Source organism: Lissotriton helveticus, chromosome 5_1 (assembly GCF_964261635.1).
Source record: "Lissotriton helveticus chromosome 5_1, aLisHel1.1, whole genome shotgun sequence".
NCBI lineage: Eukaryota > Metazoa > Chordata > Amphibia > Caudata > Salamandridae > Lissotriton > Lissotriton helveticus.
The window spans coordinates 232,650,539-232,722,627 of NC_136065.1; the positions used below are offsets into that span (position 1 = coordinate 232,650,539).

Below are 72,089 nucleotides of genomic sequence, written 5' to 3' on the forward strand. Positions count from 1 at the left end.
ATATTGTCATTTTGCATTTGTGGTACAAATGTTGATGCTGGCTTGAAGTTAGTGTCCCCTCCTTTTTGGAGTATATTCACTTGTGATAGATTCACAAGCTGACTTGCCCCTTCCGCTCTTAATTCCTGCATGGCTTCAAGTGCCGGAATATCCTTTACACGAATTCCTTGTCTTTCCTCACTCATTTGGTTTTGAGTCGTTACTTTCTTTGGTCTCAGTTTGTAGAATTTGTGCAATTTCAACTTTCTTGAGAATTTATACAAATCTATTTTTGTTTGTGTGTATTCCAGCGGTTTGGACGGGCAAAAGGAAAGGCCTAATTTTAGCACGTGTTCCTCTTCTTTGGTGAGGATACGGTTACTCAGGTTCACAATGGTCAGATTATTAGATTCTTCCTGATTTTTGTTTTCTACATGCGTCTTTTGTTGAATCTTGCACTGCGCGTTGTCGGTGGCGAGTAGTTGCTTTTTCCTCCACTCGCCGCTCCTCCGTGTGGGGCGTTTCTTTGTTGTTGGTCTGGGGGTTTTCCCCTGCCTCCTCTTTGTCGTGATTGTCTGAGGATTTGAAACTCGTCGTGAAAAGGGAGTTTTTTAGTTATTCCTGCGCCTCCCACCGCCTCTTTGTCTTTTCGTGCTTCTTCATTCTCAGACACTTCTGATTCTGTTGTGTCTCCTGATTCTTCCGTTCTTGTTGTATCGCCTTTCTTATCTCTTGATCTCATAGCTTTCACCTGCGCATCATATCGTTTAGCGAAGGTTAGTACCCTGCCCATTTCATAGTCTCCTTCGTCTCTTTCGAATTTCTCCTGTTTTCTTTTCCTGATTTTGTCTTCATATGTTTTCAACCGTTTTGTCATGGTACCTTTTAATTCGTCCAGTTTCTTCTTGTCTTCCCCCAGCGCCTCTATTGCTTTCTCCAGCCCTAATATTTCTTCGCGTGTTTTGGCATGATCGCTCCATGCAAACTTGATCAGCAGTTTCAATAGTCCTTGACAGAAGTCACTTGTGTACTCCGCCCATTCCTCTAATAGCTGGGGGTCTGGATTTTCATAGGCGGGGACTGTGTAAAACCTTAATCCCATTGGTACCCGTCTCACTTCCACATAATTCTGCAGTGAAGTGGCTTCCCACCACTTTCTTATTTCTCTCTCAAACAGTCTTTCCATCTTACTGTATAGAGATGTCGCTGTTCCTGTCGTTTCTTTTGTTTCCTTTTGTTTCTTTTTGGTCGCACTCGCTTGTGTGCGTTTTTTGAATGCATTTTCTGCCGCCTCCTGGCGGTCTGTGTCGCTGTACATGGCACGTCAGGGTCTTATTAGTTGTATATGCACGGAGTTTGTTCTCTCCAGCTCATTCTCCCTCGTGCGCCACTCCCATTAATTTCGGGCTCCGGTTTTCGGTCCGTTGATTCTCTCTCTTGTTTTTGGGAGCCGCGGTGCACGGCGTTTTGAATTATCGCTCCTCGTTGCGCCAAGTCGTGCACTCAAGCACGGGTGCGTGTTGCGAGCGGCGCGGCTCGCTATAATCTCCGCTACTTTCCTTTTTCCTTTGTGAAAAGAAAACAGCACTCGCGGGAGTAGGATCTACGTTTTTATTTTTTGATCCTGTGAGCACCAGACGCGTTTCGGCTCCTGCCTTTGTCAGAAGCACGAAAAGACAAAGAGGCGGTGGGAGGCGCAGGAATAACTTAAAAACTCCCTTTTCACGACGAGTTTCAAATCCTCAGACAATCACGACAAAGAGGAGGCAGGGGAAAACCCCCAGACCAACAACAAAGAAACGCCCCACACGGAGGAGCGGCGAGTGGAGGAAAAAGCAACTACTCGCCACCGACAACACGCAGTGCAAGATTCAACAAAAGACGCATATAGAAAACAAAAATCAGGAAGAATCTAATAATCTGACCATTGTGAACCTGAGTAACCGTATCCTCACCAAAGAAGAGGAACACGTGCTAAAATTAGGCCTTTCCTTTTGCCCGTCCATACCGCTGGAATACACACAAACAAAAATAGATTTGTATAAATTCTCAAGAAAGTTGAAATTGCACAAATTCTACAAACTGAGACCAAAGAAAGTAACGACTCAAAACCAAATGAGTGAGGAAAGACAAGGAATTCGTGTAAAGGATATTCGGGCACTTGAAGCCATGCAGGAATTAAGAGCGGAAGGGGCAAGTCAGCTTGAGAATCTATCACAAGTGAATATACTCCAAAAAGGAGGGGACACTAACTTCAAGCCAGCATCAACATTTGTACCACAAATGCAAAATGACAATATAGATCTTTTCATAGACTCAGTCTCAAAAGAATTAAGGAAAATAGAGAAAAAAGGATCCACGAATAAGCAGTGGAATCTTACCCGGAAACATCAAGAGGCAATAAAGAACTTACAAAGTGACAAAAAATTTATTATAAAACCTTCTGATAAAGGAGGAAATGTCGTCCTTCAAACATACGAATCCTATAATGAGGAAGCATTGAGACAACTACAGGATACAACCTGCTATTGCAAAGTGGGAAGGAGAGATTATCAAGAGAGCATCACAAAGTGTCACGAGATGCTAAAGGTATGGCATGAAAAGGGAATAATTGAAACTGAGGAGTTTCTATATTTGAGATGCCTGAATCCAACCACACCCTGTTTTTACCACCTCCCGAAGGTTCATAAGGACAAAAGAAAGCCACCTGGACGTCCAATTGTAAGTGCCCAAGGAAGCCTTTTAGAACATATTTCCATTTATGTTGACTATTTTCTGATTAACCATGTTAAAACGTTGCGGAGTTATATAAGAGATACCAAAGACCTATTGTGCAAGTTGGAACAGCTTGATTGTAGAGAAGGGGACTTATTGATAACAATGGACATCGCTAGTTTATACACTAGCATAGGACATGAACATGGTATAGAAGCAGTGGATAAGATCCTGCAAACACGAGCAGCCAACTATGTAGAACACAATGCTATGCTTTTGGATTTTCTACGATTTAGCCTAAATAATAAAAAATTTCTGTACCAAGACCAGTACTACAGACAACAGGTGGGAGTAGCCATGGGCACAAGTTATTCTCCCAGCTTTGCAAATATCTTTGTAGGGTGGTGGGAAGAAAATGAAGCATGGGATCCCAAACATAAGGAATGGACACAACATATACTGGTATGGTACAGATATATAGATGATCTGATGATTATATGGAGGGGATCTAAAAGCAAAGCGGAAGAATATATAGAAAGACTAAATGATAACTGTTATAACTTGCGCTTCACACATGAAATAAGCAACACCGAAGTGAGCTTCCTAGACCTAGAAATAAGAATAGAACAAGGCAAGATTAGCACACAACTGTACAGAAAACCCACAGCAGGGAATTCAACCCTACACTCAATGAGCAGCCATCCTACTAGCTTGATCCATAGCATACCATACGGAGAACTCCTACGTATGAAACGTAACTGTACATCAGAGGAAGATTTCCAGGAGAATGCTAGGCAGAGCATAGAAAGATTCAGACTGCGAGGATATGGGGAGGAATGTTTGAGAGAAGCCCTTAGGAAAGTGGAGAATATCCCACGAAAGGAAACATTACAGGTCAGAGAAAGAAAATCAGAGCAAGAGGGGAACTTCAGATTAATTACCGTGTTTTCAGAGGGGGCAGGGATGTTACGAACTGCAATGAGGAAGAATTGGAATCTGCTCACCACAGATCCAATAATAGGTACAGACATCCCCACACAACCCATGATAACTTATAGAAGAGCGAGAGCATTGAGAAATGCTCTAACAAGCAGCTATCTCCCCCGTCCGACTGTAGAACCCTTTGGAAAATCAATACCAGGCTTCTATCCCTGTGGACGCTGCAAAGCGTGTAGAAACAGTAAGAAAGTGTTATCTTACCAGGTTCGAGGGCAACAACGTAAAATCAAGTCTTTCCTAACATGTACAACACCCTACACAGTCTATTGTTTGGTATGTCCGTGTGGACTGAGGTATATAGGGAGCACAGTGAATCCCACTAAAATGCGGATTTTAGAACATTCTAGAGCAATCACCAACTGTGACCCATCATACCCAGTGGCGAGGCATTACAAACAATACCATAACAGTAACAGCGATGATCTGATATACTTTGCACTGGACTAAGTAACGAACAATCCTCGAGGGGGAGATAGATTGAAAAAGTTGAGAAGACTAGAGTCCAGGCACATTATAGATATCGGAACAAAGGCCCCAGGAGGTCTCAATAGTCATGAAGAAATGACAGTGCACTTGGGATGATTGTACTAATGGAAAATAACGAGAACTGTATAGAGTGAGAACTAAAAATTTTTGAAATTTTGGAAAGGCTGTAAATGTAAAAGTATAGAGTAATTTTAAATTTATTTTATTGTGGTTAAGGGGACAAGTTGCATAGTGTGTAAGCGAGATAAGGCAGGATTAATATAGGCGCAAGGTGTGCCCATCCAGGGCGTAATGGATAAACGTGGATTAGAGAAGAGAATTAAGAATATGATTTGCGAATGTGTATACAAAACAGGAGCAAGTGTGAGCCCATTCAGGGCGGAATTGACAAATATCGACCAGAAATATAATGGTTTGAACGTTGATATAACGTGAATATGTTCAATGTATACATTTAAACATGGCGCCGAAGTTAGTCCAGTTTCTATTTCTGTAAGATTGTGTCACATGAGGTGTATAAAAAATTCAAAAAAATGCCGCGTCAGTGTACCACTGACAAAGGCAGGAGCCGAAACGCGTCTGGTGCTCACAGGATCAAAAAATAAAAACGTAGATCCTACTCCCGCGAGTGCGGTTTTCTTTTCACAAAGGAAAAAGGAAAGTAGCGGAGATTATAGCGAGCCACGCCGCTCGCAACACGCACCCGTGCTTGAGTGCACGACTTGGCGCATGGAGGAGCGATAATATATATATATATATATATGTATATATATATATATATATATATATATATATATATATATATATATATATATATATATATATATATATATATATTTATATATATATATATATATATATTTATATATATATATATATATATCCAAAACCAAGAATCGCTCCTACTGGAGTGCTGGGCCCCGAGAAAGGTGGCGCAAGTCCGGTTGATTCATCAATTTCCAAAAAGACACACAGTTCGTGTTTGCGCTCTCAGGAAAAAAGGCGAAGGAACCCAATGGTAGAATCTGCAGTTTTTAATCACACAACGCGTTTCAGCTAAAGAGCCTTGTTCACGTGAACAAGGCTCTTTAGCTGAAACGCAAGGGGGGCTGTGAAAAAAAGAGGGTCCCAAAACCCGTTTTCCCATTTTAAGTCTGTGTGGATTTTCACTTTTGAATGCAACTACAGCTGAACTGCTAGATGGTGGTACAGAAAGCGTGCTTTTTGTGATTTGCTGTAAATCCATTCTACAGTTTTTGAGATATCTAGCTTTAAAAAATATAGATGTCTGGGACTCAAATCCTACAAAAATTTGATTGCCAGTCAAAACTTCAACCAGGAAGTGTTGACAGCCATCTTGGGACTCGAGTTGGAGTCCTTGAAAAAACAGTTTTAACAATGAAAAGGGGGCAGGATAGGAATACGCTGGCTCCCCAGATATGTTGGGGGTTCCTGAGGGATCCTGTCAGAGGTACATTTTTCATTTGTTTTGTAAATTTTGCCAAGTATCCGCGAATCCGCGAATCCGCTGCAAAATTAAAAAAAGAAGCACGCCCGGGTTCCCACGTTTGCTTTAAAATAATCCCCAGGCCAGGTCCCAGGAGCATATGAGGCCCTCCTCCTAGAGTTTATCAAAGCCCCAGGGGGCTGCCACCTCCCCAGTACACTTTTGAATAAGAACATGGGCAGGCCCACTGGAACCACCTGCAGATCCAGGAACCACCACCTCCCCAGGGCTATTTCGAATTATGGGGAGGGCCTGGCAGAACCTCCTTGCCATGGGGACCACCCCCTTCCTGGAGCTACTTTCAATAAATAGGGGAAGCCTCATAGACTCCCTTGCCCTGAGGACCGGCACCTCTGCAGAGCTACTTTCACTATTAGCAGGGGCCCTCGCGGTGTAGTGTAGTTCCTATTATCCCAATAGGCTCTGCGCATTGGAATAATACCTTCAATAGTATAGGCCTAGACCAGACGTTAACTAGGTCTTCTATTGTCGATATTAGACTTAAAGTTTTGGGTTTGCCAGCTAGCTCAGAGTTCACTAGAAACTTTCTCGAATAGGCAAGGAGGAGTTGAACCTCCCTGGATAGACAAGAAGGGATTTAGTTTCTGACAACCATAGAACATGACAACTTTGCTCTCCCCTAATCAAGAGTGTATCTCTAGAGTCGTGTGAAAACAAAAGACAACTTATTTTACTCAGTCAGTACGTGCATTCTTAGTTTCACCAGATTGTAGAGAAAAGGAAGAGACGGGCGTGTTCAATAAAAGATGTTATTTATTGATCAGTCTCTTTTCTCGTACAAGAGAAATGAATCGATATTATTGCAATACTTATGGTTAAGTAAAGTGCATACAATAAAAGCAGAAGTATAAAATAATACTGTAAAAACATTTATATGGTTTCTAAGCCATATGGTGGTTTAAAATGGATAAAATAGATGCATACATATATACATTTGACTAATCGTACTCAACTGGTGCTTCTAACTACGCCTACCCCGGTGTACCTGACCTAAGCCTAATACGTGGGCGGGAATAGAAAGTAGCAGTTTAAGTTAAGTTTGTTTTGCCAAGTGACTGACTCAAGATTCTCTGCAAGGGGTTATTCAGTTCTGTACCTGAGATCTAGGATGGTTGAGGGATGGTATCTCTCGTCTCTGGTCTCGATATTCCAGGCTGCCTGCAAGGGCTGCTTGGAAGCGCCGGAGCTGGATTTCTCGGCAGGAGAAAGCAGCGTCTCGTTCTCAGCGCGTCAGGAAGGCGGGGCAGCGCCAGCGGGGTCCGCTCTGTGCTGGCCTCTTCGGCAAGTCTCGCTGCTCCGATCTCGTCACCACCGCGTGTGTTTGCTTAAGGCAATATCGGTAATATTTATACCTGTAAGGTGCCGAGATTGACGTAAGGATGGACATAGATACGTCAATAAGGATGTCATACGAACTGGTCGTTAGCACATTCTTTTACTGAAGTTCTCGGTGAAATCAAAACAATGGCCGCAGGGATTTCCCCAGGTTGTCATAGGTTTGATTTGTTTTGAGAACTCCGTATGCCTTATCAGGGGCTGGAGGAATATTGCTTGCCTAATTAGATGGCAAGCGTTATGACCTAATCAGATAACGCGTTCCTGTGCCGTGGTGTGGCTTAATCAGATAACGGTTTCTGCATCATGGGATGGCTGCTAGTTAGTTTGTTAACCAGAACAGGGTCAGGAACAGGGGGATCGATACAGAACCTATAGGAATACATCACACCCACTCCACGCTAACTATGGCCATATTTACGAATCTAGGCATAGTAAAACATACTGTAGAGTATCGTGTATACCTTACCACCCCAAAATACATATAATGCATTTCGAAATTATGTAATATACGAAAAAAAAATTAATCACATGTACTATATGCACTCAAGCTGTAGAACAATGCTAAATTAATCACGCATATGTATACATTAGTATTAATCGAATATGAGGATTACACATGAAATGGCTCTTAATACAGAAGAAAAAGTTCGAGACCACTTCATCATAGTTCAAAATATTTATGAACATACCAGCGAGCAGCTAATGTCTATGAATTTACTAAAAATAGAAATTTAGTTCTCTAAGAATAGTTTCTACTTTAAGCAGAAGATAAGTGTCCCGAAAAATTGTACAAATATTTTTGGGCTGCTGAAAAATTGCTGTCCGTGAACTGGAGGGAAAATTGTTCATGCTACTTTATTATTAAAGTTGAAGGCCAAATTCAGGGTGTTGGGAACGCCGTGTGCTAGCTTGCTCAAAAGTCGTTATTTCTGCTCTGGAGAGAACATCATATCATTGAGACTGTCGAAAAAGCTGTCAACAGCTTCCTGTGAAAGTTCCACTAACTCGGAAAAAGATGTAACCATGCATTCATGTGCATGATTGTCTCCATTGACGTTTTGATTAGTATTGCTGACAGAAGGTTGTACCTGATCGATGCTGCTTTCATCTTGAACTTCACTACCCCTCAATCGTAGTGGTGAAGTTTCCACGAATGCCGTCATCAGGATTGGCAGCCGTTGAGGGCAGCACAATGCATGAGCCGTTACCGGACCCAACAATGTTTCTGCATCCATTGGCGCATCCGATTGTAGCGTCAGACAGGTGCCCAACACGCATTCTTCTCCGCACAGCATGCACCTTAATACAGGTAAAACACATCGATGCCACATTGGTCGAAATGAAAGAAACCAAGTCATGTTTAGGTCTCTAAGCCGGGATAGTCCCAGGATTTTTGATATCCGGTCCCGGTATCCAATGGCTCGGATTGTTTCTTCCCTTGTCGCAGGTGTTTTGTCTGTGACATGGTTTGCCATAATGAAATATAAGGACCAAGAATAGGATTCCTGCAATTAGTCCCAAAATGAGGGGAAGTCCGCAAAAAATCGAATGGACAAAGTCTGGAAAAATACCCAGTATGGCTTTGAATGGTGTTAATGCCCCTGAAAACACTGTCTTAAATATATTTGAGACTCCACTGGTATCAGAAATATTTAAGATTTCATTCAGGATTTCTGCGAAATGTATGGGGGAATTAGTTGATAACAATGAGTGAATCTCTGCAGTCGTCCTTGCGACTAGGAGATCATACGTTTCTTTTGATGACGTGAGCCTGGTCGGCGTCTGAAGAAGCACTGTTTTCATTCTGCTTAAAGTATCAATTCGAATAGAAGTAATTTTCAAGTTGGGCCATGTCCTTGCCTCCCTGTCTGGAAACGAGCTGGGGAACAATAAGCGTCCACAGCACATGACCTTCGCAGTCGTACTTATGAGATAAGGAACCCCGGGCAGTAAACTACAACATCTGCGATCCACAATTAGAATGTAACTCCCGTTATAGAGTCTTTTAAAGAATGGTTCTATCTGTGTTGCAGGTGTGCCTAGCTGGTGACATGAAAGGTTATTTGAGTTCCCTTCACAGGCTCCATGCAAACTAATTCCATTACACAGAAGTGTACCGCTTAGTGACATTGCACAATTATTGCCACTAAGAAACACTTTCTGTCCTTTATTACTGACACATGCATGTGAATAGGGCAAGTTCCATGTTGACTTAATGTACCCTTTTCCCAATTTTCCGTACATGCCAGCCTGTATATATTTTTGGCAGTATTGAAACCTGAAAGTAGATATTGGAATATTAATTATCCCATGTATTATCCATTCAATGACAGGTCGTTCTGACATTGTCAATGGTAATCTCTCGAGTTTCTCAATGCTCAGAATTGTATAAGCAGCACCCTTCTGTGCCATACTGATTTGTTTATCAGTAAGGTTAAAGATATTGAATAGTGATGTTGTGTTGATTAAACGCCAAGGCACATAGCCTGAACGCAGATTTTGTAACGTCCAGCCAAGCTGTATAATAGAACGCAATTGAGACTGACCGTGTTGTAACAACAGTAAGTCTTGCGATATTATGTCGATTGCTGTAGACACAATGCTGTCCAATGAAAAGATTCTGGAGGACAGAGTCATTAACCCATTGTCCACTACAGAAAGTGATTTTTCCAAATTAATACGGTCAATTTCCCGTATACTTTCTGCTGTCTCAATTTGAGTTATCTTCCAGGCCTCGTTGTAAGCTGCATATATAGAGGCTGCTATGAAGCGTTTTGACGGTGTTTGCGCGGTCCCATAATGAAATCACGCAAGTCAGCACCATCAGTAAGTAAAGTTAGGTGTTGCTTAATTTCTGTCAGTGTGGAAGTTTGTAGCCATTGAAGGCAGAGTTTGCCCACACTGTAGGTTGTGATTATCCCTGGGTGTTGTCTTTGGGAATATCTAGGGTCTGGCCTGGTCAATGTGAACCCCTGTGTTTTGTTCAGGAATCTGTCTTGACAGTTATTAGTATCTGTGGGCCAGATTAACCATTGTTTCCAATCAGGATGTGTTCTGTTTTGGTTTAATACATAGTTTACGTCTATCTCTTCATCTGTAGAGCTATTGTTGTTCATTGTTGGCTTTGGAATAGACGGTTTATTTAAGTCTTTGATTTTGGCTAGGGCAAGACAGGTAGTTTGTTGAATAGTGTCATTCAAAAATACAATTTGTTCCGGGATCATGCAGGCTCTAAACAATGATTCTATACCTTGTACTTGCCATTCTTTTGTACCCCAAACACTTTTTACTTCAACATTTTTATCCCAATAATCAAAACCAAATGTATTCATTTGTTCAAAAAACTAGTCCGAATATATCAATTTCGTGTTTGTAAGCATAGTTTTTGTTCCTGTCTTATTTGACAATTTGAAATAAAATGTTTCAGCATTACTTGTGTTGAACCCTGAAAAATATGAATATTTGTCATAAAAGGTTCTTGAGCTTCCTTTTGGAGGGGTTGCACAGTGTTCCCATTGAGTATAATTTAAAACATTTCTAGGTTGTGCCGATTTATGTAGAAAATGGTTACCATAGTGGTTGTAACAGTACATACTATCATAATTAGATGAACCCTGCAAATAATCATGTTTGGTAAATTTAGCAGACATCACTAGGTCAGACATCATATCATTAATGCTTTCAAAGTCCCAATCATCAGCAAATGAGCTTGGTTTTACAAAGTCATTCAACGAGATCTTGATTTGGTGTGGATATTTCAGGATTTCCACCGGACCATAAATTTCATAGTCAGTATTGTCCTATGCTACCCCACCCGGTATAGGATTGGCTGTGAAGTTGACTGAAGAAAGTTCTCTTTTCTCGACGTGTGAAGACGTATGTGGCTGGAGGATCAAGTTGATTTTCTGGCTTGCTGTGTCCATTTTAGTATATTTTCCCTCAATGAAGCGTCCCAAGCATAGTACCATGATGAGCCAAAGTATGAGGATAAATACACCAAAGGCCACCCAAAATTCAATCCATGGAGAAATCAGATAGGTTTCGTTCAGTTGTTTCAAAAGTTCCTTAGCTTTATCTTTAAAGGTTTTTGTTGATGTCAGTTCCTTTGATTAACTCAGATCTACAGAAGAATCATCGAAGTTGATGAAGTAGCCGGATGCCGTTCTGTCTATTGTTCCAATTGCTTCAGGATTACCGTTTCTTGCAGCTTCAGCATATTCATTTGTTACTTCATTGTAGGTTGGTGTGTCTCTACTAAATGTTTTTATTTGGGTTTTTAGAGGTCTGAGTTCCAATGCATTGTTGCATAGTACTTGTTGTTGTTCTGTAGGCGTTTCGAATGTGATTAGCCTCTTACTTAGGACCTTTGTATTTGTAGCAAACCTTGGTGTTCTACTACTTATCGGGAGTCCACTTGGCCTACTGTTTGTTATCGGCCACATGATTGTGGTTTTACCAGGTCGATTTATACAACTCTGTTCTCCTTTTTACCAGCAAGGGGCGGTAGTACTACTGATCTTGTCCCGTTGATAGACAAGACAGGAACTGCTTTTCTGTAAGAAGGCCCAAATTCCTTCTTTACCGTGATCTTTTCTCTGACTAGATCCCCGACTTTTGGAATCCAGATAGGTCTTGCTGGGACAGGTGGTGTTTCTTCAGTGGTTGTTGGCTGCTGTTTCAACTTTATGTTGCTCAGGTCTTTTCTTGTTTCGTTTAAGTCCTGCAAAATAGCCAAACGATCTTTGATATCAAAGCTTTTTTCTTTCACCACTGAAGTCTGACTGTCAAGATCTAAGACCATCATCCTAGTCCCAAACAACAATTCGTACGGACAGAATCCCTTCAGAGAATTTCTTGGCAGGTTGTTTAGACTACGTTGGACACTTATTAGATGTTTGACCCACCCAGCTCCCGAACCTAATATCCTTTCTGTTATAGATAGCTTTATGCCTTGGTTTTTTCTTTACACCATCCCGTATCCCTCAGGAAGGAAGTGATATAGAATCCCGCTGTGCTATGCTCATTTGGCCATGCTTCCCCACAGGCTTGAGGGCTTAAAGTGAAAACATTGGTCAAACGTAGCATGCTCCTAGCGTATATGCCATTTAGACTCGCAAATCTTTTTATAACAGTCCCGACGTCAGCCGAGTGCTGGGGTCTACATTATAAGTGGAAACTAGTCTTTGTTTGTTAATAGGACGCATTATTTACACTGGTTTTATTGATTATTGTTTAGCCCCTCTTGAGTGAAACGCCATGGTATTACACCGTTTCTCTCGCCGCTGCGATCTCTGTTGCAGTCCGGGCATTTTTTTACAAAAATGTGATGCTGCAGGCTCATGCCTGGCCACCAGTACACTGATTGTAGTTCTTCCAGAGAATCTTTTAGTTTGAGATGACTAAGACCCTCACCTATATGTGCGTCTACAATTAACAAAGTTCTCCTGTCCATGTTTGGAATTACTCTATCCCCCACTCCAGGGATTCGAGCAAAAGGGACGGAGTTTGCATCGATTATGTATGTATAATTGAGTGGATAGTTGATCGGTAGCGCAGAGCAGTCGCCTTTTGATGACGTTTTCACCGCCAGCACTGTTTCACCGTCAATGTATTTTGCTGCACGCTTTTTTCTAACTACGGAAGCCGATTCAGTTGCTACCGTTGTGGCTTTCTCAGCCAATGAATTCCCTGCAACGTGAACGCCATCACGCTGATGACTCAGTGAGTGTATCACGTGAGTTTTTGGTAGTTCTTTTTGCAAAAGAACTATTTGTTTCCAAAGCACTTTTTGCTTTATTGTTGCACCTGTGTCATCTTTGTAACCGTTTCGAATCCATTTCTGCAAATCGTTGTTATATGATTTGACGCAGTAATATGAATCGGACACTATAAGTGTCGGGAATTCGCGATCTGCATTATCTAGCGCCATTTTCAATGCTATTATTTCAGTTTGTTCTTCTGAATTAGTCTCTACTGAGTGTGTTTTTGTTAATAGAGGTCTTAGTTTACCTCCGCGCCACACTTCTTTTGTAATCTCACATGTGGGGTTGTATGCTTGTTCTCCCCAAACGGAGAGTTGAGCATGTCCGTCTGTATAGATTACACAAGCGTATTGTCGTAATGGCAGAATGTCGATTGGCAGAGGGAATATTCTTTCATATTCTAGATTTTTTAATTCTTTTAATTCTGGATCAAAGTAGTATTTTACTCTGTCCGTTGTAATTGAATTCACCCATTGTATCCATTCAGGATTCAACGCTGTTGTTGGTAAATTACATGGGGTTGTTAATGCCTCAAAGGCTGATTCTGCTGTTCTGACTGTGATACGTCTACCGTCAGCTTTATCTTTTTCTCTAGCTATTGCCGTTTGAACTGCATGAACAATGTTTGCTTTAATGCTGAACTTCTTTTCAGCTTCTGTGTACAAGTGTGATTTGAATGCAATCGGTACCTTTTCTCCCTCATTAGAGGTCAGGTATGTGAATCCGCATCTTCCTGGGATGACTCGAATCACAAGATTGCGTGTGTTATCACGTGTTTCTAATTTTGTTTTAATTAACATGTCTGTTTGTAAGGATCTCAGAATTTCTGTGTGTATTTGAGTCCAATTGGTTCTTTTAAAATCTGGTTTTATTAGATCATAAAGGGGTTTGACCCTTTCTGCGTAATTTGCAATGTATGTTCTTCCGAAATTTAGGAAGCCTAGAATTGAATGTAGGTTTTTTAGTGTTCTAGGTGCTTGGAGTACGGCACATTTCTCTAGGAAATTGTCAGCCAGGCTTTTACCTTCACTTGATAATTCATATCCTAAGAACAGGACTGTTAGATGGGCAATTCTAGATTTTTTAAAGTTGAATTTGTAACCCTCTGCGGCGAACCCAAGTATTATAGTGTTCACTCTCTTCAAGTGAGTATCCAAGTCATCATCTGTTAGGTATATGTCGTCGACATAAGATAATGCTTCGTCATCATAGGTTTGTAGTAACTCTGTTACTCTCGCTGAGAATAATCCTGGGCTGTTCTTGTACCCCTGGGGTAACCGAGAGAATTGTTTTTGAGCGCCATTTATTGAGAACGCGGACAAGTATCTGCTCTCTGGTGCTATATTTTGACAAAAGAATCCATTAGAGATGTCTAATGTTGTTTTATATTTTTTGCGCACTATGTTATTCATTAGTGCAGCACTATGCGAGTTTTGCACTGCAAAAGTTTTGCAACATGAGTTAATGTGTCTGTAATCCAAAACTAGACGATATGAATTGTCTGGTTTGGAGACCGGAAACAAAGGGTTGTTCATTTGTGAGGTGCAAGTTTCAATCACCCCCTGGTATTCTAGTTGATCTAGGATTTCTTTTACCTGTTTTTTAGCTTCTTGCTTGATTGGATACTGTCTCTGTGCAGTAGGTTGTGATTTTAACTGGATTTTGTGAGGAGGAGAGTCCTCATCCCATCCTACATGATTTTTATATAAAGCAGGAGCTTGAGCTACTGCCCATTTTCTAGCAAGTGTGTATTTTTTATGGATTGGAATATTATTTGAGAAGGCAGGCATAATTATTTCTTCGCCATGTGGGCACTCCCTGACAAACTCTGGTGGCCAGTCTTTTTCAGCTAGAAGGATGTCATAGCCCTTGGAGAGATTATCCCAAAATAGGCCCCTTATTTTTCTAGTCTTATCCCCTTCTATACGTAAAGTTATTTCATATATTTTGTGAGGTTTGCTAACTCTGGTGTCTGCAGTTTCCACTTGAAGGTATTCATTCGTGTCCACTGTCTCCAGATGATTCATAAGGACTTTGCGAGCTATGCTCACTTCTGCTGCGCTGTCTAGCATTGTCTGAGCCCATTCTCCGTTTTTCAGTTGTGTCCTCAGTATTCTCGGCATTGTTGATTACTTTAATACTGGCTACATTCTTTTTTGGAAATTGTAATTTCTTATTTAGATGAGCAGGTTCCTTGTCTTTGGACTTGACGTGCTCTTCCCTGTGTTCTGATCGTCCTCTTCTTTCCGATTTCTGCGAGGAAGTCTGAAAAGATTGAGAGGGACGTGTATCAATTTCTTGATATCTATCAGGCTTCTTTATATTATCCCTATTTCTAAGATTGTATTTTTTCCCAGAGGGCTCACTTTGGGGAGACCTGCGTCCTTGGTTCGGAGATCTTTCTCTCCGCCGAGGAGACCTTCCTCTGGACTGGAATTTCTTTTCTTTAGGATTGGATTGTTTGTTTCCATCCCAGCTCTTTTTTTGTGTTGTTAAATTATTTTAAAAAAATACTTTTTCAGGACTTTCAATCAGTTGGGGTTTTACTGGTATTCCACCTAAACTATCTCTACCTAGTTCCTCATAGGATTTTTCTATAATTCTGGCAATTTCAGCTGGTTGGTCTGCTATATCTGTCTCTTTTAACCTTTGGCGGATCGCCACGTTTGCTGCTTCTCCCTTTATGTTGGCTAATAGTATTGCCGAGACCTGCTTGAAGTCTTTTAGTAATTTCATACCGAGAGTTAAAGCGGGTTCTGGACCGTATTCATCTTGAATTTGTTTTAGCACATCTGGTATTACCGAGATGGATGGAACACCATGCGTTTTTCTGTAAATGGAAGCAAAGACTGTACCCCAAGTGTCACAGTCCTCCACGTGTGGTGCGATTCCCATTGGAAGACAGATAGTCAGAATCCTGTGTTTTTCTAACGGGGTGGTGTCTGGAAACACCGCCTCTATTTGGGTGATTTTTTGTGCTAACCAGAATGGTATTTGTTCCCGTTTAGCTGGTACTTTACCTAGGCAGGACTGTATGTTCTGTGGTGTAATTTTATTTGTGTTCCCCTGATGAGGGGTCAGCTGTGGAATTTTAATTGCTGGTTGGATTGTTGAAGTCCTCATTACATATTGGACTAATTGTCTATGTACTTTTATTAATTGTTTTAGTTGTATTAAAAGATCCGCTGCAGACATCCTTTCGATGTCTGGATGTGGTGTGTATCCGGCTAGGACCGGCCACGTTGCTCCTGGTCTACCTAATGGACCGAGCCTGGTGATGTGATTATTATGTTTTAGGGCGCCATTAAACAAGAGCAGGTGCTCTTGGAATTTAAGTGGTACTTCCACCTCCTCTAAAGGAGTGTACTCATTAGGAGGTTCCTCCGTTTTGTAATAGTGGAAGTGCTTTGTTACAGCGTTTGCTGCTGGAGAGTGTATCCATGAATAGAATACCTCTGTCTGCCGATATTCGTGTGCCTCTATTATGAATATGACTGTGCCACCTCTAGGTGTCAGTCCATTTTCTATAAGTTTTAAAGTTACAGATTTTCTTATGTTGACCGGGATCAGTATTATATCCGGGTCTGCTTCTTGCATAGTATTATCAGCTGCTACGAGTTCAGCTGCCATTCTAGCTGCCTCTCTTTCTCCTTCACTGTCTGACATTGTACTGTCCAGAAGGTTATTCCGTTTGTTTGCAGATCAGGTTTCTTATGGAAACAAAGATTAGATGCACAATATTTTGGAACAGTGTATCCTTCAACGTTGATTGAACCAAGAACCATACATAGGAGTTTCCTCCTGCGAGGTTTGGCGGATATGACCTTTCACCCACTCCAGACGTCTTTGGAGTATTATGGGAAAAAAGGGGTCTGAGTGAAAAAGCACGACTGAGTTACTCTAATGTCTTGCGTTAGTTTTATCGCCTTTCCAAACGTTGGGCGCCATGTAGTGTAGTTCCTATTATCCCAATAGGCTCTGCGCATTGGAATAATACCTTCAATAGTATAGGCCTAGACCAGACGTTAACTAGGTCTTCTATTGTCGATATTAGACTTAAAGTTTTGGGTTTGCCAGCTAGCTCAGAGTTCACTAGAAACTTTCTCGAATAGGCAAGGAGGAGTTGAACCTCCCTGGATAGACAAGAAGGGATTTAGTTTCTGACAACCATAGAACATGACAACTTTGCTCTCCCCTAATCAAGAGTGTATCTCTAGAGTCGTGTGAAAACAAAAGACAACTTATTTTACTCAGTCAGTACGTGCATTCTTAGTTTCACCAGATTGTAGAGAAAAGGAAGAGACGGGCGTGTTCAATAAAAGATGTTATTTATTGATCAGTCTCTTTTCTCGTACAAGAGAAATGAATCGATATTATTGCAATACTTATGGTTAAGTAAAGTGCATACAATAAAAGCAGAAGTATAAAATAATACTGTAAAAACATTTATATGGTTTCTAAGCCATATGGTGGTTTAAAATGGATAAAATAGCTGCATACATATATACATTTGACTAATCGTACTCAACTGGTGCTTCTAACTACGCCTACCCCGGTGTACCTGACCTAAGCCTAATACGTGGGCGGGAATAGAAAGTAGCAGTTTAAGTTAAGTTTGTTTTGCCAAGTGACTGACTCAAGAATTCTCTGCAAGGGGTTATTCAGTTCTGTACCTGAGATCTAGGATGGTTGAGGGATGGTATCTCTCATCTCTGGTCTCGATATTCCAGGCTGCCTGCAAGGGCTGCTTGAAAGCGCCGGAGCTGGATTTCTCGACAGGAGAAAGCAGCGTCTCGTTCTCAGTGCGTCAGGAAGGCGGGGCAGCGCCAGCGGGGTCCGCTCTGTGCTGGCCTCTTCGGCAAGTCTCGCTGCTCCGATCTCGTCACCACCGCGTGTGTTTGCTTAAGGCAATATCGGTAATATTTATACCTGTAAGGTGCCGAGATTGACGTAAGGATGGACATAGATACGTCAATAAGGATGTCATACGAACTGGTCGTTAGCACATTCTTTTACTGAAGTTCTCGGTGAAATCAAAACAATGGCCGCAGGGATTTCCCCAGGTTGTCATAGGTTTGATTTGTTTTGAGAACTCCGTATGCCTTATCAGGGGCTGGAGGAATATTGCTTGCCTAATTAGATGGCAAGCGTTATGACCTAATCAGATAACGCGTTCCTGTGCCGTGGTGTGGCTTAATCAGATAACGGTTTCTGCATCATGGGATGGCTGCTAGTTAGTTTGTTAACCAGAACAGGGTCAGGAACAGGGGGATCGATACAGAACCTATAGGAATACATCACAGCGGGCCCACTCTGCCCCGGGGACCGCCACCTCCCTGGTGCTACGTTCAACAACAATGGGTGGACTTGCAGAGCCCCCACTGCCCCGGGGACTGCCACCTCCTTGAGCCACATACTTTAATAAAAAAAAGCGGGGGAGGACCTATGCCCTTCCCTGAAGCCCCAGACACGGCCACCTCCCTGGGTTACAAACCCAACAACTAAGGTAGTCCATTGTGGACCCCCGCTGCCACCACCTTCCCTGAACAAATGTGAACAAAGGATGGGGGCTGCGCGGGACCAAATTTGAACAAAGGATGGGGGCTGAGCGGGACTCCCCTCCAGTAACCCTTCTTGGCCCTGGGGACAACCACCTCACAGGGCTGGCTCCGGTAATGTCCCAGGGTGCCCACCCCCAGGACATTGAAGTTTGCTATGGCATGGCTGGACCAAACAGTGTGCTCTGCTTTGAGTAGGTCTATGGGTGACTGACAGTGTGTGAGTGGCTGAATGGGTATATGAGTGAATATATCAGTGGCTGTATTAGTGAGTGAGATGGTGAGTGAGATGGTGTATGAATGGCTGTATGGGTGACTGAGTGGATGTGTGTGTAGACCTATGAATCAGTTAGTGGGTGTGTAAGTACTGGTGTGGGTTTGTCAATGGTTTTGAGAATGGTAGTTTGAAAATTGGAGTGGGTGTATGAAAGGTTATATTGGGGTGTGAGTGGGTGTGTCAGAGATTCTGTGGACGATGTCATCAGTGATGTCATTTGAGATGTCATCAGTGATATCACTGACCATGTAATATGTGAGGTCATAAGCAGTGCATTGCGGCGGGCTTGTTAAAGTTAGCTAACTGCTGAATTTCTCTGGTTTTGTATGGGTGAAACTGGAGCCTAAGTATAACATCTCTGTAACCTTTGTTTTTTTCAGTGAATATATACATATAGATAAATAACAGCTTTGTAACAGCTACATAGGCTGTTTTCTCGACTCCTGTGCACATTTGAGTTTCTTATTTACACAGAAACTGACACTGAAGGCAGACAAATTACTGAAGCAGCAATGGCGGCCAGATTGGAACATACATGTAGAATATATTAGTGTATTGATTAAACACTTTTTTTCAACTTATGCTCCTGGCTAAGCAATGTTTCAAAACATTAGATTAACAATAAATCAGAAAAAATTAAACAGACGCTGGGCTCACAATAATTTGTACATTTCAGCTCCATTGGTTAAACCTATATTCGTCAAGTACTAAATAAAGTTATATTCAAACAATGAGCCAGTTTTTGGGCATTATGGCCCTATTATGTAAAGCAATCTGCACAAGTGCTCAATAGAGTTATTTTGAGACTCTGAGTCTGCTCAATGAATACAAATAAATATTCTCTCCATTACAATTTAGAGCACTGTGACGTTCAATAAACATTTACTTATAGCATTTTGTCATGGAATGAGATGCTGTTTGGACTCAAAAGACGGATTTTCCCACACGCTGGCTCCAGCTAAACTGGTAATCCCAGACAATACCGGTAAGACACGTTGCTGGAAAGCCCTCCGGTTCCCCTTGCAGCGTGCTTATCTGTGAATACCGGCCTTCCTGATAATGGGCGGGGGGGCACGTCAACAAAACAAATCCAGTAGCTGCTGCATGTGGAAGACGTGCATCCAGACCATAAGGGGATAACATGCATATTTAGCAGCACATACGGGCGATAAAAACATTGATGATACTTATCCAGTTGCTAGGCACTTTAGAGATCAACTCTGATCTTGTGACATACAATGTGTTAGACCAAATACCACAGTCCATGAGGGGAGGAAATAGAGAAGCCAAATTGAGACAACTAGAAAGCAGGTACATCTTAAGGATAGGAACTAAAGAACTCCTTGGGTTGAACATTGTTGATGAAATGTACACATTTTTATATGTGTAAATATACATTTTCTGCCTACATGTTTTTATTAAGATTTTGAATATTTATTTGCTGCATGTTTTGAGCATACACATACATTAAGGCACTGAATGTTGTTTTATGTTTTATATTTTTTTATAGGTTGGAATTGAAAATAATGCACATTGAGCAGGTGGGGAGCTGTAAGGAATGCAAAGAAGCTAAGGTATCTATAATTTGGTTTTGTTTCATTTGAATTTTCATAATGTTTTGAAAAATGCCTAATGGAGCTCAATATGTGCTATGATGCTAGAAATATGTACATCTTTGGTCATTAGGTGAGCTCATTTTTTTGGGCACTAGCCTGGTGGGGGTGGTCCCAGAGGAAACCTTTCGGTTTTTCACATGGATGTCCTACAATTAAGATTTAGGGATCACCTAACGACCTAGAGTTGGCTTGCACTTTATCTGCTTCCCACATTTGGAGCAAGCAAGCTAGAATGGCTATGTCGGGAAGCCAATATCGGAATTTACTTAACCATGAATTAAGATTTTTTGTTAATCAGTGCATGCAACCAGAAACTAAGCCAGTTTTATCAAGAAATTTGACAGCATAAAAGTGACATTAGATTATCAGGATATCTCTTGTATCTCCAGTGGTGCAATGTGTTGCATAACCAAGTCTTGGCAGCAAATAATCTTCCTGCTTTACTTCCTGTAGTGAGATGTATAAATGTACAGCGTGCAGAGCAGCAGTCATCTGAGCCTCCGGAGACAGAGTCCACTAGCCATAAGAGACCCAGAGTCACAGACAGCTTGAAACCTTGAAGACCATCATGTCTGCGATGTGGATAAGCCTTGGTCTGCTCTTATCAGGCCTGCTTCACGTGCAGGCTATGGAGATTCCAGTCATGAGCAACTTTGACCCTGACAAGGTAACTATCTTAATTGTGTTAATCTGCTGCAAATATCTCAAACTTGGAAAATTATCAGGTCTGTGAGGAATAAAAGAGGTGCACTGGACACACCACTTAATGCGTCATCTCCAAAGCATGTTTATTTTAAACTGAATAACTTTGATCTTCCAGCGCAGCAAATTAGATCTTTATTTGCCATGCACTACAACCCTGCTTTTAGTCACTAATAATATTCTACTTTGGGGCCTAACACATATTTTCCAATGTTTTCAGTTCACTCTTCAGTTGTTTCAGACAATCTAGTATGACAGGAAACACACCTCTTCCAATGCACCTCAATTCAGTCCTGAATTACTTCAGATATTACCCTATTGCATTATAACACACTCCTTCCAAATACATCTAATTTCAATCCTCAATCACGCTATATCCTAAATAGTCTGTTATTAAATACCCATTCCTTTCAATGCATCTCAAATGTTTTCCCAGCATTACATACACATACACATTCCATCCAATGCAACTCAATTGAATCCTTAATCACCCCAGGTATTCTGATATGGCATTGTAACACACTCCTCCCAATGGACCTATATTGAATAATTATTGACCTTGGATATTGGGGTATGAGTGTAACACACCCCTTCAAGTGCACCTCAATCTTCACCTGACCATTTCAGTTATGCTCACAAAGGGATCTGACACAGCACTTCTCAAGAACTCTGTTCCAGACATGCACTATTTTAAATACTGTATTTAGTTGGCAATACTTCCCTTCTGCCTGCACCACTTCTGAGATTCAGATTCTGCTATTAGTAATAGCACCAGGGTAGTTTTGGTGAGTCAGTCATTTTTGGTTTCCTTGTAACGTTGGCACCGTCAGACAAATGAAACTTTAAAAATAAAATATGTCTTGGGATGTTTCATGCAGATCCGTCAATTTAGGCCCAAGGATAATCAGTAATTCACCATTTTATTTTTAGTTTTGCTTTTTGACACAGAAAAAGCAGTTGAATGGAATGATGCAAATCGTTGCATGGAGTTAGAAATGTACTCAAGGAAGTGCCTCTTTTGTTGTGATATAAATCTGGTATAAATCTGGTTAGTAATTTTTGAGAGGGGCTCAGGTTGGGCATGAAGGTATTGTGGCAGCCAATACAGGACTCTTGGACATTTGAAAAGACTCATAAGGGGGCAGTGTGAACACATATTGACCACCAAGCCAATTTGTGGTAATTCCAAAGGGAACCACCCAAGCGTTTAAAATAAAAATAAAATATATATTTTCTTGTGGGATCTATGGATTCTCGAATCAGAGCAAGGCACTCCTGTGTGGATTTAAGGACCCTCTTCAGATTTGAGGATCAATCGAGGATCTCTAGAGAATCCTCAGATCTGACATGATCCAGGGAAGCTTTCAGAGGTGAAAGGCAACAGGGCAGGTAAGCTTGCCCTGGATCTACATATCCCATTTTAAATCCACAGGTTAAAAAAAAAGGCAGGAGGGCTGATTTACCATTTGTCGGATGATACATCCTCTAAACGGGTGGCAAAGAATATTGCCTCCCCATCCTGACGGACACAGTATGCCAAATTTTGAGATGACTGCTGCTTGCCCATTGGTCACCATTATTCACTTTTGTATACTAAAAGACACGGGTGATGCCTTTCAATGTCCAAAAAGTATAGTGGTTGGCCGCCGATGGTTTTGACAGTCATTCACAAGGTTTTTACATTTTATTTTCAGAACCAACCTTCCAAAGCAAGAGATTGTTTCAGAAAAATAAAAAAAGAACACCCCCCTCACCCTCCTGTCTTTCATTTCCTAAAGCAGTAGTTTGTTTTAGAAAAAAATTTAAAAAAAATAAAAAAAACCTCAACTAGGAAATGTTCTCCCAGCATTGGCGGGGCTTTACTTTTTTCCGTCCCTCTGTGCCAGGTTGCTCCTGGAACAGAACAAAAAGACTTCGCACCAGTTAATTGTATTTCATTTTCATTAAACAAATAGTAAATGCAATTATTCACTATTTGTGCAAAAAAAGAATTGACACAGGAAACTGGAGCCTCAACCAACATCTATTGGGCCAAGCCACTCCTGTGTTCCAGGCACTGTTCTTGCCACCTCTAAGGCCAGAGATTGCAAAGGCAGTGCCAGGGGTCACAAGGGACAAGCCAGGGGTGGCAGCTGCGACCTTTGGTGATCCCTAATTGACTTCCATTACCGACTATGTCGACGGAAAGTTTTTAGCCCTCCTGTCTCTAAATGAGGCGGATGGACCACAGGATTGGCGGGCATGGAACTCTGTTGCATTAATGATAGAGTATATTGTCCACCAAACTCTAAATCAGGCCTAAATAACTTGAGATCTACCCTGCTGTGCTTAATCCCAAGCAAAATAGGCAACAATAAAAATACACGTACTAATCCTTCAATAGCTCTGGCAATGGCAGATTTCAGACAATTTAACGGCTTCAGAAAAAAATGATATACGTGACAAGGAAATACAAGCCTTGCTAGAATTATCTGAAGTGGATACCAGTGTCATGACATCAGAAGTGGAAATACATGTGAAAGAAAAAGCTAAACAGAACACAGTTCAGAGCCTAATGAAGAGTTCATTTCACTTCTCCAAGGCAGCAAGGTAAAATAAAAACCGAAAGACAGTTCTTGAAACAAAACAGGATGTCCATACTGCTGCATTTTTCTGAAGGCTCAGCCTAGGAGAGCTCCTTACACTACAACCACAGCTGCTAGGCAGTTATCATCCGTTATGTGGATGCAGAATCATATGAATTCCTAACACTCAGGTAATTTGTTTCGAAGTATAAAAATCACCCTAAATCAAAAGAATATTCCACCCAACTGTCTAACGACTTTCGGTTTCTGAGAATAAGAGAGGTTTTAACATCTAAACAAAAAGAGGCAGATTTACAAGGCTAGCGTATCTCTGCAAACCAGCAGGGATGCTCCAGAACACTTGCGACACTCAAAACCACCCGTGCGCCACCACTGATGCGCCGCATTTACAATGCGGCGTGCTGTGGCGCAACGATGGGCAGATGCGTGTCGCATCCCCCGGCGGAAATGCGGCGCATTGCTGGAGTCGTGTCACAAGCGCGACGCGGCTCCACTTTTACGAGGCGTACCTGCTAGGACACCCACCCTGCGCTAGAACGCCCAGATGAAACCTGACACAGGGGCTACAACGTCACGCATCGCCCTAGATGCATCACGTTGTAAATACGGCACAACATGGCGCGTGGTTAATGCCGATGCTGCGTCACAGAAGTGATGCAACAGCGGCGTAAATGTGTCGAAGGGGGCTTGTAAATCTGCCCCAAAGTGCTCAAAGCAGAAGGCGAATGAAATAATAGAGACTCTTCTGACTCTCATGGATACAATGCAGCAGAGAAAATCAGCTGGGCCATTATTCCCCGCCCCCCCCCCTCCCCCCCCCCACAGTCTTTAATAAGATAATGGGGATTAACAATGGATCCATGGCATAGCTGAAATGCCCAATTTACTGTGGCAGGATATCACTTTCACCTAGGAGTACTAATAAATATTTTTGGTTGGGAAAGCAATTACATCTGTTAGTTTTGCATATACATTAAAAATAGCTCGGAATAAACTGTACATGCAGATGCACAGAACGTAACATGATGATTATTGCCATTTTTGAGGGAAGGCCAGGAATCATAGTTTGTTCAAAGCTGCCTCTCATGAGTTCTCCTCCTTCCCATACTCAGACGTGTTAATAAATACAATAATGTATTCATTGCATCTCCATAAACACTATGCACTGCGTGTTTGAGTGTTGTTATTCCGCAAAATGCTGTGGTATCAACAACCATATTTGACAAAGAACCATGAAATATGGAACACATGCTACCACTCGCAGAGAAAAATGGATCTCATCATCATAATGCCAGTCACAAGCCACTCTGCAGAGCGTTATCATTGTCATGGCTAGTATGATGTGCATCATGAATGTTCATATTATGTGACAAAGTCATTTAAAATGTGTCAAAAATGCAGTTTATGTGATACAATCTCTTCCAGCATTGCTTTAATCAGTTTTAGTTGGAAACCTAGGGCCAGATTCAAAAAGGTTCCTTACACTTTTGAGTAATTTACACATTTGTGTAGGTTTAATACTTTTTTGGGTATTCACAAAATCTGAGTTTATATTTACTTCAAAATTGTAACGTACATGTCTCCACCAAACTGAAGGGCCTGGAGTCTATTCATGAACTGCAGGGTTTAGTCACAAAGGTAACTGTCGTATATAAAAGATGTTCTTGAGTCAGGAATATATTCATGTAGTTGTATTCAAGATAGTTACAGGTTCAGTTCTTATGATAATAATTAAGAGACCCCACCAGGAGTGACCTCCTTGTCACTCAGCCTGCCTCCAACTGTCAGTAGGCTTATGCAATAACTACAACATTCTATGATGTCACCAGGTAAACATACAGTGACATCAAGAGAGCATCAAGGAAATACAAACCTGGGGAAAAGAGACAAAGTCCATGTACAACATATCTCCTTTCTTTAGGGAAAAGAACAAAATGATATATACTAATAACGTTGTTAAATTAGCAAATAAACTATGGCGCCAAACAAGAAGATACGAACATGTAAGAAGCCATAAGAAAGAAAGAGGAGTGGAAGAAGAAGGAAGACACAATAACTACCAATGGGGTAGCGCACACCACCATCCTCTTCCTAATGATGGTCAAAAGCAAGAAACATACAAGAAGTTAATGAAAAACACAAGAGAAAGAATACCAGACGTCTCCGGCACCCTAAGTATAGTGAAAAAGTTCAAGTTCAGGCATTTATAAAGCGCACTACTCACCCAGAGGGTCTCAAGGCGCTAGAGGGAGGGGTTCATTGTTTATCGAATAGCCAAGTTTTCAATTCTTTTCTGAAGGAGATGTGATTCTGAGTAAGGCGGAGGTGGGTGGGGAGTGAGTTCCAGGTCTTGGCAGCCAAGGAGAAGGATCTGCCGCCCATGGTGGTTTTTCGGATGCGCGGGACTGCGGCGAGGGCTTGAATGGATGATCTTAGTTGGCGGGTGGGATAGTAGAAGGACAGTCGGGAGTTGAGGCATTCTGGTCCTAGATTATAAAGGGCCTTGTGTGCGTGGGTAAGAAGGCGGAAAGTAATTCTTTTGTTGACGGGAAGCCAGTGGAGGTTTTTTAAGTGACCGGTGATGTGCTCTTGGCGCGGGATGTCTAATATGAGTCTCGCTGATGCGTTTTGGATGCGCTGGAGCTTTTTCTGCAATTTTGTTGTAATTCCGGCGTAGAGAGTGTTGCCATAGTCCAGTCGACTCGTGACCAGTGCATGGGTGACAGTCTTTCTTGTTTCGAGGGGGATCCAGCGGAAGATCTTTTTGAGAATGCGAAGGACGTTGAAGCAGGAGGACGATACGGCGTTGACTTGTCTGGACATTGAGAGAGAGGAGTCTAGAATGAAGCCAAGGTTACGTGCATGGTCAGTGGGTGTGGGCGCTGATCCCAAAGCGGAAGGCCACCAAGAGTCGTCCCACGCTGAGGGGGAGGATCCAAGGATGAGCACCTCAGTTTTGTCTGAGTTGAGTTTTAGGCGGCTCTGTTTCATCCATTCGGCTACTTCTTTCATACCTTTGTGAAGGTTGTCCTTGGCGGTGTTGGGGTCTTTGGTGAGGGAGAGTATCAGCTGGGTGTCATCGGCGTAGGAGATGATGTTGAGGTTGTGTCGACGTGCGATGGGGGCGAGGGGACTCATGTAGACGTTGAAGAGGGTGGGACTGAGTGAGGAGCCTTGAGGTACGCCGCAGATGACTTCGGTGGGCTCTGAGTAGAAAGGGGGAAGTCGGACTCTCTGTGTTCTCCCGGCTAGGAACGAGATGATCCAGTCCAAGGCTTTTCCTTGTATGCCGATGTTGTTGAGGCGTTGTATGAGGGTGCTGTGACAGACAGTGTCGAAGGCGGCGGAGAGGTAGAGAAGAATGAGGGCCACTGTTTCACCGTTGTCCAGGAGTGCTCGGATGTCGTCGGTCGCCGCAATGAGGGCGGTCTCGGTGCTGTGTTTGGCTCGAAAGCCGTTCTGTGAGGGATCCAGGGAGTTGTTGGATTCAAGGAAGGCTGCGAGTTGGCTGTTGACGGCTTTCTCGATGACTTTGGCCGGGAAAGGGAGGAGGGAGATGGGTCGGTAGTTTTTCAGTTCTGAGGGGTCTGCTGTTGGTTTTTTCAGAAGGGCGCTGAGTTCGCCGTGTTTCCATATTTCTGGAAAGGTGGCTGAGTTGAAGGAGCAGTTGATGACATCGCGGAGTTGGGGAGCGATGATGGAGTCAGCTTTGTTGAAGATGTAGTGGGGGCAGGGGTCAGAAGGTGAGCCAGAGTGGATTGAGTTCATGAGGCGAATGGTATCTTCAATGGTGATTGGGTTCCAGGAATTGAGGTAGTTAGTTGGAGGGGTGGGATCAGAAGGGGGTGGGGTGAGTTGGTCATTGGGAGTGTTCTTGAAGCTGTTGTGGATGTCGGCAATTTTGTTGTAGAATAAGGAGGATAGCGCATTGCAGAGGTCTTGGGAGTTAGTGATGTCGTTGGATGCTGCGGGAGGGTTGGTGAATTCTTTGACGATATTGAAGAGTTCCTTGCTGTTATGAGAGTTGTTGTCGAGACGGTCCTTAAATGCTGATTTCTTGGCGTAACGAATCAGTTGGTGGTGTTTGCGGGTGGCTGTCTTGACACCAAAACACAATTGAACCAGCACGAAGAGTGAAGGCAGGAGACTAAACACCAAATTACAGGAAAATAGAAAGTTCAAGAAATAATTAAAAACATGAATGAAGGGATACACTCACCCAACATTTACTCACCCCGGAAACAATCTGTGGAATACATTTAGCTATGTGTACTAACAGTTATAAACTCACCCATCAATTACTCAACACTTAATGTCAATAATGTAACACGAAAACGACCTGCAGGAATTACACGTGTAGAAATTATATGAAAAGGATGTATTCATCCTACATAAATATCATATTGGGGATTCTCTCACCCTTAAAGTATAATTTGGGAAACATTTACTCTTCATGAATATCACATCAAGGGATACATTCACCCTTATCGAATTTCCTAATATTAAAGGAATATACTTATTCTAAAACAAGTTGCAGGGATACACTCACCCAGGGATGTAACTATGGTTTAACGGGTTTTACAAGAAATACTTAACCCGTGAATTTCAAAAAAGTTTTTAAGGGATACGCTCACCCTATTACAAGTTGCAGGGATACACTCACCCAGGAATGCAACTATAACTTAACAGGGTTTACAAGAAATACTTAACCTGTGAATTTCAAATATTTTTTTTTTAAGGGATACACTCACCCTAATGCAAGTTGCAGGGATACGCTCACCCAGGAATGCAACTAGAATGTAACGGGAATTATAAGAAAACCTAAACCTGTGAAAATTAATATATCATAACCATAAGTGTCATTACTATAAACTCACGTGCACAACATACAAGAATCGGCTTGTACGGAAACTAGTGTAACATGTTAACAACTCATGTGGACTTACTTAAAATGCATGAATATGAATGTTCTAAATTACATGCAAGTGAAAAACGTAAAGTAATACCGAATCATGTAAAAAGATGACTTAATACTTACAATAATATGTAAACTCTGCTAAGAGTTAATGACCCCACGTTGAACCAAACGTTTCTTATTAGCTAAACATATAGTTAGCATGAAAAGACCAAAAGAATAAATTAAAATAAAAAAACGTAGTCACCGTAGTCTGGGCCGATGGAGGACTGATACGATGGTAGATAAAATTGAATCATGGTGAAAAAGTCTTGAAGAGTGACATCGCGTTAATCAAGTCAATTTAATATTGTCTCCTCTTTGACCATTGTGAAAAACAGCATAGTTAAAACAGGTCGCTCTTTGAAGCCATAGTCTCAATTAGGTTCCACGAAGTGTAGAAAACCATTTCAAAACGAAAATGAAGGAAAATCAAAGTTCCTCTAACTTCCAGTAGATGGCACAGTGATACTAGTCTTTCATGTAGTTCAAATAAAACGGCAAACTGAAATACAGCAACGAAAAACTGAAGAATGCCGACCATGAGTGGTAATAGTCGCTTACCTAAATTTCTGGTATGAAGTTAGAAATATGTTACAGGGTTGCTGAAAACACTCGGTTAAAATTGCTTTCATTCCGCGCCTCACGCACAAGGAAACGCTTAATACATGACGCAAGTGTTCTCATTTTCGTTGTGCTTCCGTAGCCCCGTTACCATAGAGAGGAAAGTCCAGATTGACTACTAAGGGGAAGCTCACGTCGCGTTGTGACGTCTCTCTTTGCGTGATGACATTCTGAAGGCATCCAGGCTTCTCCAAAACTCTGGAATGAGGCTGGATATACACGCGATCACGTCTTGGAGCAGGCTGATTTCCGCCGAGTCACACGGAGATTCCATCACGTCATCATTTGCAAAAGTGGCATGATGGAGAGCAGATCGATGCAGAGGCAGACAAATGGCTGCTGATAAACGGTAGTGAAGCAAGAAGGTAGGCTTCGCGCACTCCTCGCGCACTTCACATTTAAACATGAGGGATGACTGTTATTAATTCCTGCGTACTTCGGTTAGCGCTGTGCTGTTATCAACACATGTATACAATTAAAAGCAGAAAAAAAAGCACTGTCAATTTCTTTCAAACTTAGTAGCTCAATTCTTTCACATTTAAGTGTTATTTGTACTTCAGTAACAGTATGATGTCTTCACACGCTTGGCTGTTTATTCGATTTATATAGTATTTAAGCGCAATAATTATTTAAATAGAAGTTTGAGTTGGGAAATGCCACTCGCCTTCGGTAATGCTCTGTTTCTTAATTATGTTAGCTCAGACAGCAGTCTAGAAATATGCCTTTCCTCTCAATACTTTAATAATGACGCCTTAGGGAACAGGCTGTCCGGATAATAACGGACACTGGTGGGGCCAGGCAAGGCGTCGTTTGTGATGAAAGTAAAGTAATAGTCAATGAGAGGTTTAAAGTTGAAATTAAACAGAGGCTTACTTGAAAGTTGTGAGGTCGTCTTTCTTTTGTAGTTTCTTTATGAAGAATAAATTCCAGTATCCTTTAGGTTCTTTAATTATTCCTTATTTATCCTCAAGTACGCTGTAGATATATATATCAATCTTCTTTTGCACCCTGTAGGTTTTTTAATCTTCTTTCGCACGCTGTAGGTTCTTTGAAGATGTCCAAAAGTCGCCAAAATGTCGTATATAAAAGATGTTCTTGAGTCAGGAATATATTCATGTAGTTTTATTCAAGATAGTTACAGGTTCAGTTCTTATGATAATAATTAAGAGACCCCACCAGGAGTGACCTCCTTGTCACTCAGCCTGCCTCCAACTGTCAGTAGGCTTATGCAATAACTACAACATTCTATGATGTCACCAGGTAAACATACAGTGACATCAAGAGAGCATCAAGGAAATACAAACCTGGGGAAAAGAGACAAAGTCCATGTACAACAGTAACTAACACTTTTGAGTAATTTACATGTGTTATTTACTCTTACACATTTGAGTAACTTTACAGTTGGATTCGGTGAATAGTCAAAAGGATTAAAGTTACTCAAAGTGTAAGAGTAACTCATATGATGTCACCAGAACCCCACAATGGGAATATTGGACCATATTAAATTATTACCCAATATGTATCCTTTCTCTATTTCTCACCCACTCTCTCTTTCTCTCCCTTTCTCTCTCTATATAGACAAAACAGTGGCAGCGATTGCCCCTCTGTAGATATTGTTAAGTCTAACTTTCAACACCTTTGATGACAGCTTGACAAACCTGCATTAAACTCTAGAAAAGCTATGCTCATCAATGGGGGAGCATTTACAGGAACTCTGAAAACAATGCACGTTCTTCTTGTACTAAACTATTGGGCCAGTGTTTTGAGTAATGCCACTTCAGAATCCTGATCTAGAATCAGTATTCCGGCCACCGGTAGAGGTGGTTCTCATCTGCCAGCTCTAGCGTGTCTGCATTCTGGAGTCTTTTGATTGTCCCTTCTCTTCCAGATTCTAGGAACGTGGTATGCGGTGGCAGTGGCATCAGACTGTCCGGAATTTGTTCAGATGAAGTCAATGATGAAGATGCCAATCACCAAATTCAGCTCACTTGAAGACGGAGACCTGTATGCTGCCACAGGCGTCCCAGGGTAAGTGTTAGACAAAGCACTCAACAGAGCTAGTAGCCTATTGGCTAGGCAGTATTCGATGAGCATGAAATATAGAGAGAATACGGCAATGATTTGTATTAGAGCTTATTTGTTTTGTTAACGTATGTGCATACAATTCCAAAATTATTTCACTCGACATACTTTGGTGAACATTTCTCACTTTAGAGTCAGTTTTTACACATTTTTTGACACCCTTTTTACCCCATTCCTTGACTAATAATTCAACCTTATGCCCTGCGCACAGCTTCCGAAATTGTTAGTTTTTGAACTTATTCCATCAGGCCATATCCAATCTCTGTTTACTCTTAGTAGTATACTGCTACTCCCCTCTACCCTAATGGTAAGTAACATTATCACTTTATTGGAACGATGCAGGATTCTTGTGACACAAAAGCGAAGTAGTCTGTTGTAGACATCTGAGCTGTAATTTTATTTGCCTCATGGGAAACGATGAAGGGCCATTAGAAAGTGTTCTTAGACAAAATCAATAGCCTAGCTGGTGTTTACAGACACATGCCTTGTTACTTTTATTCATCAAGTTGAGCTGATGAAACACATTGGATCCCAGGAAATCCTTGACAACTCCCAGAATGGTTTTCGTGCCTGTCACAGCACCAAAACTGCCTGGTAGCAGCCACCGACTGTATCCCCATGCAGTTTGACCAAGGCAGATCAGCAGTGCTGATTTTGCTTGACCTTTCAGTGGCATTCAATAGAATCACCCCAGTGCTCATGATTCAGTGACTGCATGAAGCAGGAGTTACTGGTAGGGCCCTGCAGCTTCTCCACTCTTTCATGACCGGCAGAACTCACATTGTTAGCTATGGTGGCTTTAGAGCAAAGGCTTTCCGCCTTCACTATTGGGTCACCCATGATCTTCCCTTAGCCCCACTCTTTTTAACATCTTTGTGACGCCTCATGCAGAGTTGGCGAGATTGTTCGGTTGCCAGGTGCTCTCCTACCCGGACAACACACAAATGATCGTTTCCATAACAAATGATTTGCAATCAGTTGCCCAAAGGTTTAATCAATGTATGTCCAGCATTATATACTGGATGCGGGACAATTTATTACAGATCAATGCGGACAAAACCGAGGTGCTAGTCTTTGGATCACAGAACTCCATCTGGTCAGACTAGGGTCTTACCTTTGATGCCCAGGTCAGCCGGACAGTTGGCACCTGTTACTACATCTTAAAACCCTGCAGAAAGTCCTGCTGTGTATACCACATGAAGTACATCGGCCTACTATCATCGCACTGGTTACATCCCGGCTAAACTACTGCAACATTCTATACCTTAACATCACCACAGAGTCCCTGAACAAGCTTCAGGTGGTACAGAACGCAGCGGCAAGGCTGATTCTCAACATCTCGATGTATCAGTCAGCCAAGGAAGTACTTCAAGCCTTGCACTGGCTCCCTATCAGGAAGCGCATTTCCTTTAAGGTTCTAAGTATAGTGGAACGGGCTATGCACAGCAATGGCTCCTCACACGTAAAAAACGTGTTGCAGTGATACAATCCCTGGAGGACCTTGGTACACATGGTTGACCAGAAAGACAGGGCTTACTATTCTAGACACAGTTTTAAGCTACAAATATGAAAATGAAGTGGTGTATTTACTTTTAGTTTACAGACCCAGTAGTACAGATCTTACTCTATTAGTGAGCTATTGCGGGGTCCTGCTTTTAGAAAAATGTCTGATGTAGGGGTGGGGGGAACTCATGGAGTTTCACTCCGAGGAATTTCACTGAGTTACACAAAAAGATTTTGTGGAGTTCTGCCACCCTGGTTTGCTTCTGTAGAGAGGACAAAAGGTGAAATATCCTGTACACTACATTGGAAACTAAGAGATTTCTTTGCATGCTACCGTGTTTCGTTCGCAGGTACGCTTTGGTGTTTTTAAGCAGGCAGGGAGAACAAACGACAGGAAGTTTTCACCCTTTTGCAATTTCATGACATTAGCATTTGTCACACGAGTACATGCACCATGAAAGTGAAGCATCAACTGCAGATGGTAAGAGGCCAAATTTAAGCACAGCTGAATTTACCTTTGCAGTCAAAATTAACAAGCATCAACGCTATGACACATTACAGAGTTTTTAGAGAGAGGCTTTTTTGTTTCTGATACGATAGATAACCCTGCTCTACACTCTTGCCCATGGCACGTCACTAACAAAAAACTCTGGTCCGCTCTTGATGCTTCCTCCTTTTCTTTTGATCCACCATAGATTATCCAATGTTCATTAAACCACTATAGAATTCCTGTCACAAAGATACCCAGAGGTAAAACACCAATGAGAACGCTACTATTACACTAACCTACTGTCAAGGTGCTAGACAATAGGTGTTGAGCAACCTCATGGTTTCACACGCTGTAACATAAGAACACAATAAATGGAAACACAGCATATGTTTATTCATTGTATATTTTATTACCGCTTATCGCTTTGGACCACATCACCTCGTATTACGGTCCTATATGCTGACATTGTCTTAGAGAATTCTGTTTTTGGTCTAAGACCCATTCCTACTGTATGTACTGTTGTATGATACCAAATCGCATGAAAGTATCATTCCAATAACTGGCCGCTTGCCTTCCACGAGCTGTGTGGTTCTGGATCTAAATCTGCACTGACTTATTTTTACTTTATTTGACTCAACAATGTAAGATCCATGATTATGTGTATTATTGTTTTGTAATTACTTTCTTTTCATTTCTTGTCTAATAAAAATGATTTGAACAGAAAAAAAAAAAATGTCACCATGGATGGGTTTGTTTTCCTTCATGGCACTCTCCTGCATGTAAGTCCTCATTTCATGCAAATCTGTCCTTTAAAGGCATAACATTTCCATGACAATGTATTGTTTTAGGACACTGTTGCACACAAGGCACATTTAGAGATTTCAAAAACAGCCCTTTGTTCAATTCTTTTAAGAACAGAAGCTCCTGTTTGACAGAGTCAAACGAGTTGATCCATTTTATGTACTTTGGTGTGGCATGTCAAGGTTTCATTCCTACACCGCAACACTGGATTTTATTGGAATCTGTGGGGAGGTTCAAGGGCCAACGCCACCTCAATATTGCTGCAAACTTGGATCAGCTGTCTTGTCTCCACAGCTGAGATTACTCTTTTCCTCTAACCTGGTGCCACAGTCTGCCCTATTTCTCTAGTGCCAAATTCACTTACACAAAATCTGTGCGCCAACTAAACCAACAGCCGCACCAACAGCCGCCGATTGGCTGCAGTGCACGTGCGGCAGACTTTGGAAATCACCCGATAGGCTGACTAGGGAAGAAAGAATCTAGACACTTGATTGGCTGCTGTAGTGCTTCCAGTATGAATTTATCTAGCTTCAGATTGCTAACACCAATTTTAATCCTAGCCTTGCTGTTGATGCCATCTGTTGATAGCTGTACCCTCTCAAATAACCGAGCTGGCTTTGTGGTTGCTTAGCACAACAACGCACTGTGCATGGTTTGGAGACATATGCAAGAATGCCTGCAATCATAGCGTCCTTGGCAGAGTCAGGCAATAAGCCATTGCTTAAGTTGGAAATGGTGCTGATGCTAATTAATTCACCCGCTAGAATAAGCTGTGAAATGTATTAGTAATTCCTCATTACAAGAGTAACGGAGTAATGTGGAATTACTAAAATCCTCCAATTCCACAGGCGGTATTCCAAATTCCACCCACCGCTAGTCTTAAGCACTTTCTCCACACCCACCTGCTGAAGGGATTAGCCTTTGTTGTTTAGACTTGCTACATTTTTCACCAAAGTGTTAGACCTGTCAGCCTTAGGGTGACCTTCCCCTAAACCTTTTACATTCACCCCTCTTATTTTCACTGAATACATTTTTGTTTGTCTTATGACTCTGTGTACTTTATCACAGCTAACCTGTCTAAAGTGCTTGTGCTCTCTCCTTTAAACCTGGTGAAATATGTCTTATATATTATTAGCTTATTTAATTTACATATATATCCCATGTAGAGTGGGACGCTATATAACCAGTGCCTGTATATTAAATGCTACTAGTGGGACTGCAGCAGCTATTGTGCCACCCACTTAAGTAGCCCCTTAAAACATGCCCCAGACCTGACATTGCAGTCTGAATGCAGTTTTAAACTGTCAAATGGACCTGGCAATATAACCCATTTGCCTAGCCTTAGACTCCCCTTTTATTACATATAAGTCATCCCTAAGGTAAGCCCTATGTAGCCCACAGGGCAGGGTGTACTATAATTAAGAGGCTGGACATGCACTTTTAAGATTTACATGTTCTGCTAATGAAAAACTCCTAAATGCATTATTTAGTACTATGAGGCCTACCTCTCCTGTAGAATAACATTGGGTTGACTTATTAAATGTAATAGATGCTAACTTTTGATTGAGAAAAAGTAAGCATTCCATGTTTGGTGTCTGAGAGATTGTAATAAAAAAATCCTCTTTAATGGCACAGCCCCACTTGCAACTAAATAGACTGTGCTCACACAAAGGACTTGTCATCCTTGCATTGTTCATGCAGACAGCTTGGAGCCAGGGCAGAAGAGGCAGGAAACTTCAAGCACTTCAGAAGGATTTCTCTAGAAACTTGTTCTACTTGAAAGAAGACACCAGGTATGAAGATGGGACCCTCAGAACCACTCTCAGAGGACTGTGTGCTGCAATGTACTCTGCCTTCAGCCCTCATAGTCCAGCTCCACTGCTTGAGCCCTTCCTCATCACTTGAAGCAAGGACTACCAGAGTCACTTCAAGGCCTAGGGGGCTAGTCTCCTAATCAAAGCCTCAGGGACAGCAAAGGCTCCTACCATATGGAACCTGTACCTGGACCCATCCTGAGTGTGTCTTAAGCCCCCAAGTGGTGCCCCTCCAGGCCCTTCCAATCCCTGCCCCACGGTTCCGGTGCTAGAGGTGCCCAGGTTGCCAACATCTAAAGCTTGGGATTTGGAATATATTTGGCTAAAACTGATCTGACAACTGAGGGAAGGAAGGGCCAACCTGCATCTCTATGTGCCTCTGTGCATAGCCGCTTGGCCTGACTTCGCAGTAGGTCCTGCTACCTTCTCAGCAGCAGCAACTTCTGTTCAACGGTTTTTGGCCAAAAGAGTATCCAGCCTCCTGGAACTCTCCTCGGCTGGTGCCTCCTGCCGCATCCCACTGGAGATTTTTGACTTCCAAAACAGATACTAAGGGGTCCATTAGTATGTCGGGCGGATTGCCTCCGCCAGGGTGGCGGTAGCCACCGCCACCCTGGCGGAGGCAATCCGCCCGACAAGCACTCTCGTTTTCCCCTCCGCCAGATTAGGATGGCGGAGGGGACAGCGGCGGACGGAAAGACCGTCTGCCGCTTTACCGCCGCGGTTGCAAGATTAATATGGTGGCGGTGTCCAATGGACACCGCCAGCCATATTACCATGGCACAAAGTAGGGGCCTTTCCGTGGCGGCAATGCTGCCACGGAAAGGCAGGCGGAGATTGCTGCGGGGGCCCCCTGCGGGGCCCCCAGGTTGCCACCACTGTCGGGGGGCACATGGGGGGTACCTATGGTACCCCCCCACATGTACATATGCAAAGCGGCAGGCACCGCGCGGTGCCTGCCGCTTTGCATCTTGAAATGCGTCAACACAATGCAAAACATATAGGATGTGCCCGCCACTGTGGCGGGCACATCCTAATACCCACAACGGGACCCCCACCCTTATGGCGGGCGGTCCCGATCTCCGTTAGGCTGGCGGGCGGACAAAGTTCGCCCGCCATCCTAATGGACCCCCAAGTCTGCACATCGAAATCTTCACCACAACTTTGTCCAGCGGCTCCCCAATGAATACTCCTCCATCTTGGACACAGCCTGCAGCCTTGCCCCTCTTAACTTTACCATCTCAGAACATTTCTTTCAATTTCTTCTAAGTCCAAAGGTGAGCGCTGACTTTATGTGACTTGCGCTACATCGCGGTCGGACATATTTTTTTCTTTGATCCTGTCTTGCGCTGCTTGCTGTCAGCGGTTATCCCTTTAATCTTTGGCATGCTACTTCTTACCTTAAACTTTAAAAATTCATAACTCCGGTTCTACTGATTGGATCTTTGTTGTCTTGAATAATTTATTAAAACCTCCTCTATGTTTCTAAATTGTGATGAGATTTTTCTTGATCTGAGTTTTCATGTTCGTACTGTTTGTGTGCAGCAGAAATACTTTACTCATTGCCTCTAAGCTAAGCCACACTGCATTTGTGCCAAGTTACCAGAGGGTTAAACACGAGTTAATTCAGTGACTTTTGTGGTTCACCCTGACAGGGATTGTGGCTTTTGCTTGAGCAGGAATAACACCCGACTCGATCAACAGCCCAACTGCTCACACTGAGCGATTTTTAAACCCTTACATTGTATTGATCTGAAGCCATTGACCAACACTCAAATATTACAATCTCCTTCTCCTAATAACATCACCTGGGATGAAACAGCTTATAAGGAACCAATACATTGGACACATTTTCTCCAAAGTTTAATTTTAGGACTGATGAAGCAAGACTCACAGGATACTGCAGTGAGATGAGGGTTGCATAGAAAAAGCTGACAAATTAATCATAGTAAATGCAGAGAGTGTTGTACTAGATACCTTAAATGAGTCGTGCACAAGAAGAGAAATGCCACCTCCCAAGGCTGAAGAATGGTTGCTATGTCTTAATTCAAAACCATCAGAGTGGCTAATGCTTTGTCAGTGGGGGAGCCTGTTAGGTTCCCTTCATAGAAAGACAAGATACAGTAATGTCTATACATGGACTTACCACCTGTTCGTGAGAATGCAGAGGGATTCACTTAGAATAGTGCGCTGCCTTAGGCAACAGTCAAGACCACAAGAACTGGCAGCATGGCCCGTGGAACAAGTTATCCTGGTGTGGATGAGTGCGGACGGGCTGGCCTTTGGCACATTGCCAGTTCAGCCATGGTTCGCATCTGCTGTGCAGCCCTTCTGGTAGGAATATTAAGCAGCCTGTAAGTAATGGTACGAGTCAGTTGATCCGTCTCCGGTATAAGTAAGAAAGACAAAGTAATGTGACTGAGGTGTGGGGACAAGATGGCAAACCAGGTGAACCATCCAATTCTGTGAAAAATACTAGGTGAGAAAAACAAGTTAAATGAACAGCAAAAAATATAAACTAACATGAATAATACAAACTAAAAGAATAATGTGCTAAGCAAAATAAGAAATAAAAACCATGTAAGAGGCAAGTTGGAGATTTTCTCAACATAAAAGACAACATGAGATAGGATTAAAGGTAATTTTAAATGGTCTCAGGTTATGAGTATCTGGAAGAGTTTTGTGCTGACAGTAGTACCATTTAGAAGGCCCTTCTCAGTGTCAGTGCTAATCAAGTTTAATCCTAAGGATTTTGTGGCCATGGGCAAGAAATATTTTCGGGACCCCTGTTGGAACAACTCTGAGTTTTTTTAATGATTTCTGCTAATTCAACCTCTACATTGCCTAGCAATATTGAATAATATGTTGAAGGCTGAGATACAGAACTACACAGAAGTGAGCTAGAGATAAAGTTAATTTCCAAAAGGACCTCTTGGCAGGTGGGTGCCCTGCCCTATTGCCCACTTTGTCCAAGCATTGAAACGTCACAGCGCTAATCAGGTAACCCCCCATTGATGAAAGGAAGAAAGAAAAAGCAAAAGGGCTGATTACCAACTAATGCGATTTCTGATGGTGTTATGTGATAAGCTCAGAAGGGTTTGTGTCTTCTGCAGTGTTCTGTGACCCAGTCAGGTATTGCACTGTGCTCTGAAGGCCCACATATATAGAAAGAGAGGGAGTGTTCCACATATATATTTCATCCTCACTTCTCCTACATTATATCATCTGATCCCCATATTCCAAGTGCCCAAAATGGTCTTGGCCTAAAAAACTGTTTTGGCAGACCTGTTATTCTAACATATCTCACCTTTCATTTCACTACTGCTTGATCTCCTCTAAAAGTAACCGCACATCCTCTGGGATTGTGTTTCTCCGTAGTGTAGTCTGACTGATCATCGTCTATGTACTCGTGGTGGGTTTGCAGGAGTTGTGAGCAGCGGCAGCAACAACAACAAGCCAAGAGGGCAGGGGCTGGATTTTGAAGCACATGTTTTAGCACTATCACCAGAGATGTGTTGGGGTGGGCCAAGGCTTCATAGCCTCATTTTCTTGGGGGGCTAGGATAATATCCTACTGCCCCGTGTATCTCGCCGAGGTCTATGAGGGTATGACAGGCCGCTGGCTCAAGTTTGAGGGGCAACGGATGGCCTCCAGTCTTTATTCTGAGGTTGGGTGGGGCAGAGCAGAACTCTGCAGAATTCCACAGAGTTTTAATGTAACTCTGCAAAATTCCACGTGGTACAACTCCACGATCTCTGGCCACCTCTAACGAGTACACTAACACCTTTCAGGAAGACTGAATAAGTACCGGGCCTAATTGGTAGGCTGATGCATCTCCACCATGACTATTGAAAACATTGACTGGTAGCTACAGTATCATATTTGTTAAGTCTATTGATCTGGTGAACTCTTATCTGCTAAAACAAATAACAAGGTACATATTTGTTCTTTGTCGACAGCACAATGGAATACTAAATAATATGCAAGCATATTTGTGTTCTTTTCCAGCCCTTCAGGGTGCATGAAGATGGATATGGTATACCATTTCGTCAAAATCGGTCAATTCACTCTAAGTGGTGAGTATCAGCCATAGGGGGTGTCTATTCCACAATAATGGTGTGAGAAATGTGTGTAATTTGCTTTTGCATAATGAGGGGTAAAATTGGAAAAATTGCACATAAATATGCAAAATGGAAATCCGTCATTTAGCACGATATTGTAGCAAAAAATGCATTTGTGCATGATTTTTTGACATGAGGATCCCTTTTGGACTAAAAAGTGCAACAAACAGAACAGCAACAAACAACAACCACTCACATTCTGGTTGCTCAAGTTGTTCCCGCACTATAATTTTGCCACAAGTAGCAGCATCATTTTGCGAAATTGTGAAATGGCATAATTTTGCCAAATGTACATAAAGCATTTGGCAAAATTCAAAATGTTATGCAAATTATGCCATCCTAATTTAAATTTCACCCAGGCCTACTCCATACTCTTACACTTTTTTACCCACCTGAATGACCTGTTATCATGTGGAGGTCAAACAGCTGCGGCACAAATATTTACGGAAACACAAACATAACTGTGGGATCCTGTGCTTCCCTGTTCCCTGCATGAGTGAGCTAGTGCGTGCAGGGCCTGATTTATAGCTCACAGAAGGGTTCATTGTGACAGATAACCCATGTGATGAAATATAAATCTCCTAGGAAATATAATGGGATTTATATTTTTGCAGACGGGATATTTATCACCGTTGTGACTGGGTAACCTGGCCGCCGAGGTCTAATTGAGGCCCTTCGTTAAAGCATTTTAAACTAGAGACTGAGCAACATGCCTAGCTTCTCTGGTTCCTTTGCCCATAACCTCACACAGGCTTGTCAAAAGCTTTTGTGTAGCCTCAGTCATAAACATTCAGGGCACTGGTTTACTGGTAGCATATCACTGATGAAATAGGGCCATCTAATGGTAGCTACCTTTGCCTGCTTCATCAAGCATATATCACAAAAGCAGGCTGGGTATGCTTATGTGGTACATATCTTGAGCAATGACCATGGAGAACCCTGAAAAGAGCAGGTGAAGGTAAAACAGCCTTAGATGCTGAGGCAGCTGCTGTCAAATTAAAGTGGAGGTGCAGCACAGGCAGAATATTTTGACCCAGTAGAAGGCACTGCCAAAAACCCTCACTACTCGTGGGCTTAACACCAATGCTTTCAATTGTGCTTCATTCCAACCAGTGTTTATAACGGGCCACGATTGGGAGTTCTGGAGTTGCGAGTTTCCCACAGTGCCTGTCAGTGAGTCAAAAGAAACATTTAATGAAAACAAACACATTTAAAAGATTACTTACCAGCTAACTTGGTCCTCTGGTCCGGTTCCTGCAGTCCATGGCTCCAGCACAGGTTCCCAGAGTCTAATGAACTCCTCTAACCAGTCCAGACACTGCTCTCATGCTGGCAATACTATCAATCAGCATGAGACAAGTGCCTTGATTGGTTGCAGAGGGCTTCCTTGGCACACCCTCATGACATGGACCCTGTGCCTGTTCCCCTCCTGGATGTGCAACACGTTGCAAGACAGTCAGCCAAACCGGCATGCACATGGGCAGCGCCCACCACTCCTCCTGCCCGCTGCTGTCCATCACCAGTAATGTCACCGCCCGCTGATAGGCTCGGCTGTGCTTGCAGAACAAGAAAAAGAATTATAATAAAATTGCTATATTACCATTTTATTATTCATGTTTTCTCTGCTGCCAGCAGTGGGGCGATGCTCCTCTGCCCTAATGGAGGAGCCGACACATTCAGCTACTCAATTGTTGTGTCAGCCCTGATCTGAAATATGAAGTAAAGTGAAGAAGCCTATGACAGGCTCTGCTGGATTCGTAAAGTGGATAATAACAATACCACTATCTTTCCACAATTCTATTGTGGACATCATTTAGGGGTTGCTGCATACTGCCTCCCCCAGTACCCCTGCAACTTTGCCTGTGTATGCAGTGAGCAAAAAGCACTATGGTGGGGAAAGAGCTGCAGATTCCATCTTAAAAAGTGAAAAACAAGAACTAATGGGTCGAGGCACATTGTCTTACCTAATATATTGTGAAAATCACATGGTTTAATGTTTGGCCTCCCAATTTTATAAATTGATCTTAAATGTGTTTTTCAGATTGTTCTTCCCATTACATTTGTAAATTGCACTAAGAACAGTTCAAAAATGAAGGTTGATATACACTTTCCTGCCCATTACTACCGCACTTAAACATACTCCATGCCAGCATCAAAAGCAATTGCCAACCAAGCATTCAGCCAGCACTGCCTTGTTCATGCTCAGTCATTGTTAGTCAGAGCCAAAAGGCTAATACGTTTCCGTAATAAACCCTATCAGTGTCCTTCCAACACAAACTTTGATACAATTATAAGAAATTGGAAGATCCTATTCTGGTGCCATAGTTAATATATTTTCCACTTTATAATTAAGATATATGCAGATTAATAAAACAGTAAAATAAGTTATGAGTAAAGACTTATTTGATGATATTGTTAACCCACAGCGGTTTCCATGAGGAACATAATTTTTAGACTACGCACATGTGCTGTCAACTGTCTTAATTATCTTTATTTAGTGGAAGACGAATGGCACTGTTTTGAGCTTGTTTAGCAAATTAGCAATTTTAATTCCGATATAGTGATTATTTTTTGCTAACCTATTTTCGTGTTTTTTAAAGCACATTTTGCTTAATACATTTCATGTAATATGTACCCCTTTCCTCCACATTTCCTACAGTGTGAGTAAGCAGCTGCTGTTTTTTTCAGATCTCGCTAACAGTGACATCCGCTTTGTTGATGGGAACCCTGAACTTAGTGTCCTGGAGTACACCCAAAATGTCTCAGAAAGCGGCGATGCCTGCAAGATGGTGAAACTGTTTAGTATGTATCTATTTGAAACATCTCAGGAGAGCATCCTTGAACATTCACAGAACACTCAGACAGCTCTAAATGCACACATGATGATGACTAGCCATGATATTCAAACAAATGTCAAAGTCCATGCACCCTACAGGCATGTTCATGGTGCACGACATGCTTTTGCCTTCCTACAGTTTGTTGTGAAATTCAGGGGGAGATTTACTAAATTGTGGCACTGTGTTGCATTAAAAGGAAAGATCAGGACAACCCCGTGGCTAGTCTCCTAGTGGTGGCACACTGTTGGCTGCCTTGTACCAATGCACACACACATGCACCATAGTGCAAGGGTGTGTGCTGGATGTCAAGCCTAGATTTTGTACTAGACTTCCAGTAATAAATACCATGCTTAGTTAGTCATAGATGAATACTTTTAAAATCTTGCATTTGTGCTCTACTGTGCATCACAGGTGCGCAATTGGATAACGATTGAGAAAAGTAGATTTTTCTCTAATAATACGCCTGCCTCCAAGAGGCAGTCGTTTTTGCCACAAAGTCCTGTTTTGTAGATAGGGCTTTAAGTCAAAATCCATGGGGGGTTGCATGGGCAAGCCAATATACCTTCCACAGAATTACCCATTGATGCAAAGTAGCACAAAGAACTGCTTTGCATTACTTAAGGGATACTTTCCAACACAAATCAGGATTTGTATTGGAAAGTAAATTCCAGTACAACACTTTGCATTGGTTTGACTAACATTTGTTAAGTGAACTTGGTGTAAAGTGTCAGTGAATCTGCCCCTCAGTTTTCTGTCCAGCATACATCTACACCAACTGATAGCATCTCTGTGTCCTCCCGCACTGAGGGTCCATTACAATCAACAGTCCTATTTCAACTCTAGGCCAGTCAGAAGAATATGTTAGGCCAGGGATGACTTGTAATTGTAGGAATACCTAGAAATTAGGGAAACATGTTTCCTGGGGAAAGAGAAAACACTGCATGTGTCATGGTATGTCTATGTAGTCAAGAGGCAGGTCCACTTTTCTTTATTTGCTAAATATATTACTCTTAACCTCAATCTCCTCTTCATATGTCATGAAAACCCTGCAGCAGCTTCAACGGTCTTCTTCACTCCCATCCTAATCTCTCAGTCTCTCTCTTGCTAATTGCCTGTTTCACAACACCTATTACTCTTGTCTGGTATCTTTCCTGCAATATTACAAGTGTGCCATCTTCCTACTATACTGATGACATTTTCTCTAGACGCTTCTTCTCCTAACTGTCATTCATTGTCTCTTCTTAACATGGTTTTGCTGTATCTCCAAATAGGAAGCTCACAATAAGCCTGATCATTACATTGACTCCTATTCTCCTCTCTTTTCACTGAATCTTCCTTTTATCCTCTAGACTCAACCCAATCTGTATTCTTTCCTATTACCATGTCCCTTACATGGAAGGCTGATTCCCCACTTTGCTTTCCTCTTATTATGCTCAAAAGACCTGTTGCTTCAACCCAACCCACTTTCTTTTTTCATCCGGGTTGGCTTTCTTTTTCCTAACCCACTAGCATCTAGAAGATCACTTTTGATCATTGAAGGTTGTCCTTATGCACATCTTGCTTCAAAAGTTTTCATATCAATACATTATGCCCATATATTACTTAAACAGAACTCTAATTCTATTTTTTTCTCTGCTGGAGTACATGCATCCATACTTTGCCTCAGTAAAGTAGGGTGCAGTTCCTGATTATTATCCTTCACACAGTTCATGGAGTTTTCCACTTTACTTTCATCAGTACCATAGCATAGAACTTTATGCTGATACTTTCAAGTATAAGAAGAGCAGCAATAGATTCTCCTCACAATTGACCAGGGGCCGATCTGTCAAATTACATTTGCATACACTATGGGGAAAATGTGATGCTGGAAATCTTAACAGCATCATAAACATAGCAGTCATTTTCAAGCATAAGTTAAATCATGCTGAATTTCATGACCTTTGAGTATTTTTGCAGTTTTTGTGATTAATATGAGATGGCCCCAAGGAAAACACTTTGCAACTTGCTCTTTGGTACTTCTCCTATCTTGTTCAAATTTGCAAACCATCTAGGAATCATATCTCAGCTTAGTCATTCCATGACCTCATCCTTTTTCTTTTAGACTATTCCTAAATCCTTAGTTTAGGAATGCGCTTTCTCTCTACATTCCTTCATACAGATTCTTTATTCTGACCGCTATGTTTTTAAGGACCTCTCGCTAATCTGGTCGTCACCATTTTCCACAATCATATTGCTAATTCTGTTCTATCCCTACCTCTTTGTTGAGTGATCCAGTATTCAGCCTTTGTCATCACTTTGGTGAAAGCATTTTAGAAATTCATTTCAGAGACATAAAATACACACCACTCCTACTCAGAACTACCTTTCATCTTACCCCATATGCTTTCACTGCTATGATCACATATTTACTACCACCCTATAATTCATCACCCTAATATTACAAACATTTCAAATACATACTTTATATAAAATCGCAGCATTTCTTAATTTCGCTTGAAACAATCTAAAGAAAGAGGCAATCCTAATGATGTCTTTTGACTTCTAAAAGCATACAAAGGGATATTTTTTATTGCACAAGGCTTTAAATAAGTGATTTCCACCAGGTACCACAGGAGCTCTCCGAAGCTTGCCAGCTGCTACTAAGTATCTCTTGCAAATGAGGCAATACCTAGTAAATGATATAAAGATCTGGTACTTAGTAGTGCAGCCTCCTGCACGGCACAGGAAGTAACATTGAAGAGTGGCAGCCTAACCAATGGCAAAGCCCTCTGTCCAATACCCCACAGAGAGACTGACAGCATGAAGCCTGCAATATAACCAGTTGCCTTCCTGTAAAACCACCTGCTCAAACAGGCCCTGGCACTGTCAGTCTCAGAGCAAGAGAAAGAGCGATACTATATTTGTTAGTAGCTGAGAATGATTGTCCTTGATTAACAGAAGCTCTTATTACCGAAGAGGTTTAAACAATGTCCTCTCTTTAACAATATTAAGGCCCAGCTAAATTAATTCTAGGTTTTATATTTAAATTCCTTGTAAAGGTGTGAGCTCTCCAAATATATGAAAAAAATCAACTGCACTCGGCAGGCATGTTTATCATGCCTTATTTTTTTTACCAAATTACTTTTTTTGGTTCTTGCATATTGTCTTCTCACAGCTGCTTCTTTCATAGTTTCAGAATTATCAGGCATTCGTGAAATCTAATGAAACATAATCCTGTAACCTCCACTCCTAAGTATATTCAAGTGGATTTTCCATTTGGAAGGAATCCACATTGACTATGCATATCCGAAATGCGCATAGATAAGGTTTACAATATCTTTGCTCGACCTGAAAATGCACTTAGTGCTGCATTTGACAGTAGAAGGTTTGTGCGCTTAATAACATGGGAAACTACCCACAATTAGTTTTATCTATTATTTACTCTCCTCCCCAGAATGCTGTCCCATTACTGTCCAAAACCCTAAATATAGGAGTATAGAAAAACCCTAAATATTTGCACATTTTCTACACTTTTAGATACAAACATTTTAATTCTAACTGGTAATAAGAATGTGAAATCTTAAACTTCATGACTTTCTTTGTGCAGGTAAGTTACACTAACATGACACGTGGCATGAGAAATCGTGACCGAACCCGTTAAAAAGTTTGTTTTGTTTGTCTTCCTGATTTCTGTTTGCAGGCAGAAAGCCAGAAATCGATGAAATCCCTGCTTTAACCATAGCGCACTTCAAGATGCTGGTACCGGTAGTTGGTCTCAAACTGGATGACGTCATACACCTGCCAAGAGACAGTAAGCATAATGCATGCTGGTCATTTCTATACATAGAACAAAGCCTGGGCACGTGTCTCGCGCTCCTCGCCGATGCACTGCCAGAAATGGGAATCATCACCCGAGTGTATCCAATTGATCTAAGTACTACTCAAGTAATCCATTGAAACCTAAATTCTGTTCATCATTTTTAAATTTTCCTTTTCGACTTAATTCATCACACCGGAGACAGTAAAATTACATCTGTATTTTTTATTTAACTTTTCTTCACCGAATGTATGCTTTATCAGGCTTTGAACACCGGTTTGTCTCTTACAGATGCATCAATAATGGAGTAAACAAACCCAATGCATTTCGAGCCTTCCCGGCTCTTCATCAGGGGTTTCTGTAACAAGATGGAAAAATCATCTCAGCTGACCAATACATTAAAGTAAACAGAAGTAAAATAACGTGACATTGACAAATAAGTGACAAAAACCATAGATGTCAACTGAAATGTGTCGACCCATGACTCCACACTGTCCACCCCGCAACTGAAAACAACTCGTTTTATACAGCCATTGCATGATTCATAGGAAGCCAATGGCAGCCTCACTATGCAGATGCAACCACATTTACTAGTTAGGTAACAAAATGCCGTACAATCAGGAAAGATGGCTCTTTGAGGGCCAGCAGCACCCTTCATTCTTTTGAAGGCTCTGAATTGAGTACTATTAAATTGATTAATAGAACTTACTATTTCATATGCTTAGACATAGCAACGCTACAAAACATTGTATTAAAATACAGGTTTGAGGCACTGAAACTACTGTGTTATACAACAAAAAGATCTTGGGGTAGGCGAACATAGCAAGTAGACCGGGCAGCAGTTTTAAATAAAACAAAATCACCCATGATAGAGATAATGCAGCTAAAGTGACCACAAATGCACGTGATCTTACACATGCATTTTAGGTTTAAAGTATTTTATTCAGCATCTCACACAAAGACCAGCAAACATCAACACAGGGCGTTCTATTAGGGTGGGGCGAATCCCAATCCTGGCTGAACCGGTTACATGCAATGAATGTTATCAGCCCCTTGCAGCTACATCTGAAGCGCCAGTCCACAGTATGAGATAATGTTCATTTTCAAACTCCCCCCCGGACCCCAACAACCCAACTCCCGGATCCCAACCTCCCCCCCCCCCCCCCCCCCCACCCACATCGTCCAGTGCACCAACCTCAATTCAGTCCAATCACAAGACCCCCACTCGCCGGGGAAGTACTCCTCCCACTAAGTTACAGAGCCTGTGCCTCAGGACTCGTGAGCCGCAGGAGGCGGAGGTATTTGGGGCAGGTAATTTCCGTGAATTCCATCAACAGCAGGGAGTGAAATGGCTGCCAAAGCTCAGAGAATTGTGATATATCCCCTGCCACCATCAGCGACAGTTTCTCCATGCCTAACACATGCCACAACCTATGGAACCAGCCCGAAACCGAAGGTACCGTGGCCGTGCGCCAATGGATCAAGATATTTTGTACCGCTGAGCCTAGTGCAATGGCAATCTGCCTACCCCTGCGGGATCTAAGTGGGTACATTAGGCTGTTCGGGAGCCCTAGTAGTGTGTAGGCAGGGAAGCGCGGCAGTTCAATGCCAAAATGCGTATCAATGTTGTCCAGTACCTCCTTCCAATATGCAGCCAGGAGAGGGCAGTCCCACAGAATGTGTGTAAGTGTACCTCGGAGTCCACACCCTCTCCAACACACCGCCTCCTTACTGCGGTCGAATTCGTGTACTCGCTCCGGCGTATAGTACCAGTAGGTGGAGACTTTAGTTAGAGTGTCAGTAAGGCCCATATGGTACGCCGAATGCCGTGCTCTGTAAGAGATGTTCTCCCATTCTTTAGGGCTCAGTGTCCTCCCCAATTCCCTTTCCCACCTCTCCCTACCCGGGTTATAGAAGTGTGTGGACGGAGGTTGCAACAATTTATACAGGTCTGTAATCAGTTTAGAGTCTGAAGTGCGTGTAAGCAGCCATTGTTCATAAGGTAGGAAGCGCCTGTCAGCAGTCTCCCGCACCTGAGGCTGGAGGGCCCAGTGGCGTGCCTGCATATAGCGGTGTCTCTCAGTCTCAGGGAGGGAAAACTCCTGTCGGAACTCTGTGAAGGGGATCACCCCGCCCTGATCGTACATATGGCACAGGGCCCTACAACCTGCCCCTCGCCAGTGCGCAAACGCGCCCTGTTCCATGCCCGGGGTAAAATCAGGGTTATCCACCAACGGCGTAAGCGGCGACGGGAAGGAGGTGAGACCGCACGTAGTGGCGGTAGCATCCCAAACCCGCAAAGGCACTCGTGTAACAAAGGAGGCGTACAGATTTTTAGGACGATGAATCCGGCGCAAGAACGGGATCTCCTGCAAGGGTCGCCCCGCCACCGCCTGGTCCTGAAAGAGCCAGTTCTTGTCGGACTCCCACCTACTCCATTCTACAAGACAACGTAACTGCACCGCTCGGAAATATCTACGAAAGTCCGGGATCCCCAACCCTCCCATCTCAGGGGCCAAGAAGGAGAGGGGTCTACGCATTCTGGGCTTTTTCCCCTGCCAGACAAAACGTGAAACGTCCGCTTGCAACTGCTGAATCCACCCGACCGGAGGCTGGAGCGGCAGAGCCCGAAACAAATACAGCACCTGCGGGAGAATAGTCATTTTAACCGCAGCAATCCTGCCCAACCAGGAAAGGATACCACGGCTCCAGCGGTGCAGCTCCTCCTTAATTTTAACACCCAGGGCCGAATAATTGGCCGTAACCATGGCCGGCAAGGTGGGCGCTATCTGGATTCCAAGATAGGGTACCGCCGCCGATGACCAGACCATTGGGAATCGGCTCTGCAAATCCGCCCTGGTGGATGGCTCTAAAGAAACATCCAGGGCCACCGATTTCCCCAGATTCAGCTTAAACCCCGCAACCGCGCCAAAGGAGGCCAGCTCCTCGACGCAGGCCGGGAGGGCAGTCCGCGGCTCATCAAGCGATAGGATGACATCATCAGCGTAGAGGCTAATGGCGTGTGTAAAGCCACCCATCCTGATACCGGTCACGGCCTGGTTATCACGTATACGCTGGGCGAACGGCTCCATATACAGAGCAAAGAGCAGGGGCGAGAGTGGACACCCCTGCCTGGTGCCCCTCTCGATGTTAAAGGCCCGGGAGGCGAACCCATTCACCCGAACCACTGCAGTCGGGTGCCTGTAGCAGTTGAAGACCATAGTGCGGAACCTGTCCCCTATACCTGCCTTCACTAACACCTGTTCCAGGTAGGGCCAGTGCACTCGGTCGAACGCTTTCTCAGCGTCTACCGTTAACATCATCCGCTCCCCCGGGATCCGGGAGGCCTTTTCGAGCAGATGAACAATCCGCTTCGTGTTGTCAACCGTCTGTCTCCCCGGGACGAAACCTGCTTGGTCAGGGTTAATAAGACCTGACAAGTGCGGGGCCAAACGAGCCGCCAGTATCCCAGTATACAATTTCAGGTCGACGTTGAGAAGGGATATCGGCCTATACGAGCCACAGTGCACCGGATCCTTCCCGGGCTTGGGGATCACCGAGATGGATGCTCGCAAAAGATCAGGTGGAATAGCTCCCTCCTCGGCAAAGGAGTTGAAAAGTCGGGTCAGGATAGGGGCCAGCGACGAGCAAAACGTCTTGTAGAAAAGCGCGGTATACCCGTCCGGGCCCGGCGCCTTGCCATGCTTAAGCCGAGCGATGGCCGAGATCACTTCCTCAATTCTAATGGCCCTGTCCAGGTGTTCAGCCTGCAGGGGATCCAGGGAGGGCAATGCGACCGTATCCAAGTAAGCGGCCACAGCCGGTTCGTCCGGAGGGTCTCCAGTGTAGAGGTCCTCGTAGAACCCACGGAAAACGGCCGCGATGTGGGCGTCCTCCGTCTCCGTGGTCCCCGTATTGCTAGTGATCGCCTTTACCAGCTGACTCTGACGCGCCGCGCGGAGTCTGTTGGCCAGGAGCTTACCACAGCGGTCACCTCCCGTGTAAAAGGTATGGCGCAGCCGGAGTGCGGCGTATTCCGCTCGGTCCAAATCCAGAGCCGCCAGGGCCTTCTTAACCCCCTTAAGCTGTCGCCATATTCTAGGGGCCCCTGTCCTGCGATGGATCTGTTCAAGCTCGCGAGCCTTATCAGTGAGTTCCTCCCTCTTAGCCTGTCTCTCCTTGTTATCGGCGGAGGAGATCGCTAAGAATTCCCCCCGGAGGACCGCTTTCAAGGCTGCCCACTGTGTAGCCCGGGCGGTGTCTTGATTGTCATTGTGCACCAGGAATTCCCGGAGAGCTCCCTCTATGCGTTCCACTACCACCTTCCTGTGCAGTAAAGTATCCCGCAGGCGCCACGTGCGAGGGGGGAGGGCCACGGGCGGCAAACGCATCGTGGCATCGACCGGAGCGTGATCCGAAAGGGACAGCACTCCTATGTCCGAGCCTGAGACCAGTGCCTGAACCGGGGCAGTGACCAGCAAGTGGTCCAGCCTCGCATACGTCTTATGCGCATGGGAGTAATACGAGTAATCCCGATCCGCTGGGTGCATGTTGCGCCAGATGTCTAAAAGCCCCACCTCCGCCAACCACCCCTTGCCGTCGGCCGAGAGCTCCCCGACCTGCGGGTAGCGCTGTGCCGACCTGTCCATAGCCGAATCAAAGACCAAATTAAGGTCCCCTCCCAGAATAACATGTCTATCCTGTGAGGCCGTGATATCCTCGACCGCCGTTCGCAGGAAGCGCTCCTGTCGTTCATTGGGGCTATACAGGGAACCAATCGTAAACGCAAGACCCCCTATCCTGAATCTATAGGCTAACAGTCTACCCTTTATTTCTGTAAGCTTGTGGAGGACCTCCCCCTTAAAACGACTGGACACCAAAATAGCCACCCCCGCAGACTTAGAGGAACTAGATGAGAAGAACTGTGACGGGAACTTACGGGAGCGTAGTCTATGTGTGTCGTGCTGCAGCAGGTGTGTCTCCTGCAGGAGGCAAATGTCAGCGTGTGTATTCTCTAGGAGGGAGAGCACCGCCCGCCGTTTGACAGGGTTGTTCAGCCCCCTGACGTTCAGGGTAACCACTTTAAAAGAAGAAGGAGGCATAGAAAAGGAGAGGCAGCAAGCAATAGGGACCCCTCCCGCGGGGATGGAGCGCAAGAGCCCACAATATGAACACAAGCAACAAAGCAGAAAGAAAATCACAAATGCAGAAGCAGCCTCGCAACGCAGGCAAACCAAAGTGTAGGGCCACCTGCAAAACTCCCAACAGGCGCACTGTGCACTGGACGACCCCCCTTCCCCATCCCAACTCCCGGATCCCCCCCCCTACCCCCGAAACAACCCCGGAACTGTCCTCCCACATCCCTTCCCTCCCCAGCACCCCCCCCCTACCCTGCAACTCACACCCCAACTTCCCCAGAACTTCTCCAAATAGTCCCAGACAGGCCCAAGCGGACCAATCCGTGGAATGTTACCTTAGTGGACGTCCAGCCACACGTGCCCAATCCGGCGCCCCCTCCCCCCACCCCAAGCCAGCAATTGGAACGGTGCTATGGCGAACTCCCCCCGGAGCACATTCAAGCGGTCAAAGCCACCTCCTCCACGCTTCCAAGCTCCTCAGAGGCTGTCCGGACAGCATCTTCCTGTGCAGCCCTAATAGTCGGAGATCCCGGTCTTCTCGACCCTCCCGTCGTCCTCCTACGTGCCACTCGGTGCCATCCCCCGTCCGTCGTGCGCCGCCTCCTCGGCGTGTGGGATTCCTCCTCCGCCGCAGTAATGCCCAGGATGTCGCAAGTGTCCTGTAGGGATCTCAATTGGTGAGTCTCACCTTGCCACTTGAAAATTATACGGAAGGGGTGACCCCAGGAGTAGGGCGTGTCATGCTGCCTGAGGAAGTCTGTCACAATCTTAAACGCCTTGCGCCTCTGAAGCGTGAGAGTGGACAAGTCCTGATACAGCGCCACAGGGCGATCGCGAAAGGTGAGTGAACGTGCTTTCCTTGCCTCCCCCATTATCCTCTCTTTCAATGGGAAGTCTGGGAGGAACGCTAGAATGTCCGGAGGGGGGCCATTAGCCCTTCTGACGGGCCCCACCCTGTGAGCCCTGTCAATTCTGATGGGGAAATCATCCCCTTCGCCTAGGACTGATCGAAAGAGTTCCTGTAGGTACTGAACGATGTCCGGGGTCTCCTCCGAGGATGGCACACCTCGGACCCGTATGTTGTTTCTGCGTGATCTATTCTCCAAATCCTCATTATGCAACTGGAGGTCCAAGTGCTGCTCCCGGAGAGTCAGCACTTCTTGCTGCAGAAAGGTGATCTCCTCATCTTGTCTGTGCGTAGATTCCTCCGTCGTGGCCACCCTCTCGCCCAGTCCGTCCACCTCCCTGCGGAGCTCTCTCACCTCTCCCGCTACTTCCTGCTTCAGGGCCTGGAAGTCCTCCCGCAACGTGCCAAAGAGGGATTCCAGAAAGGATCTGGTGACCGGGGGTTCCGCCACTGCGCCAGACTGGGAGCTCCCAGCCGTTCCAGGTGAGGAGGAGGCCCTATCTCCTCTGTTCTGAGGTCTGCCGAGCATCTCCGGCAGCGTGCGATCGTTCTTTTTACCACCCTTTGGATTGGCCATGGTGCAGGTCCTTCCGCCGACCCGTGCGCCTGTCGCCGCGATGCACACCACCGGTCCACGCTCCACCAGAAGTCTGCTTTCAATCCGGGGCGGACGTTGGCTTGTGCCACTCCTAAAGTCCGTAGCCTACCAGGGTCGGGTGATGAACCACAGCGCAAGACGGGGCGCCCCTCGTTCGAAATCTGCTCCCAACGCCGCACCCCCGGGGGCGGGTCGCGGCGCGGAGGTCCCAATGCGGCGTCGAAGCCTGCGGAATCCGGGGCCAAGGCCTTCACCCCACCATCATGGCTCCCAGCAGTGCTGCACTACAACTCTCCCCACTCCTTCCTAGGCTGCACCCCAGTCGTGGCTCCCCCAGTCGGGGCCCGCCGCATGTACCTTCAAGAAGTCCGCTGTCGGCTCCCCTGGCGGTGTCACACAGGAGCAAGCTGGCGCCGGGAAGCTGTGGGGGTCGCCGATCCGCTACGTGCCTGCGGTCTCCCGGTCACAGTCAATGCCCATCAATGCCCGTCAGGGGCGCGCCTCCGCATTCGGCCGATCCCGGCCCTCCGCACTACTCGGAGAGGGCCGCCAAGCCGGGCACTCCCGTAGGTCCCTCCCCCGCAGAGGCAGCACCCCGGGCGTAGAGAGCACCAGCCGGCAGCTAATGTGTCCGCTGCTTCAGGCGTTCCGTCCGGGTCGCCGCGAAGAGCACCAACCTGTTGACGGGAGTCGGCAGTCTCAATCCCGGTCTCCACGCAGGACTGGGTGAAGAACCCCGGTCTCACTTTGCCGCCATCTTGGGCCGCTGGGGGAGGGGCGGAAGCTCCTCAGGCACCTCGCAGTGCCGTGCAGGCACGGTCGGGCCCCCGGTCCAGGGCCCGCCAGCTCCGATCAGCTCCGTCCACTCCGGCTGGGCAGGCCTCCGCTACTCCGCCGCCCCGCAGTCCTCCACACCGCCGGGACGGAGGCGCCCCGTCAGCTCAGGTCGGCACCGGCCAACCACTCGGCCCTCTGAACTCGGTGAGTTCGCGCCCTGCGGGGTTCAGCCGGCGGCAGTCAGGCAGCCCCCGGCTCCCTCGCTCCTCCTGCGACACAGTGCAGCTCCGGGGGGAGAATTCAGCTACAGGTAGGGCTCGGGGCCTTAGACGGGGTCAGGAGCTCCGGCAGACACGTCCTTCTACTCCGCCATCTTGGCCACGCCCCTACACATGCATTTTAAACCAATAGATGCCAGGTGAGCAGATTTCTGCTGTGGAGGGAGATCATAGATCACAAAGTATCCTCAGCAAACAATTAGAAAGCTTCCATTCATCACACATTAGTTTTACCCCATGCGTTATCTGTGCAGAGTATAAAAAAGTAAGAACTTTGTATCAAAGATCGTCCCCAGATTCTGCAATGGAAAAAAGGGTGGGTTATGGCCCTTTGCAGGCAATATGTAGAATGGATCAGCCAATGGAAAGAATAGAACGTGAGTTCTACCAGCCTTAAACCACAGTTAGCTGTCCTGCAAGCACCCTCATCCTAAGGGACAGCTAGCTGCCCTCCAAGCACCCTCAGCCCTAAAGCACAGCAAGCTGAACCTCTAGGCAGCCTTCTGGCACAGCTAGCTGTCCTCTATGCAGCCCCAAGGTGCAGCCAGCTTATTGCCAGTCTTCCTTAAACCACAGTTAGGTGCAACCTTAAGGCATAGATCCCGTTCTCCAGGCAGCCATAAAGGACAGGTACCTGTCTTTCAGACAGAGCTGAGTGGTACTTGTGCCGTGCTCATGGACAGTGCCATGAATAAAGTCTGACCCAAGATCAAGTGTTTGGAATTGATTTCATGTACATAACTCTGCAGACCCTTCCTTACATTAACCGGGCCAATCGATAGTTACATACAAGCAATAAATTGGTGTGAAAACGGTAGAAGCCCAGAGTTGTTTTCTGCAGAGGATAGATACCAAGTTTACTCATTGAAAGTCTCTGAGATAAAAAAAGGACATACATAGCCAAAGTTTGCTTCTGTGATACCAATCAGGCTTTACAGATTAACATTCAGAAAATAGTTTATTTATGCCATAGGTCTCTAAAACATAGTACAACACATAGATAAAACACACAACTCAACTATTCAATGTGGTTAAAAATCAATACATACATGAAGTATTTGTTGAGTAACTGACTATATTACAATAGAATGTTGAGGATTTTCTATGCTTTAAAACTCACACCACTGTACATTTGAAAAACACGAATTTGATAACATACGTTAGCTGCCTCCCATGCTCTAATTCCATGTTTGATTACATCTGCTCTTAAAAATTCAATGTTAGTAAAGCTGGTGCTGCTCCAGCTGGGTCTGGTAGCAGCTAAAAGAGACATGGCGAGGACTTGGGGGGCAGATACTAATTGAACACTGGAGGAATGTCGGAGAGGGATGGACATGTATATGTTGGGGGAGAAGACCACATACAAAGCAAGGGGGTGCCCTAAAAAACTTTGGAAAAAATGGAAGCCATGGCTGACCTACTATGGCCTGACGCTCACGGATTCGTAGTAGATCAGGGGAGGGAGAAATACCAGGGAGAAGGGGAGAGATGAAGAGGGAACCACTATCCGTTGTTGTTGATTGTTTATGTACTAGTATTCTCTGACCTTGCTGTATCTGTAATGAACACAGAAACAAGATACCTGATGTGATTTTACAATGTGATTATGAAAATGCAAATAAATACATAAAAAAAATCAATGTTACAACCCATAAAAATAAATGATGCAATATAATATGTTCTGAAACATGTTGCTGTTTCTAGAATTGCAAATAAACTGGAAACCCCCCATTCCATAATATTAGCATTTTATTCCTCAACTCTGGGAGATTTTAGCGATATGCTTCATTTCCCATGAAACATTAGAATTGACGACTTCTTCCGATCAATATAGGTCAAGTCTCGTTGAGATTCATCAATAGCTAAAGCTCACAGATCCTTTTAAGACAAGGATAAAGGGGCACATGCATCAAAGTTTAATTTTGCGATTACCCAAAAATTATTTTTTTAGAAATCGCTATTTGGTATTCGCAAAATGCAATGCAACAAAAAAGAGATCAAATAGCCATTCTCTAATTGCGATTCTATAAGAATCGAAATGCAATTAGAGAATCGCTATTTGCTATTGCAAATCAATTCTTTCCTATGTGCATCAAGGCCCATAGGTGGGAATGGTCTTGCATTGCCTAAATTGCAATTACCTAATTGATAATCGCAATTTAGGTTATGCAAAGGCAAGTGAGCCCGGGGCCCTAAGGTCCCCCTGAGGCGCCCCAAACAAAACACTGGTGCACATATAAGGCACACATGCCCTTTGAAAAATTCAGTTTCTTTTTTTCCTTCTTTTTTTAGTCCTCATATGTGACAATGGCAGGAGTCCTAATCTGGAAATTATCGGGTATCTGGGTGCAACAATACCTCCATGATCTTAGTCTCCATGCAGTTTTCTGCAGTTTTCAAAGTATGCACATATTATATTAGCATCAACTTGAAGTTGATGCTAATTAGTGTTTACTAAATGCACAGTTTGCCTTTAGGAAAGGCGTCTTGCATATGCATTAGGGAATCGCAAATTGCGATTCCCAGTTTGCATTCACAATTTAGGTAATCACAAGCCTCAGGGGGCCCTAAGGTCCCCCTGAGGCGCCCCAAACAAAACACTGGTGCACATATAAGGCACACATGCCCTTTGAAAAATTCAGTTTCTTTTTTTCCTTCTTTTTTTAGTCCTCATATGTGACAATGGCAGGAGTCCTAATCTGGAAATTATCGGGGATCTGGGTGCAACAATACCGCCATGATCTTAGTCTCCATGCAGTTTTCTGCAGTTTTCAAAGTATGCACATATTATATTAGCATCAACTTGAAGTTGATGCTAATTAGTGTTTACTAAATGCACAGTTTGCCTTTAGGAAAGGCGTCTTGCATATGCATTAGGGAATCGCAAATTGCGATTCCCAGTTTGCATTCACAATTTAGGTAATCACAAGAAATTGCGATTACCTAAATTGTGATTCTCAAAAACTTTCATGCATTGCAAAAGACCATTTTGCGATCGCAAATGGTAGATTTTGGGGTATTTTGTATTATGCTAGTAACGTGGCATTCCCAGTACTATGGCATTACACTGTTTCACATAATTACATGCCAGTGGAAGTGAAAAAAGACTGCAAATGGTGCAATTCTCCGTTAAAAACCTACTGCGTACGCACATGAACAACAGAGCATGAAAGGTGCTTGTTTACAATGCGCTTGCTTAAATGTACACTGATGCCAAAAATTGATGTGAGAATGCATTTCACAAAAAAATATAGCCCATAGCAATGGATTTGCATTTCATTTATATAACTGTAATTTTTCTGTAATTTTTACATAATTATGCAAAAGCAAAATAGGTGAATTTTGCACAGCCTGCTAAATATTGAGTGGTCTCCACATGAACTCTTAGGGGCAGATGTATCAACATTGTCTTTTGCGAGTCCTTAATGGCAAATATTACCAATTTGCTATTAAGGACTCGCAAAATGCAATATATGTAGGTTTCTTATTTGCGACACGCAAATTGTGAGTCGCAAATAAGGAATGGCATCCCATTCATTTCTATGGGCCTTGAAGTTGGTGGTAATTTAGTAATTTGGATTTGCGATTATTTAAGGCCAAATCACAAATTTTTGGGTGCTTCAAAAATTGCATTTAAGGAATCGCAATGTGCGATTCCTTAATGCATTCTCAAAATAGGGAATCGCAAATTTTGCAATTACTTATTTTGCGATGGCCTTTTGGGCTGATGCATCGCAACAGGCTTTTTCCCGTTTCCAAACGGGCCATTTCTGTGAATCGGCCTATTTGTGAATGGGAAAAACGCTTCATACATCTGGCCCTTACTCCCATAATCTGTTTTCTTCTACCCTGATCCTTTTTAGTTTGCAATTTAAATCCTCATTATTGCAATTATTAACATTTTTCCTATATCTCAATAGTAGAAGCATGGCTCTGTGTTACCATTAACTTAATTTAAATTCCATAATTACTGCTTGTCCAATAGAGAATTTCAGAAGAGACAACATAGATTTAAGGTAGCATTCCTTTATTTGTTTTCAAGGATTTTTGCCATTTAGGCAGGAGACCTCTGACTATATAAAATCTGAGATTGAACGTTCGATTCTTAAACCTTTAAAAGATGTGCTAAAGAAAGTCGAGCGACATTTCCATTAAACATCTGAAGTGTGGCTACTGTGAAAACAGAACAGGGCCAAGCCTTTTCAACCTGAGTATTCCATTTGAAAGTTGTCTGAAATCTCATACCCAATTATTTGTATTTAGCCACTTCATGGACTTTTAATTTCCGGATGTACCACTAAAAGGGCTTATATTTGGACCCAAATGCTAAGATTTTAGTTTTATTTACATATTTATTATTTATTGATCGGACTCACAGTAGTACATCTAGGGGCATATTTGGAAGCCCCTATCCCCACCACAAGAGACACCTTCCTGCACATAAACAACCTTCCCTCAAATTAGGGCACCCTTGTACTATGGTGCAAGCAGGTTTTATTTGGCACTAGGCAGCTTAATTACTGCCAGCACTGGGGAAAACACAGGGCTGCACCGTATCCTTGTAAATATGGTGCAGCCCTGCGTTTCAGAAGTGGCGGAGTGGAGCGTTAAGCCAAGGAGGCTAACGCCGTGCTCCACCACTTGGTCGTAATATGCACCCCAAGCATATTCCTCTGCAAGCTGGTTTGTGTATGGTCCATTATCCCCAAATCAACATGCGTAGAGCATACAGCACTTGTTTTCTGAGAGAACAATCCAGTCTACAAGAGAGTCTGAGGTACATCCGCTATGAAGAAGGCAAGTAGGGTAGGGGCTGGTTCACAGCATTGTCTTGGCCCATTATTCAATGGACTATTTTCTGAGAGGAGCTCCCCTCTATATATATTTCAGCCCTTTCCCAATTAAAGCTATGTATTTTTATTGGAATGCACAAAACAACTTCAAGTTGGGCCAAGGACACTGAAGAGCAGCTCCTTATGCAAGTTGTGGTGTTTCATGCAGTGCTATATTTCATTAAAATGGAAAAGAGTCTGTGCTCAAAAAGTTTGTTTACCAGTAGGCATAGCTGTCATTATGACACAGGCACCATTAGTGATTTCTTTGCCAGATAATTGTAGATCACAGATGCACAAGCCATACCATAGTGTGTGGAAGGCCCTTCACGAGTGCCTGCTCCAGCCCACACTCTGCCAACCTACATTCTGCATGCTGGTACCCATGGATCACATCCTCTATTCCCCAGGGAGGCTGGCCCCTTACCGTGGGTGCTTCATCTGACTCACTTTCTGCAGTTCTGAAGGCAGGTTCCTAAGGATTGCCTCTTCGACTCCGTACTCCTAATGTGCACCCCAGAGGGGGGCGGGTTGCATGTCAGTATATTGGGTTCCCCCACATTGTAGCAAACCATATTGTCACTTTAAAATTGTGAGAAATTACATCTTTTTTGGGGGGTAGACCAACACCACGCCCCCTTTAAAAAAGCAAGGGAATTTACTGGAGATGGTCTTCCCTTATTTCATCATTCTTTACCCCTTATGTATTTTACTTGCTTTTAACCATATAACGTCCGATGATGCAGTGTCCCATGAACCCATGATGTAGTAATATTGACGTAGTAGTGGAGTACTATTTGACTCACGGTCTATGCTTAATGTGCAACATATGACTGCATGTGCCTCACACTCGGCCTCACCCCACCCATGGTTATCAGACTTCCCAGTCCTGCTCTCCACACACAGAGCCATCCTCTTGGTGGAAATATCTAATGTATTAAATGTTTGTTTGAACTGTGACGAGGGTGATCGAGACTGAACACTCCTAACACTACTTGTCTTTTTTCTTTCAGTGGACTGTGTCCCTGGAGAGTTTTAGGTAAGTTCATGTCATATGGCAGATGGCACTAGACTCGACTGCCCCATGAAGCTCAAGTGGATGAGAAGCAGCGTGAAAAGCTCATACACATGCTCTGCTTCTTAACAAACTATGAGTGGTGCATGTAACTGACATTAAAAACGAAAATAGGCACTGAAAAGAAAGAACTGGCATCTTAAGACAGATCTGACAGGATTAGGCATATCTGGCACTGGTAGACGCAGCTGGCACAAGCAATGCCCGATCTGTCAACTTATAGATATGAACTACAAGCAAGAATACACAGATCCAGCATGGGTGGGCACAGCTGCTATGATCAGGTAGAAGTTGTACATGTGGGCAGAACTGTCACTGGTAGAACTGGCATCCATATGCAGACCTGGAATCAGTAAAAAGCCTGGCATGGGTAGGAAGAGCTGGCAGGGGCATTCCCACAGGTAGGCAGAATTGGCAAGAAGGACACGCGCATCTGTGGCATAGGTGAAAGACTTTTCATTTGTAGGACTCAGTGCTAAAATAACATGGGGCCATGCAGCTTTTCCTCCGAATAAAGGCAGACATTTCTGTTATGGATTGTACCTAGACATGAGCACAAGCATTCATGGCCCCCTGCAAGGGTAGTGGAATGGATCAATGTGAGTTGTATAGTGCACGCTTAGAGCTGCAGCCCCACAGCACCTCTCATGCACCTCAGTCCTACCCTGCAGCTCCCCCATCCCCTCCATTGCTATTATGAGATCCGGATGCACCAGCCCAAGAGGGACTACCTTGTGTCTGCTTCGAGGTGGGTCCGTTTGCCTGTGTACTGGATTTTAGAGTAGACTCCTGATGGAATGTTGTGGAGAATAGTTCAATTCTCTTCTCAGAACTGGATGTTGGTGGCTGTGGACTCTTTTAGTCTGTTTAAACAGAAGAAGGCCCTTTTCGACTTTTGTCATTTGTAAGATAATGCCAAACAAGCATTGGTAAAGCCAATTGTTCTGGCTTGCATTTTGAGACCAGATTGAAACATTAAAATACACTTCTACAGTGTAAAACAACACAAACAAATATTGCTTTCCATGTAAAATTCATACATTAGAAAATGAATTTAATGTGTGACAATTGAGTATAATTTTTTTAATGGAAAATAGTGCAATGATACACCAATCAGCCCCTAGTATGAACATGAGACAGAAATACTCCTCTGGGGGCAGTCTAAGCCTTCGCTAGGTATATGTTAAAGAATTGGGAACAATAGGTCAGCAGACAGCAGCACTGTCACGCGAGATCTAACAACCAGCATGCTGCAATTAGATTCACTAGAAACCATTTCAAACCAGTCTACTGGAATTTCTCTAGCAGACTGACAGGGATATAATGAGAAGAGGTGCTCAGCACTCCTGATCCTGCTAATATCAATGTCTTTCTCTTGCAGGGGATATACAAGAGCCAAGACCTCCTTTGAGAGCTGAAAAGAGTGGCCTGATGGCCACAAAAGCCCCTTTCGAAATAAAACCTGGCTTGCTTTACCTGTTGTGATTCACTATACATGCTTTATTTTAGTATATCTCTGACTTCCTGAGGGGATATATCTGCTCTGTATTCACATTAAATGCATTAAAATCAAATCTGGTTGTCTGTGTATGATTACAAAAATTAGTGGTGCTCCAAAGCTGTAGCTATGAATTAAGGCACCAAACAAAACATCTTAGATAGATACAATGTACTGACTGGTGCATAGACAGAGATAAACATTGCTGAACATGTGAAATGTTCCATTTTTCTTCCTAAGTTTCACTCTCAACTCAGCTCTGCTAGGTTTCCCAGATCCATGTTTGAGTACCTGCTTCAGTGCAGGTGGCTTTTTTGAATTGTGGGACTTGTAATCTATTCCATTATAAAATAGGAGTACAAGTTCCAAAATGTAAAGAAAAAACCTGGACGAGAGCAGCTCATCATGGAAAACTTGGCAGCTATATCAACTGAAAAGTGCTATCAGTTCCTAGATGAAATATGTATTGATGCTCACTTGTACAGCAAGATGGCTGCCATCACCTAAATGGCTGAACAGCTTGTTTTGTTGGGGACATTCAATTATATAACATTAACCTTAACACCTTAAGCTATAATTCTTTACTTTTGCAATTAACTTTGAAGTTTTGTTGACGCGTACAGCTTTGGTGATCAAACAGCCACAGAGAGCTAATTGTTTTACTATCAGTTCTCTAATCAAACATATTGTCTGCTTCAGCATAGCACATTGCTGACAGAGTCTTCTTTCAGTGCAAGCACATAACTATTCACTGAATATCACTCTGGCACTATCTTCAGGGAATACAGTCTTTGTTTGTCTGTCCTGTCCTCAGCTTCTACTTCTAATGTCATCAGAAACCCAAGACAAACAATGTCTCTGACTAAACTATGAGACTAGACCTGAAAGCAACTGGTTCTCCGAAGATCTATTTTCTTGTAACAAAATGGATAACTCCAAGGGCTGAGCAAGACAGAGGAAGTCTTTCTTTTCTGTCTATGCCTCTATGGACTTAAATGGAAACTATACCATGACAGGTCAGAGATTTGCTCCTACTGATCACAGAAATCAAACCCTTTTGACAAAAGCAAATTCTTTTATTTTTTAATGTCTTTATTTATTTCCAATAACAGCAACATTTCCTTAATGGCCAACCCTCTCTTTTCCCATGAAACAACTTTTATCACTGGACACATATACATGACATGGGATCACTGGTTTTACGTGGCACAACATTGCAGTATCACAAGTACTATCAAGTACCATGCATCACCCACTTGGTCAGCTCTGCATCATTTTGCAGAGCTTCCTCTTGGGCTGTATCTACATCTTCTTGTTGCATTTCCATTTCTAGCATATTCCATTCCATAGCTCCCCACTCCGCTCCCGGTGTATCTTAACTTCTGCCTCACTCCACATTCTGCCTGGCCCCATCGGGTAAACTCCTTATTCCGCCACCCTTTAGTTAGTAGATGGCTGATAATCCATTTTAGGTGCAACACATCTATCAATCTCAGTCTACTACTTTACTCATCACTCTTGTGTGTTTACTGCAGAGTATGCAGCCCAGCAAGCATAACTGTATAGTTGGCTGCAGCGGGATCCATTGTTAAAGCACTCAGTGCGGTTATCACATCTCCCCCAAAGTGTCATACCCCCTGGCCATCCAACCACATGTACATATTGTGCCTATTGCAATCATACGTTTGCACCACTAATCCAATTTGTTGGGCTCCATTTTGTGCAATAAATGTAGCATCGCTTCCGTATTGCCTGTGTATACTTTTATAATAGATATGTTTCAATCTGGCATTGCAAGTGACTTTTCTGCAATTACTGAGGATACTTCCCCTTCTTTCGGTCCCCTAATCCTCCCCTATATCTCTTTCTCATAGGTATTTTAGTAGAAGCATTCTTCCTGGGATCAGTAGCCCATAATGTAGTGTGAATAGTTTGCTGCCCCATGCATGTCAAGTAGCGTCTGATTTAGGAGATGTGTATCAGGCCTGTGTGCCAGGCTTTCCGGATGGCCACTGTCAACCCAGCAAACATTAGAAAAATATTTACTATTGATGCCCCATCAATCGCAGAAGGATGCATAACTGAACAACCTGCCATCCACATGTCAATCTCCCATGCAGTTATGCATAGCTTCCATGTTTATGTTTTGCGGGAAGGCTGGGAGAAGGGTAGATCATCCTGTTCACCAGGGTTGAATTGTTGCGCATTTATATACTCGTCCCCTTCCTCCCTGGAGGCTTTGTCCCATATCTATATGGTTGTTCAAATTGAAATTGGTAATCAAACTAGTTTCTTATGTGAGATTGAGGGGAGTGTAAACTGTAAATTGTAAATTGATACTTGTATAGCGCACTACTCACCCGCAAGGGTCTCAAGGTGCTTGTACGAATACCGCTGTGGAACCCATCCTGGCTTTCCCTGTGAGGTGTCCACTCCTGGGCACCCCCAAGGTGGAGGCCAGGCATCCTTAGCGTTGTGGGGGCCGTTGTGGAGATTAAGCAAGCTATTGCCCAAAGTTGCAGAGTGGGACTCCATGATTGGAATAGGCACCGAGGCGAGAATTATCAGGTCCGTGGAATTTTGAGCCCAAGACCCGCCGAGGCAGGTAATTGAACCCTGGTCCCGGGCTAGACCTCTGCATCAGGGTCTGCCGCTCTAACCATTGAGCCACACTTCTCCAGTGCTAACAGTCCCACCAGCCATATCAGTTGCTTAACGGTTTGAACTACTGGGTCCATTCCTTCTTCCTCAAACCAGGGGACTAAATATTGTAGCTGTTTCTTGGTAAATTAAAAAATGTGTGGCCTGTATGCCCCCTTCCCACAGGACTTTTAGTACATGAAGACTTATCTTAGATTTTCCTGTGCCCCATTATAATAGTCACATCAGGTTGTCCAATCTACAAAAGCAATTGTCCAGTATATGCATAGCATATGTTAGAGAATGTATAGGGTACTAGGGAGTACAATCATCTTACCCAGAGCTATGCGCCCCATTAGTGACATCTGGAATCTTAACCATTTGAGTATACTATGTTGCAGGTCAGTCAATAATGTCCCCACATTTCATTCATAGACTTACGCTGGTTTAGTGCTCAGATAAATACCCAAGTATTAGAGTGGGGTCAGCAGAAGTTATATATTGAGAGGTTCCTCCTCATGTTTATATTCTGCATTTATGGGGTATAGGACTGATTAATTTGCTTTCCGTCTGAAGCGAAAGTGACGCCCAATCTCCTGAATCATGCCATCTATTTTGCGCCACACCATAGAGCAATTCCTAATGGTCAATACGTTTGTATGGTCTGCAAAATAACAATGAATTTGGATGTGGCTCGATTCATTATTAGTGGCTGAGATTAATTTAAGCATTCCAACTATAACTTTTTGTATTCTTTGATGCATTGCACTAAGGGAGCTGGGTATGCCCATATGTGGGCCTGTACACACTGTGTTACTGAGACCAACCTGTACACGGCAGATGAGCTCATAATTAGAGAGAAATTGGTCCTAGGTTGCTTGTGTTCTGAAACGGGGAGGTCCTGGATTGATAGTTAGGGCTGATCTATTCCTATTGGAGCATGGTCAAGACTGATTTGCATATAGCTGGGTCTAAACTGAGCTGGCATGGTGTGCAAAATACCAATGGATTGTAATGCGGTGCAAGTTATTACCAGTGGCTGAGATTAATTCAAATATTCTATCCATCACTGTTTTGTATATTTACAGTAATTTATGCACCATTCATTTTGTCCATAATTTCCCTATTGCCTACTAAGATTTGCTGTTTCAATTCCAGTGTGGAGGGCGGCTCGGTATCTCTGGGTTGGGAATTTTCATTTGGTGCCGCACTTTGTGCCATCTTTGCAAGTTCCTCCTCAATTGTGTTTTGAGATTTTGAGTTCGTCCCTAAATCACTCTTGGACTTCAGTGGCATTTGGAGTAGTCTCCAGAACCCCTCAGACCTCTAGGTATGCTTATGGTGCCATTGCTTATCTCTGCCCCTGAGTTAGGAATTGTAGATTACATCAATATGTCTTTTATTCAGTAGCACATCACTGTGCAGGTAGCGGAAGGGGCGCCCCATCCGGCAGAACCAGAAAAGCAGCAGCCCACTCTGTGTGTCACTGCAGGTTTCCAGGTTCACCCACAGCTGGGCTCTTTCAAGATGCACTCACTGGACAGCTCCTCACTGTGGGGCACAATTCTCAGGAGGTCCTTACAGTCCACTCCTTCACCACAATTGCCAAGAGCAGTGCAGATCTTTTCATGGCTGCAGTTGTCCAGTTCCCCAGCTTTGCTCGGAATTGGTTAGTGTGCATCACTGCCAGGAATGGCAGGTCAGCATCAGTTCCACTACAGACACCTCCCTGCTCCACCATGTTGCCGGTGGGGCGAGATAATGTGATGGGGGGTCTTTAATAAATGTGTGATCATAGCAACGGGAGGATGCATCCACATAGGAGAGCATCTTGGCTCCTACGGCAAATATTAATTTTATAAATACTATAATACCCAGTACACTAGTTTGTAGTGTATGTCCTATATTCCCAATAGGCTCAATGCATTGGAATAATATACACTATAGATTTGATATAGGACTGAGGTCAGTATGTCTCTGTCGAGTATACTAAACTTAATTGTGAGTGCCAGCTAGCTCAGAGGTCACTAGAAACTTTCTCTATTACACAAGAACGGATTGGTTTCTGACAACCGCATAAACATGACAACTTTGTTTCCCCAAGAATAAAAACGTATGTTAAGAGTTGTGGAAACAATGGATAACTATTTTACTCAGTCAATCGCGCATGCTTTGTTTCTACAGAGTTACAGGGGAAAGAGAGAGACAGGTGTTTCAATAAAAAAGGGGTTTATTGAACAGTCTTCTTTCTCATGCAAGAGAGGTGAACTGCTTCAATCGTTAGACAGAATGCAAAGTATAATGCGTACAGCGTAAACAGTAATATAAAATATTACTGTAATAGCATTGTCTGGTGCTAAGACATTTAAAAATACATACATAAATAACACGAGTTAAAATACTCAACTGGTGCTTCTAAAATACGCCTACCCCAATGTACCTAACCTAGGTATAGTACGAGGGAAGAAGTAAGTGAGGTCTTTAGCATAGGTTTAGTTTTGCCAAGAATTGCCAAAGGTTTCTCTAGGTTCTAATCAGCTCCATACCTTAGAATGAGAGGTGTCGGTACCTCATTTACGGACTCGATTTCCCAACACCCTTCAAGGCGAGTCTGAAACACTGGAGCTCGAATCTCGACAGAGGAGGACAGCTTCTGATCAGTGCGTCAGCTGGAGAGTTGGCTTCCTTCGGCACTTGCTGTAGCGAGCTGCGTTGGGCAAGTAGGTAGTCGAACTGCACCGAACCACACCGTGCTTTGCCTTAGCAAGTGAAGGTATATTTATTCCTTGAAGTTGTTTTAGGAATGCCAGCTTTGGCGTAAAGTCAAGCATATGAACGTCATGAATGAACCTGTAAGGAATAGATGTTCATTGTAAAATAACTGAGTTCTTGGAGAAATCAATATTCAAGCATGGGGAAGTCCCTAAAGGATTAAGAGTCTGGTTTTCCAAGAAATCGTTGTGACGTAGATGAACGGATGGAAGTAGCCATGCCTGTATTTGGGCTGCATGGGCTAAGCCTAAATAAGGACTGGATTTCTATGCCTATATAAGGGCAACACGAATTGTACCTATATAAGGGCATGAATCGGGAAATTCAACTGGAATCTAAAATCGAACACAACAAGTTCACTTAATGTATGTATGTAGTATGATTTACACATAAATAAGAAGAAACGTATTAGGTTAATGGGATCACATTTATCTGATAAAAATTATCCTCAGATGTACAGTGATTTCAGGTTATGCATCAAATTGCACTCACAATCACCGTATGGTTGAATCCACACCACAAATGGGATGTACCCTTATTTCAGTAAACCTAAATGTTTTCCACACTCTCATCCCTGAAATTCATCTGATTCTCTTTTGTGACGACACCAAAAAGGAGGTGGTTGATTGAAGGTCTTTGGTCTAGTTATGCTTTTATGGTATATGTAGTAGGTTACAGAGAATGGAAGGCAATGCATCTTGGGTGTAGACGTCCAGCTTCTTGTCAATATAATTGTTTTATCTATATTGCAATGTTCATTTGAACAAGGAAGGGCATGTAGTTCAGTTTTTCTGAACTGTTTTCTAAGCATTAACATGGCAAATGTTTGATTTTCATAATTTTCAATCAGAACTATAGAAACAAAATGATGTAAGGATATGTACATAAAAAAAGTACAACATATGTCAATAATTTTGCCAAATTTGAAATGGGTTTCTTAAGGAATCTAAACATAAACACAATTTATCTATCAATGATTACCTATGATTCAATTCAATTAATCGTTTTACAGATGATTTCCTATGTGTCGACTACCAAATGATCTTCAAAATCTTGGTTTCGCTATACCTAAGCAAAAATCAGTGTTTTAGGTAGTGGTATTCTAATGTCCAATATTCTATTTCATCTTCAACACCCAGCTGGCTGACATCCAGTTAGTCACCATTTGTGAGTGGGTACCTAACAGAGCTATAATAAATTACTTTAGGACTCTGCCATTTAATGGAAACATAACAATGGAATACCAAAGTCACCAAGCCAGTGATCAATATTTTTGCAAATTTTCATACAAAATGTGGCCCGAGATAAATTTTTCTAGACCCTCTGGCAAAAATTTAAGCTCAATACCAGGTTACCTTCTTGAGCAAGTTAACCTGGTTTACTGCCTCCCACAAACCACTTGCATATTATATGAGAATGGTGCGTTCTGGGTAATGATCAATCCTGTGAGACTCATAGATGTGTTTGCTATTATTAAGTTCCAAATCTCTTTTCAATATGATTAGGCACAATCAAGAATACACTCTAGATACATATTGTTTTACTTTTTTAAAGATCAATGTCTTATCCTAGTGCATATGACGTATATCATTATAACTAAAGGGTTAATAAACAGTTTAGTAAACAAATTGTAATATTTTAACAGTACTTCTGGATTTCTTTGCATGGTAATATTGAACCAGTCCCTAGTTTCAAACTCCCCCATTCTTGCCTCTTGCTAATCTGTCTTCGCAACAAAAGAGCCTGTACCAGCTTCTAAGGTGGTCTCCCACCTGCACACCTTAACAGAAAAACAGGTATCTTTGTTTTGTATTCATATGGTCGAACTGTGTAGCTGTGTTCAGAATGGTATTGCTCTGAGTTGCCTGTCTCTGGGCTTCATGAAGGATGTTTGCATTCTCTGCTTGTTTAAACTGAGTCCCCCAGGTAGTTTTAGATTTCCTCACTGCATTACACTGGTCTCTACCCAGCTTAAATTCACTTTTCTAATTATTTTGAAAAAAGCCGGGCTCACATTGAGTGATGTGAAAAGCCGCAATTAACATATTAATCTTGTTGCACCTTCACTCATTAACATAAAACATTATAAATCATGTAAAGATATATATGAATAACTGATACATTATAAAGCTAGAAAAAAGGATATGTTATACTTAGCCAAAGAATTCTAAATACAGCAGTTATTTATAATTAAGAAATGTACACTCAAATAAATGAATATATGAAATGCAGTGAGTGATACATAGGCAGAAAATACGGAGATAATATTTAGGGTTTTATATTTAATGGGATTGTTTGCTGACAGCTATTGCAGAGCAGTACAAAGATTGCATAAAGTCTGCAAATGGTGACGGTGAGAAACTGTGTTGTTGGTTGACTAGGAGGTTAACTCTGGTCAAACGACAACCACAATCCCTTGCAGGGTTAACCACAAAAAGTAACTAAATTAACCTATGCTACCCCTGGATAGCTCGACACAAAATCAGACACATTTAACTTAGAGGCAATGTGTTCATTTTGATAAATGATTTGACACCAAAACAAAAAATATCCAATTAGTAGAACTGGATGGTTTATTTTACAGTTTTTAGGGAAAACTAGCACCTAAAAGATCAAAGTTCCAACCATGGACATCCAGCCAGGCGAAACCAGGCACAGTAAAAAAATAACGCCGGCCGCGATGGAGTGCCATTCGGATATGAGAAGTGTCTTGAGCCCAGTTAGCTTTTACCTTCTGAGAAAAATGTTCTGAGAAGGTAAAGTTCAGTGTAGCAAGTTGGTAGCTGGTGTCCGAGGAGTGAGTACCATCCTAAGATAGCCTTGGGTCAAAGCCGTGGTGGAAATCTTTATGTTCCGACGACAGCCTCCAGCTGGACGAGGCAGAGGGCTGTAGCCGAGACAGTTCTATGAGGCCAGATACCCCTTTGGTGAAGGACCGATGAAAATAATTTGTTGCTGCGGATAACGTAGAAGAGGAAGCCGCCAAGTCATTCTGACCAGTGATGCACCTCTTGCAAATAGGCAAGCAGGTTGGTCAAGGTTTCCATCTGGTTCTAAGAGCAGTTTTTGGGCAAAATATTTCGAAGTCTTCAGTTTTGGGGGTTAGCCATCTGGGCAGATTGAGTACCACAATCAAGGGCCCAGGACTGGTGGCACACCTTTTGGGGGTTCAGGACTAACTCAGAGTGGGTCCAGGTGTGGGTTAAAGATAGCAGGAGCCTCTTGTGTCCATGTGACTCTTGACGGGGGGCCAGAAAAGTAGCCCTTGGAGCCGCTCTGGTAGTCCTGCCTCCAAGTGAAGATGCAGGGCTCAACAGCAAGGGCTGGCCTATGAGGGGTCAAGACATGATCCAGACAGCAAAGCAGTCATTCCAGGTGCAGCAGCAGTCATACAGAGTCCATTACTGAACTGAAGAGTAGGTCTGATGGACCTATTTTTTAGTACCCTGCTGCTCTTCTTTTGGAAGGCGCGAGAAGCTTCCAGAAATGTTCTTTGAAGTGCATAGAATTTCCTGACTCTCGTGCCCTGGCTACAACCTAGCTGCAGTGACAATGTGGGGTCATTAGGCCCTTTGTGTGATGGCAGAGCACACCCTATTCAATTGCAAGTCGGCTGTGCTCACCTCTGCCCCCCATTCTGCCAGCAGATGGCCCATTGAGGCACACCTAATCCCTCTATTTTGTGACTGTCTGAGAGGAATTCATAACATCTGTCAGCAACACCCAATCATGTGACCCAAGCCAGGCTGCAGGCATAAAATAGCATAAAGGAAGAAAAATACCCACTTTCTAAAAGTGGCATTTCCAAAATCGTACCTTGAAACAGGGTTTATTATTACAATTTCATAGATACCAAACATAATATTTCTACCTGCTCCAAATTTGGATTTGCAGCTTATTAAATGTAATAAGGAATCCCCAATGCTCTCCTATAGGAGGGGTAGGCCTCACAGTAGTGAAAAACAAATGTAGGGTTTTATCATTACCAGGACTTATATAACTCCAAAGTACTTTTTCAACCTTTTAATTATACAGCACTCAGTCCAATGGGCTACCTAGTGCCTACCTTTGGGGCAACGTATATGTGAGAAAAGGGGAGTTCAAGGCTTGGGAAGGGAGTTTTAATGCCAATCGAAATAACAGTTTAATGCTACATTCAGGCTGCAATAGCAGACCTGGGACATGACATGTTTAAATTGCTACTTTAGTGGGTGGTACAATAGGTGCTACAGGCCCACAGTTAGCATTTAATTTACAAGACTTGGTGTGTATTGTATACCATCCTACATGGGTTTTATAAGTAAATTAAATATGACATATATGTATATGACAATCAAACCACATTTAGGGGAGTGAACACAAGAACTTTAGCACAGGTTTGGGGGAAGACCACCTAAGGCTGACTGTTCTAACACAGCCAAAATACACCTAGGGCACTTGCCTGAGACGGATTAAATAAAACTAAGCCTGGTCGAATCAAAGGAAATGATTTCTTTTGCACCCAGAGTCTCCCATTTACATAGAAGAGGAATTGGGTTGTCCTGGGTAATGGCTTGTAGCCATGTTTCATACTGTTGTCCTCCCCAAAAACAATACATACAGTAATGGAGCAAATGGAATTATATTTTGACAAGGTGATTTTCAATGAACTACAAATCCGGTAATATTAAAATGTATACACATTTGCCTCCACCGGTCTCTACAGCTGGATGGATCCAATAATTTCAGATGTCAAAAATAAAAAAATCTCCAATTTTCTTGAACTGAATTGGGTTCCATCAAGAAAAGTAAATAGGGTATACAATTGTCCACGGTCATGTCAGCATGAATAAAAGTTACCCAAAAATTAAGAAAATTACTTTTACTGGCTTCACTAAATCAAAGTCTTAAATCATGCTGATTTGGGAGTACATGCCATACTTACAATGTATCGAAGATCAGGGATATATATGTCAATATATGATTAAACTGTCAAAATAATATGTATCAGAAGCATTTGCACATCAG

The 72,089-nt window shown here is 43.3% G+C and overlaps 1 protein-coding gene across 1 annotated transcript; it reads left to right on the forward strand.

The window, feature by feature from the left end:
- The first annotated feature begins 20,794 nt into the window (after window positions 1–20,794).
- On the forward strand, window positions 20,795–46,878 carry LOC144752433 (olfactory protein-like). Its single transcript, XM_078640364.1, has 6 exons — window positions 20,795–20,925; window positions 31,012–31,151; window positions 39,822–39,889; window positions 42,623–42,736; window positions 46,451–46,561; window positions 46,859–46,878. The coding sequence occupies exons 1-6, from the start codon at window positions 20,827–20,829 to the stop codon at window positions 46,876–46,878; spliced, it is 552 nt and encodes a 183-aa protein (XP_078496490.1). The 5' UTR covers window positions 20,795–20,826.
- Window positions 46,879–72,089: the final 25,211 nt, after the last annotated feature.

What these genes read in the sequence shown, in the direction of transcription:
- LOC144752433 (XM_078640364.1), top strand. Translation starts at nt 20,827, where the DNA reads ATGTCTGCGATGTGGATAAGCCTTGGTCTGCTCTTATCAGGCCTGCTT. An exon ending in GCTGCCACAGGCGTCCCAGG is followed by an intron (nt 31,152 to 39,821) that starts GTAAGTGTTAGA and finishes GTTCTTTTCCAG; the next exon opens with CCCTTCAGGGTGCATGAAGA. An exon ending in CATACACCTGCCAAGAGACA is followed by an intron (nt 46,562 to 46,858) that starts GTAAGCATAATG and finishes TGTCTCTTACAG; the next exon opens with ATGCATCAATAATGGAGTAA.